The sequence below is a fragment of the Aquila chrysaetos genome, chromosome 11 (genome assembly GCF_900496995.4).
Source record: "Aquila chrysaetos chrysaetos chromosome 11, bAquChr1.4, whole genome shotgun sequence".
Classification (NCBI taxonomy): Eukaryota; Metazoa; Chordata; class Aves; order Accipitriformes; family Accipitridae; genus Aquila; species Aquila chrysaetos.
Window position 1 is genome coordinate 20,378,801 of NC_044014.1, and position 71,456 is coordinate 20,450,256.

The window sequence follows — 71,456 nt, forward strand, 5'->3', positions numbered from 1 at the left end:
ATTACACTTGACAATGCTGTAATAGCTCAGGGTAAGCGGTACCCCTCAGACCTCCGGGCTCTGCAGAGCTATAGGAGCTTTCAGCCGAGGTGCCAGGGAGCCCGGCGGCATCTGCAATACAAAGGAGGCGAAACGTGGCAGCAAATGTACAACTGGGTTCAGCTAATACGGGGACAAGGTGGTGTTTCGAGGCCAGCGTGCAGAGGCAAAAACTGAAAGCCTCCCTCTCTCTTTTTGACACCACCCCCCCCCCCCCAAATCCCCAGATAAACTTCTGGGAAGATGCTTCGTGTGAGGCGCTGGATGTGATGCCCAGGGCGCCGGTGTAAATCTAGATTCGCGCCCACGGGAGTGAAGGGCGATTTTCCTCCTCTTCCCGGTGTGAATCCCGGCTCAGTCGTTACAGGGTACGTCCCCACAGCTGTCCCAGCTCCAGCAGCTCTGGTTCAAGAGCGGTGCGGCCGGCGCGCCCAGAAGGGACCGGGGCTGGCCCAGTTTGGTGAGCAAACTTTCTCGCCCCCAGCCCGGGCTGGATGGAGTGACCGTGATCGCCGCTGCCCGCAGCCCCAGCCGCCGGGCGGGCGGGACCCCCGGGGGGAGAGCACCGCCGCTGCCGTCCCGCGGGGGGGGGCTCGGGTCGCGGGGCTGCTGGGCCAAGCGCTGAGCCCGGGGGGAAGACTGCCGGCCTGACGGAGCGAAGAGCGGAGCCCTCGCTCTTTTGGTTCCTTTCCAGGCATTTTTAGCAGAGGAAGGATGTAATAACATGCCACGGGCAATAAATCATAGGCTAGCTACTCCCCCTGGCTCCCCTCCCCCAGCCCCTGCGGTCCCGGCCCCTCTATAGAGGGAGGGGAGGAGGGGACTCCAGCAGAGCGCCGCAGCCGCCGGGACGAGCAGTCCAGCGCCCGCCCCGCGCCCCGCCAGCCGCCCCAGCATGGACCTCCGAGCCCTGGCTCTGCTCGCCTTCGCCCTGGCCATCATCTCCCTCTCGGAGGGTAAGTGAGCTGCCGGGGCGATGCCGCTCCCCCTGCCTGCTCGCCGCTCGCACCGCTCCTGCCTGCGGGCGCCGGGGAGCCCGGCCGGGAGTTACGGTCCCGCGGAAATCCCCGCTCTTCCCCCTCCTCTCGCCGCAGCTCGCCCGCTGTCCCGGCTCTGGCTCCTGCCGCCGCTGAGATGTGCGCGTCTGGCGAGCCCCGGGCGATAGCGGTTGTGAGCTGGAAGCAGGCAGCCTCCCTCCCTCCCTCCCTCCCGCCTTCGCTCGCTCGCTCGCTTTTTTCAAAAGAAGGCTGGTCAAAGCGATCCGCTTTGCCAAACTTATCCCAGATTGAAATCGGCTGGGGGAAGACTTTCAACAGCGCTCGGTCCTCAGGGAAGTGGTTTGGTTGCAAAATACGCATATCGGCTTCCCCTTTAAAAAGGCAACCCTAAAAGTTACAAGAAATGAGAAACAGGCGGTTGTTCTGTTCCTTTTCTATCCTCTGTCGTGATCTATCTTCCTTCGATCAGGGCAGAGCCGAGCCAAAGCGGTCACTCAGCAGGCATTCACAGCACCCCCGGCGAGGGTGCACGGAGAGGTTTCGGGGCGGGGGGGCGGAGAGCTGCCCTGACGAGAGGTCCGGGGAAACGCGGGCTGCCAGCCGGCGAGCGCTGCCGCGGCGGCATTTGTCGCTAAGGCAGCGACACCGCGGCTGTCCTTCCCGCACCGCGCTGCGGCCGGCTCACAGCCTCCCGCCCCACGCCGGGCCCCGCGGTCCTGCGCGTCACCCCCGCAGCCCGGCCGCAGCGGACAGCCCCGGAGACCGCGGCAACCTGCGGCTCTGGCTCCGCGGGCAGCGGGGAGCCCCGTGCCGCGGGGGTCCGGGGCAGCGCGGACCGCGCGGGGCAGCCGCACTCCCCACGCGTGCCGGGGCGGGGGTCCTGCCCGCAGCCTCTGGGCATCTCTCGGGCGCTCCTCCTGCGGCTGGCTTCTCGCCCGGCAAGATTTGCCGCCTTTTGTCCCCTCGTCGAAAGCTTGCGGCTAGGAAACGAGCGCCCTTTCAGTCCTCCGCTCTCGTCTTATTCTCCCATTCTGGAGACCGAAACTTGGGTGTTCCCCACCCAGGGCGGCAGAGAATGCCCTCCGGTGCCCTCTTTGTTTAGCCCGAGATAGTTGATCGCTCCCGATAATTTCTCCAATGCCTTTCCGCAGTACTGTCCCAGCAGCAGCCCCGTCCCGGCGAAGCGCACAAAAAGCCAGCACGGAGCAAGCACTGACCCAGAGAGGCTCCAACAGCCAGCCCCGGCCCCTCGCCCCCCGCCGCCGCCAGCCCCCCGCCCCGCGGCGCGCACGACGCCCGAGGGGTGCCCGGGTACCCAGAGCAGGCTCCCCTCGTCTCTGCAGGCCAGTGTGGGTCTGGAGCGAGCTGGGGGAGCTTCGCCGGCCCGCAACGGCTCTGCGACCCGGACCGGAGGGGCGGGAGTGGGAGGCCGGGGGCTCAGGGGCTCTCCCTCTCCTCGCCTCCCCTCTGGCAGCGCTTAACACAGGGCTGGCAGACGGGCAGAGCTGCCCGGCTGCGCCTCGCTTTGCTCCCTGCGCGGCAGCGCTCCTTACCCGGCAGCAAACGGCAGCGGGTAACTTTATGGCAGGGTAAGCGTGTCGGGACCTGGCTACCTGAGTAAGGAAACGGCTTCAAAGGGTTATAGAAAAACTAGTGAGAGACTCCCGCCGGCTTGCAGTGATAAGAGTGAAGTTTTTTGCCTACTTCTTTGCATGTCACATAGCGCTCTCAGCCTTGATCCAGATGGGGGCTTGCAGGGCTACCTTGCCCTGGAGGGCAGGTGAGCTCTGAATCCTTCCTAGCCACCCTGGTAAAGCTGTATCTGCCTATCATGGCCTCACTTCCCAGGGAAATGGAGCTGTTCTTGTCTTAAAAGGTTGCCAGCCCTCTCCTGATATTGGTAAATGCACCCTTGGATGAAAGGAGTAAAATGACGCTTCCATCAAACGTTTTGTCTGTTCATGCCCAGCCTGCTTGCCTGGATATAGCTTCCCTCTCCATTCAAGCACCCAGAGCTTCACAGCCCGCACAGCAAGTTACTGTAACTTGGTAACTTCACAGCAGAACTCTCAACTCACTTGTTTCCTTACTGTCCGCTTCCAGTGTGGGTAAGGCAAGGCAGATCCCTATGGCGTGAAACAGGTATTGTCCAGCATTGATAAGTGGCCAGCCTGTGAGGGAGGTTTTTGTGAGCGCTTTGTCTCTAGAGAGAATTTGCCAGCAACAGTGGGTGTTCAGAGCCAGCCAAACTCATCTTGGAGTTAGAAAACAGTAAAACTATTTATTATTTAAAAAAACCCAAACCCAAGAACCCTTTGAACCCTTCTAGTCGAGACCAAAAGAGGTGTTTTCTTTTTCTCTTCGTCTAAGGAAATAAGGCTGAAGGAATGACATTGAGATGTCTGAATAGTGTCTGGCTCTTCTGTAACTTTTGACTATATTCACCTATTTTAACCAAATGTGTCAGGCAGATAAAGGTCTCAAAAGCTTTATGTACCATCAGTTTCATGAAAACCGGTGTTTTCATGTAACAGTGCGATTAACAGACTATACTAATTTGTCCTACTGAGAGAATGCCTTCAGCTTGTGCTCAGCGTTTATTAGACAGCAGAGAGCCCGCAGAGCATTAACTCCTGCAGTACAAATCTGTAGAATAATTGGCTTAATCAGCTCTACTGTGCATGGAACAATTTGTTTCAAATTTTGAAATGAGATAAGGAAGGTGTTTGTAAGCCTCAGAGTAAGACCAGAAATGTCCCCTTCCCAAATTATGGCCCCCAAATGGCCCCTTCCCTCTCCTACTTTAGGATGACAGGGGTTCATGTGTTCGGATGTGCCGCATGCACTAGTTTTCCCTGGGTTTCAGCCTTGCTGAGAGCAGGGTGAGCCATAGACAAGCTCTCAGAGCCAGAGTGCTGGAGGGGCAGTGGCAGGAGATATTGGTTCCCCGTTAGTGATGCTGAGAGCTGACCCGGTTGGTGCCTGTGCTGCCGCTCCGTGATGCTCAGCGCCTGTTGCTGATCACCAAGCAAGGGGCACAGAAACACCAAAGGAATTCTTGTGCTGGGAGGGGAGTTGTCATTCCACCCTGCGCTGGGGTGACAGAAGAACACTGAATGCTGGGGCTTCCCCTCTTCCTTGTTGTGCTGGATGCCCTTTCTTGGGCAGGAAGCAACTTTGGGACTCATGGACGCGTTAGTCATGGTTAAACTTTCTCTGCTCCTGATTTCAAGTGGTATGGGTTCAAAAGTCCCTCTCCCAGTCTCAGAAAGGACAGGATTGCATTCTCAGATCATAGATCTGAACAGTTCCATCTCTCACATGTTTTTTAGGGTAAAGCTTGCTTAAACTTGGTTGGTACAAGCTTGCAGAGACACTTCTCCTGCAGCTGTGCTGAGCATTGTTGTATGACTGCATTCAATTTCAGCCTCCCTTTCCAATACAAATGCACTGATATGTAGCTACAAGGCACAGATTTTGCAGTGGGAAATCCTAGTGCCTTTGTCCCTCCTTTCCACGTGAGCACTGGTCAGTCTTGTGCATGTTGACGAGGCTCACCCTGCAGCCCTCCTTCCTCCTCCCCCTGCAGATGGGAGCTTCTCCCATTTATTAACTCATAGATGATATCACTGTTTGGACTGCCATAAAACTGATAAAGTCCTCCACTTTTGTTAATTTATAGTCCAGATCCTGGTGTGAATCTGGAGGAACTCTGCTCCCACTGATGAATTCCTCTCTGCCCATCTGCCTGTGGGATCTGATTCTGGCTCATCACTTGGTAGAGGCACTTGGAAAAAAAGGGTTTTCCCTCCTGAGGACAGGGTAATTTCACCGTGTTGTCTGGGGTTGTAAGTGCTAGAGACAGTCATTGGTAAATGCGCAATGTATGCAGATCAGCTGCACTTTGAAAAGCTGCCTCTCTTCTCACCTTCCTAGACGGCAGTTTAGGGATTCCAAGCCTTTCCCTGCTCTTTAGCTCTCCATCTGCCTGTAAGGGAACTGGGTTTGGAGCTGCAAGTGCTCCTGTATGGCTAAATAAACAGGGCGGCAGATTGCCACGTGGGATCTAAAGCCCTGTCAGATATAGATCTGACCATCTACAGCATGAGCCAGACCTTATGGGTTAGGTGTATGAATTTAATTCCTCCCAGAGGCTAAAAACTACTCCACTAGGAAATTGTTTAAAATCTTAGGCAGCTCCTTCTAGATTTCCAGTCAAGGCTTCTGTGTTTGTATTTTAGCGTGCATGGAGCTTTGAAGCTTACACACAGCGTGAGGACCTTATTTATGTGCACTTGGTTGCCAGCAATTAAGCTCTCCCATGGAGAAATCAGGTAGCAGGACAGTGGTGAGCGCCAGGCTGCTTTTCTCACTTCTGCATGTATATACATGGCTGATTTTTAGCCTAGGGGGCTAAACTTAATTCTGTCCCTAGTGATGCCAGTGACAAAACTCTCATCCAGTCTGGTGGTCCCTGATTAGTATATGGAGAGCGCACTGCCTGATAACTCTCCTTGATTGCCGTTACTTTGCCACGGGCTGGGACTTCAAAAGACTCCAAATCTCTCCTGCAAAACCACTGTGATCTCGCATCTCCGAGTCGCACCTCCTTATGCTAATATCTTGGCTGGGAGTAAAGGTTGGGTGTAGTGGGGAAAGGTCAGCCGCTGGGCCCTGGGAAAGCCTGAAAGACTCAGGGCTTTTCTGTAGCCAGTAAGTCCCCCGTGAAAAGCCTGCACCTGAGCCAAGCCGTTTTGATCTGAACTCTTTGGAATTCATCGCTTTCTTCTGGCTACCTTCTAATTTGGCCTCGGGTCAAAATCATTTGACGAGAACAACACTGAGGACAAGTGCCCCATCTTTTGGCCTTTATCTTGTCTAATTACCAGGAGCATCCCTGCACAATGGAGCGGCTCCTTATGCTAATCTCTTCTTCTTTACTTATCTCTATTTTCTCGCCCTCTTCTTTTGTCTTCCAAAATCCCACGCACCATTATTGAAAGACTGGGTACTGGGGTAAAAGGATTGTGCTGTGAGCTGTGGGCAAATGCTCTCCCAAAGCTACAGCTTTTCTATTGCTTTTTTTCACCTGCCTAGTTGGAGGGAGTTTCTGTCAGCCCAGGTCTCTGTATCTGTGCTGCTGACCAGGAGCAAGAGGGAGTAACGTGTCCTTTCTCTCCCCATGTCCCGCAGAGAAACCCGTCAGCCTGACTTACCGATGCCCCTGTCGATTCTACGAGAGCAACGTAGCAAGAGCCAACATTAAGCACCTCAAAATCCTCTCCACACCCAACTGCTCACTTCAGATTGTGTAAGTCTCTTAGTCTTTTCAGCTGGCTGTGAATCTCAGGTGCCAAAAAGAAGAGTCACACAGCTGGTTCCAGCTTTGGTGGCTGCAATTAGATCTGTCTCCTGCCATGATTTCCAATTCACCTCTTCACCCCATGTGTCAGATACAGCTGGACCCTGCTTTACCCCACACATAGGAGGCCAGCTAGACGTTTCCCAGCCGTGTTCTACCTCTGTGATCTCCCTGTGACTATGTGATCCCATGTCTTGTTCCCCCATGGGTATGTGAGCAGGAATGTCAGACAGGCTGTCCATTGCCTTGGACGTGGAGCTTGACACCTTGAGGAAAAGACTTTACAGTGGTCTGAGTCTTCTCATGCTCCACTTCTCTACAGAGAGGAGCTAAACAAGCAAAAGGAATTCCTGGATTTCATGTTGCCTCCACAGGAGGTACAGACCCTAAACATGTGCTGGCCTGATCTGGGCACACACTTACCAGGCAGTGACTGACTCCGGTAACTCACAGGTCACAGCAGGACAGAAATGATGGGTTCCCAATGGAAAATAACTCTTCATTTTTGCTGAAAAAGAAACACTGATTTTCAGGAAAAATGGGATTGTAGATTTGTGTGTGCATGTGTGTGTTCTTAGGAAGGTCTTTTTGGTTCATTTGTTCATGGGTGACCCCCTCCCTCCTCTCCCAAAATTCAAAATCTTCAGAAGAAAAAAAATAGCATTTATCTTTTCATTGCAAGGCAGCCTTACTATTATCAACCTCTGTTGATCTCTGTAAGAGGATCTCAGTGACTAGATTGGGTTTCTGTGCAGTGCTCCCATCACTAGGTCTGTCTTCGATCCATGTCGAGCTCTTCCAGTTGTAACTCAAATGCTGTAGAAATCCATTCCTTGTCATCCAAAATACTTCTGCACGCAGAAAACTGATGTGGTTTCATGAGATTTCTCAGGAATGTACAGATATATTGAAGAGCATGTATCCATTCATTACCCAGTTTTTAGTCATATGATTTTTTTCTTTTTTAAACCACTCTGGGTAGATCATACACATTTTCTCATGTGTGATTCTGCCTTAGGATTTGGTGGAGGACAGTGAGAAAAATGTAAGCCTTAGCTGAGAAATAATTTCCTTTCACAAAAATGGCAAAACCAGCTGTGACTAACTCTGATCTCTACCTATAAACAGTTTCGGAGGCAAGCATCCAAAATGCAATAGTGTATGGATTTGTGCTCTGGGACTGTCAATGGATGTCATAAGGGTCCCAGCGCTAAGGGTTTGTAGAGGATTTGGAATTTTCTGGAGTAGTTTCAAGAAAATGACAGGCATTTAAGACAGGATAGAGTATACATTTATCTCTTAATTAATGTGGGATCATAGTCATTGGAGATAGATAAGAGCATGAAATGCAGAAACACAGACAACTCATGTTCTCGTCCACTCCTGACCCAAATGTGTTTGTTTGCAATGTGATTTAGTGGCACACAGAACACATGAAGCTATAGTTCACCATCTTTTTGTTACTTTAAGAAGTAACAAAGTAAAAAGTACCTTACTTTAAAAAGTAAGGTACTTAAAAACTTACCTCCAAATACCGCTGAAACATCATGAGTTCAAACTAAGTCTTTATCCAAACAGAAACTGAAATGGAATCAAAACTAACATATAAATTTCTCATCTCGATGGTTTTAAGCACACTGTGAATTTAGTGGATATGCATTATACAGTGAAGGTATAAGTAACTTAAAAGCTACCGTTTTCAGGAATAGAGAATCTCAGTGAAATCATATTGTTTCAAGGAAAGATTGTGTATTTTTTTTGCACAAGTGAATTCCCCTTTATGGTTGAGGGCAATTGTACCTGAACAAAAAGCCTAAGAGCAGGCTTTTGTCTTTGGTTCTATTGCAAGTCATCTCTCCAAATCCAGAAATCTCCTCTGTCAATGTGTGCTTGTACAAAGCCCACCCTAAATTCCCTGCTTTTCAGTACAGGGAAATAGGCATTTTTAGCATGCAATTAATTGCATCCTAAAGCAGACACCTAAACCAGTTCAGATTAACACTCCATACAGTTACCTAGGTCTCTGCTGTGACTGTACAAGGAGCAGGGCCTGACAGGCTCAGAAATAAATGTCTAAAACAAGCAGTGTCTTAATATTAGGTGAGAGGAATTGCATTGCATGTGGCTGGAGGCTGGTTATGTGTGCTTTTGGTTCTGTACCCTGCGAGGCCGGCTCAAGAGTTCCCAGGCATTGCTAACATCAGCAAATCCATTCTTACTCTCTGTTGGTATCACTTCACTGGAAATACTCCATCTTGGCACTGCTGTAAGGGAAATATGAATTAGGCCCATTCATCTCTTTATTGGCGCAGGGCTTGCAAGACTGGATCTTCGATGTGTTTATGTTACAACTGTGTTGTTGCATAACTTCAGACCAGGGAGACTTTTTGACCTGTTATTTCTTACACAATAATTTTATATTCTGCAGTTTTAATTTTATAAAGTGGGGAACATTTTGGCTTCAATCCAGCAAAATGCTTAAACAAGTACTGAACTTATTCCTATGGGTATTTCCATGAAATTGCTGTTCTTGGCACTTTTGCATGGCAGGCAGGCTGTTTAAGGGGAAATTTCTGAGCAGCTGAGGCAGAGGCAGGTTGCTTTGGGGAAGGAGGGAGATCACAGCACCCTCGAGAGGCCCCGAGATCCCTGGAGGGTGAGACCTGCTGATGCCGGTGAAAAGCTATTTGTACTGCTGCTGTATGAAAGATGCAGATAGCCCAAATGCCAAATTCACAGGGAATTCAAACTAGCTAAACAGTCTGGTGTGGAAAGTGCAGTTTGGACATCCAGGAGAAACCCCTCAGGGGGTTTCTGCTTTTGTTTCCAGTGCTGAGCGAATACAGGAGGGAAAACTTGCCTCTGGCACTATGGTACTTCCAGTTGTCTTCCTGCCTGCAACCTGTTAGTTCAGTCTTGTATAAAACAAAAAGCTAAGGAGTGGCGAGACCCTTTCAGAACGTCCAAGAGGTGTGGTTTGGTGTCTGTCTTCAAAACCTGTGAAACTTCAGTTTTGGGTTGAATCTGAAAGCTGTTCTTAATTAATTCCTTGCAAAAATGACCTATATTTACCATATTAATATTTCCAAATGAAATCTAGCTGTTGTTGCCACTGAACTGGCAGCCCAGCTGTGAATTGGAAAACAGATTCGAATTCTGTATCTGTCCAACCACCTCATGCATTCCAGTACAGACTATAAGAATCAGCATCAGAGGAGGCAGATAGTACCAATGCCTTGAAACCAGGGACATTTATAATAGGTCATGCATTCCAGTACAAACTATAAGAATCAGCATCAGAGGAGGCAGATAGTACCAGTGCCTTGAAACCAGGGACATCTATAATAGGTGCCTCGAGGATGACAGGGATAACCCATCCTCTTCATGGGTTAACTGAGAGCAGCACTGACACCCAAAGAAAATAAGGCATCCAGGGGTGGATGGTGGGTGTGGGCTGAGGAGCGTTGCACACTAGACTCACTCTGACTTTTCTCCTTTGGCAGTGCGAGGCTCAAGAGCAACAGCAAGCAAGTGTGCATTGATCCCAAGTTAAAGTGGATCCAGGAATATCTGGAGAAAGCTTTAAACAAGTAAGGCAAGAGACAAACGGACTTAACAGCTAACATCCCAAGTTATTAAAGGGTAGAACATTAAGGGCTGGCTTTTACCATGTGGACAAAGCACTCGTGGAATCAGATATTGTTTTGAAGATGGGTTTGCAGTTGACCTAGTCTGTATAAAACCAACAGCTTCTAGTATATCCTAAATGTTAAACTAAGAATTTTGCCAGGGTTCGAGGCAAAACCTATCCTAATGAATCTGTTCTGGGGTCCCCAACTCATCCTCTTTTAAAAAAAGCCGTTCTCCCAAGGAAAATGCTTCCTTTATGCCCCCTCTTTCCCAAGCCAAACTACTTACTTCAGAATCTATATCGTTCCAGTTTCTTTGGAGCCCCTTCTCCATGTTACACTGGGGGTCTGTTTGCACAGGCAGCTGAGGCCTAGGGGGTCTTGGTGCTAAAAATTGTTTCTCTGCTGGCCAGTGTGGAGCGCTATTAATATCGGCCAAGGCAAGGTGCGCTGCCATGAATAAGGGTCTCCCAGAAGGCCAGAGGAACACCAGCCATACTTGGCAAATTCAGACTTTTAAAATCTATTTTTATTCCCCTTGAAAGCGGGTGATCATGGCTACTCTGAGGTGGACCCAACCTATCTCAGTTCAATTTTACCATGAGCAAGAGCAGCACAGAGAACATTTCTGTGTTGAGTTGCAGGGGAGGGCTCCAGCCTTCCTGGGATGGAAGATGAGACAAGTGATGGTACAAAACATTTCCTTGCTTGCCCAGAGCCCTGGGCTGCAGTTGATCCAGCAGCGGTATTTTGGCCAACAAGCCTACCTGTGCACTCAGTATCCCTCCCACCCTTGCCACCACATTCCTACCCCTCAGTAACTGGCTGTAACTGTACTGAACCTTGCCCCCCCGCATCTGTAGGGTAAAGGCAGGGCTGGAATCCAGTCATTTGCAAAAGCAATGCATTCTTGGAGAAATGTGGAGAAGGGTATGGCCCCAGGGCAGATGTGAGGCAGTACGAGTAGCTGAATGCCCTCTGCTGTTTGCTTTGCATCTGCCAAACAAGAGGTAGAGTTAAAAAAAAAATAGTCATCTTTGTTCCCCTGTGTTTTTACAATAAGCAAGGGGAAAAATGCTACCAGAAGTAGAGAGATTCCTCCATGTGTTCCTTTTGGGACCACACTGGGGCCAAGAGTGAGGAGGAGGAGGGAAGGAAGCCAGCTAAGAAACTGACTGTGATTCCAGCCCTGACAGCTCTTCCCACCTCATCCGATGCTCAGTGCCTTCTTGCTGCCAGCACTCAGCCCTCTTGTCCTTTGGGCAAATTCTCTGTAGAGGTAATCCAGGTTAATGCTGCCAGGACGACTTTGGATTTAGGCACAACTGAACCTAAGCAGGATGTGGGCCATGCTGTCTAGGGGCTTGAGCTACTCTCTTTTCCAACTTGGGAAAATCCTCAAGCCCCTGCCTAAGTTTCTGTTTGCTGTCATCCCCAATGAAGCCCTTGGTGCTGTTCGTAAGACCTGAAACTTAGGAGGCACTTAAGAAGTAGGGTTGGGCAAATGTGATTATGTGCTCAGATCCTGCCTGTCTGACTTAGGGGAACAGCTCATCTGGAACATGTTCTGCTCTCACTTCCACTAGTGAAGATCTGGGGCCAGCTCTACTGAAACCAGTGAGCCCGTGCCTGATCTCCACCCAGCTTCTGGGTTTTGTTTACCTAACACTAATCCAGAAGCAATTCTGCTAATTTGGTGGATTTCATCCTGGTTTACATTGAGTAACAGAAGAGAATTTGGTCCCAGCTCTATGAAATAAGATGATAGAAATCATATATCTCCATCACCTAATCCAGTAATCATGGCATTGTTTCCATTTTCCAACTAGTAATGCTAGCACCAGTGGCATTTTCAAGCTCCGCAGACAGTCAGAGGTCTGTCTGTAGCATTTTCACAAGGCATGTTTTTGATATATTTTAGTGCACAGCTTTGACTTCTTCAATGAAATGTACTTTGGAATATATTTATAGCGCATCAAACAATTCATATATTTGAATTGGAGCCATATGAATGTTGGTAGTTTAAAACACCGATATCCCTCTAAACTACTAACAGCTTGTAAAATAAATCTATATAGATCTATAAATGTTAATGTAGCTATCAATTTCAATCAGCCATATATTATATTTTTTCACTTGTACTGAAATTGTATGAAATGTGACATTACCCTATATGCACTAGCAATAAAATGGCTAATTGTTTCATGTTATGAAAACCCAATTGTACATGGGAATTTATTTTTCTGGAATAAAATCAATACGTTTTTTAGAAAGGGCTCTTGTAATTGCTTAAGTAAAATCCAAACTGTCAAGTCATCTTGATCTATACCAGTGCTTCAATACGAGAGTATCCTCTGTGTTATAATCTGCAGCTAAGGGCAAGGAAAAGTTCATAGAATATAGTAGTCCAATCCAGTTGATTGTGAAACCAGAGATGGTTTTTGGTAGGGAATTATTTTGCTCACTAATTCTGCTTAGTCTTTATTATTGCTTTATATTCATCACATCTCCATGTAATATACACACTTATGAGACATCCGTAAAATACATACAGGCTGTCAGGAATCCAAATTCCTTAACTGGCTTTAAAAATCATTGTGCAGCTGCTGTGGCCACCATCATTCAACATTCATCCATTTTATAGACAAGGGGCAAATCAGTCCTTTCTTGAAATGGCTAACAAATCCTTTATCACTTCCAGGCAATTCCAGTCATCATTTACAGCACATTGACTGCCTTTCCCTTCTCCCTTCACACAAGGATATGCAAAATCAGGCCCTTGCGGAGTTAACAGAGCCCAAAATAAACAGAGACCAGCTTGTCCACTGTCATGTTAACGTAGTCCTACCTCAGAACTTCCCTCAGTCTGAGATGCTGGAGTCCATTAAGCTCAGCGGCTACTGCTGGCACAGACGAGAGAGCTGATGGATCTGGAGAAAATAACAAAGTCAAATAGGAAAAACCTTTCCCTTGAGCCCCCTGGGAGAAAGGAGGGGAAACTCCCAACTTCTAGGGGCTGGCTGTGATGGGAGCCAAACCATGCTGCTGTCTTCCTACATGGTGTTTGTCAACCCCGGTGTGGCAGCTCTTCCTAATTTCTGACCTCATTTGCAAATAAGGGCTGAAGTACAAGACGCCAGAACAACTACCTCCCGGCACTCCACTGTGCCGGGTGAATGCCCCACATGGTGGGGGATGATGTAGGCGGCTGGCTATCTTTACAGCCTTGCTTTAAGGCACCGAACGCCCACAAATCCCGTAGAGTAGCCACTGGTTCTTGTTGATGTCAGTGGGAATGCTGGGTGGGAAGCCAGAAATCCAGCCCCCCTCTGCTCTGCTTTCATTGTACCTCAGGGGGTACCATGTGGATGGTGAGGCTCCTGGCTGACAAGTTCTGGCAGGTGTTTAGGGGGGGACTTTGGTGTTTTGGGAGAAAGAGTTGTTCTGACCTCAGAATTTGCAAATGTCCTGTCACCAGGGCCCTTCCATTTGCCTAGCATTCCTCTGAGGCAGAGGGTATATGAAAGGGGTTGTTATCAACATTTGCACCCTGCCAGCAAAATGTGAAGGGACCATAGGATAAATGTGAATAAGGCCTTTGTATATGGATAATTTATGGCAGTCTTTTTGTATTTTTCTTTTAATTTAGACCACGTCATCGCACTCATAAAAAAAAGCAACAGAAGAAACGGGGCCCACTCTGCCCTTCCCGTGCAACACCAGTAAAGTCTCCAGGGAGAAAGAATGGTAGGAGGCATTAGTTTCTGAGCTGGGATACCTCAGGTTCAAGTCCCTGCTCTTCCACTGACCATCCTATGTGACCCTGGGCAAATATATTAGCCTATCCAGACCTCCATTTTTTTTCCCCATATTTGTTGAGGGTAACATCTGTACCTTCCCTGCAAAGGAGTATTATATAGAAAAAACCTCTTCAAACAGGGGGAAAGTTCAGCCACAACAGAGGTGGGAAAATTTTCCCATTTTAGAGTTGGGAAAATGGACACCCAAAGAGGCCAAAATAACCCTGAAGCAAAGCCAAAGTCAAAAACAGGGTAAAGGTTTGGAAGCCCTATTTCTTTTGGCTGGCCATATTCCTCCAATACCAAACTGACAGAGTTAAACTATAAATAAAGCTGTGAATTTGTCACTGGTGGGTTTTAATGACAAATGCAGCACTGGGTGGTGACAACATGATTTGGTGCATTGGTGACTGGTTGACACCTCTCCTATGGGAGATGCTAGGCAAGTCCCAGAGAACGGTGTTACATATGTCAATGCTCTGGATGTCCCAGTTGTGTTTTTCCTAGCAGGGTGGTGTGTCCTGCCTTTCTGCACCAAGAGAAGTAGGGTTACTAGTGTGGGATATTGGGAAAGATATCTTCAAAGAGGAAAATTTTGCTTATAGCTTAGTCATCCTCTTTATGCCTGGATGAGTTTTGCGAGGCTACCTTCACTGAGAGTAGTCACAACTGTCTCTGGCTGCGGTCACACAGTCTTAGTTGTCCAGCAGACATTGAAAGGGATGTTTGTTCTGATCCTGTAGATGAGAAAAAACATCCTGGGACATCAGGGTTTTTGAATACCTGGTGTTCCCCCTCTGACACTTATAACTCAGCCTTCGTGACCTCGTCTAGATTGCAAAAGGCCGATCAGCCTGGAGCAGGAGTCGGGGTCACTTCAGACAAAACCTGGAGGCCACCAGCACAGATTGGCTCCTTGTTCTGAGTGAACCCTGCACACAATACCCTTGCACTTTGCTGTGATGCCTAACCCACCACTCCCTCTGGGCACCGTGCTCACACTGAGCATGGGAGACTCAATTTGTCTGCCTCCTACCCTGAGATCCCTACCTCTGCACTTAACGCCTCACACATCTACTGTGCAGCATGTGGCTGCTCGCCCTCCCCGTCATCCCACCTTCACCGGGCAGCTGGTCACCACAAGCTGTGACGTGCTACCCGGCTGCTCACAGCAGGTGAGGTCCCAGAGCAGGGAGGCCATGGGGATGGCTCCTGGCTGGGCAGCACACTCGGAGACCTCTGCTCTCCAGCCACATCATGGTGGGAGCTGAACACCAAGAGCAGAGCATGGGCTGTCCTCTGTGTTCCCCCATCCTCACAGAGACCTGGCACCCTGTGGAGCTGCAGTCCATGATCTCCAGCAGAGCTGTGGGGTAGGGGCAGGTAGAAGAGGCATTCCCAGTGCCACTTGCTGCACTACTGGGGCTGCTCACAAATGATTAATCCCTCCTTTCCCTGTTTTTTTTTTGTTTTTTGTTTTTTTCCTGAGTCTCTTTGCCCACTGATAATTCTCTGCTCTGGCTTTCAAGTCCAGAATAAGCTTCTTAGCCAGCCTTCCTCCTGTGTTAGCTCTGAACACCTTACTAACTGTGATGAGCACAACCTGCCCAAAATAACTCCCATTGCTGGATTTGCCCTGCCGGGACCCAGTAGCTCCTTGTGGAGAACTTCCCCCAAAACGTTTGCCAAATACTGGTTGGAGGGGCTGCAAAAGAAATGCTTTTGGGTTAGCCCAGATGCAGATTTGCTGTTTGACTAGGCCTGATATCAAAGCTTTTGCAACTGAAACAAACCTTAATAGTGTTTCACTCTGTTCTTCATCAACAGGAGGTTCAAGATGTAAGAGGCAAGCATTGTAAGCCGTCTACAGGATTTCTTACTGTAGGACCCAGAGAGCAGATAACCAGTATTAGGGAATGAATACATTTCACTGTTATCATGCAGCACAAAAGCAACGCTTCATGCATTTCCAAAGGTTTTTTTTTTGTTTGGGATTTTGTTGTGGGGTTGGGTTTGGGGGGGTTTTTTTTTTGCACAAATTGGCTTGCTTTCACAGTGCTATTTTTATATAGTAAGATGTAACTATTTGAGAAAAAATATGTTTTTATACAGGTTGGTTTATTACCTAGCACTGAGGGCAGATATGAATTTAAACTAACCCTATGTTATTATATAATATTTTACTTCCTTTGTTATGTAGAGGTCCTGCTTTATTTAACTTTCTTTTGGTTCATGCAAGTCTCCTGGAGTTTTAAACTTAGAAGGACATGAACTGTACAGTGCAATGATCTTGTGTAAGTAGTGGAGGAACTCCTTGCCTCCAGAAGTCATCGAGGCCAAGAACATAGGAAGGCTAAAAAGCATCAGACATTGATGAAAGTGAACAGCATTACCATAGGTGGCATTTATAGGTATTCTGGGTGAGGGATTAAACTCAGGGCTACAGGGCTAAAGCCCTTCGCTGAAGATCAGAGACCTTGGTGACAGCTGCGAGCAGCTGGGTCAATGCACATCTGGTATTGCAAGGTGCTAGTACTTGCTTTGTAGTAGTTGTGTGTGTTAGGAGCCACAACACTTATTTGATGTCACCTGACATTTCCTATGTTCCTGTGTTTCTGATGACAAATTTTAGCACAAAAAGGAATGGGTTATTAAAGGTCTAACCACACAATCATGTTGCAAGTTGCTGGAGGAGTCAGATACGCTGCCACGCACCAGGTGTCTCTTCCCACCCATCCATCCACAGGAGATGGCTTCAGCTCGCCTGGCTTGCTTTGCACTGAAGTAGGCGGAGATGCATTCAGTGAGCCTTCACCAGCGACGCTGTAGCCTCACCTACTGAACGGTCACATGTACCTGAGGGCAGTAACATCTTTGATTGCTCCGGAGATACCTAGAAGAGGATGTCTGGCCATATCTTTGGAGAAAAGAGATGCCTGGGGCAAGAGAGGGTCTGCCCAGTTTGCTGAAGGAGTGGTGTTTCTCAGGTGTGGAAATGAAGGCCAACATTCACTGTTCATCAGCTGTCATGGCCCTGTTTGCTGGTGAACAGGATAGCCTCTGGAATTTCCTTTGCAAAGTACACCCAGGGACAGGTACCGCTTCTTGCACCAATCCCCTCTCTCAGCCAGAAATTTCTTTCTCCCGATGCCTACCTGTATACACAATATCTTTGCTATGTAGTCTATGGAAAGACACCTGCAGTACTGTGATAATCATGGTATGCTGGGCACTGGGATCCAGGGGAAGCATATTTGTGCGGCACAATGCTTGTGTTTGTATGTATCTGTGTATGTATTGTAAACAAAAAAATGTTTTAAGATTGTATTTTTTTTTGAGTGGGTTTCTTCAAAAGGAATCTTCCCTGCAGCCTGCGCTGGGAACACTGAGAGGGGTGTTTCACTAAGAACTCCTTTTTGTGGCAGGCATCTTTAGTGCCAAAGAGGCACTTTGGCTAGCCAGGGACTAGCTTATTTCCATGTGGATTCAGGTAAAAATCTTCTAAGTATTTTCCTCTCTGTGAAACAGTGCTATTATGGAGAGTGCATCAATTGGGACCATATCACCTCATTTGCTTTAAAGTAGAAACCAACTGCTGTGCCTAAAATGTGTGTGTGTGATTTTGACGTTCCTTCTATTGTTATCATTACCAGCCTGGTGCTTTAAGTAGATTGTGTCTCTGTTTTGAAAGGTCTGGTACCACTGTACTTGATGAGAATTGGAGTGTTGATTTAATGTGAGTAGGATCAGATCCTCTCTTGTAAGGGTAAAGACAGAAATAACTTTTATGAGAAAACTAGAGTTTCTTGTATCTTCCCTGGACTGTTCTTTATACCCTAGGTTCCATCTCCTGTCCCCACACATGCACCTGCAATTGCTAGTGTTTTGCCAGAGGCAGACATATGAGTGTCAAAGGCAAGAATGACTTTGGGGACAGTGTGGAAGAATCTTGGTTCTGACACAGACAGAGCTTGTCCTTCTCGCCCAGGAAGGTGCATTGTTCACACACGCTTCCCATCAAAGGATAGCTTGAGGTCTGATTGATTGCCACTGGAGTAAACAGAGAATTAAATAATCTCTGATTTTGATTCAACAGCATACCTTGCTAATGATGATAGAGGCCATGAAGATTTTGTTTCTAGGGGAAACACTGGCTTTCCAGTGAAAAGATGGGGTAGGTAGGTGTGACTGTACAGCCTTGCCAGCGCTCTGCTGCAGTCCTCCTTAACAGGGAGTGCATCTGGGGTTAGCACCTGCGGGGAGAGGTCTCTGGGCACATGCCACCCCCACATTACAGCCTGGGCAAACAGACTACTTCGACAGAAGCATTGAGATGGGCAGTGTCGGAGCACCTGGTCCAAACCCTGGGGTTCCAGCTCTGCACAGTAAAGCCAAGTAGTGGAGGTACTGCAGGAAATGGGATCACCTGTCAGCCTTCTCTTTTGGGGGCAAGCTAGTGAGTGTTGCAGGTCTGGACTGTGCTAAAGGAAGGGCATTTGCTCCTGCGAGAAATGCATGAGTAGCAGCAGGAAGGAAAGGGACTCCCTGCAAGGCTAGAGAACATTTACGGCCGGGTGGTGGTTGTCTGGGTGCCTTGTGGGCTGTCTGCCTCTGGCATTTCTTGAGACTCACGCTGTGACCTGAGCCCTGACACTGCTGCGCTGGTGATGATTCACCGCTCACGTAGCTGAGACCACTCAGGGCATGGGGCTGCTCTCGGGGGCCAGCACTATGGCCCTCCCTTGCCTGGGCAGGGTTGAGCACGGCGTGAACGCAGGGGTGGCGCAGACCTGGCCAGGAGTAACCGAAGACTTAAGTGAGAACCTGATAAAAGCTTTCTCTTGCTTTAGACCAAAATTCAACCCTGAGTGGGAAGCTTTGCTCTTTGCCTGACTTTATTTACATGATGCATTTGGAAAAGCAGCCGTGCCCTTCACACTAGAGAAATCAATCACTCAGCTGCCCCAAGCTCCCTGTGCTATCCTGTGCATTGCACGCTGCTCCTCTCACGCACACCACGGTCTTAGCGGGCTGAGAAGCAGCACTAGCAAAAACCCGCTTGGGGAGAGCACTTGATTTTCCTTTCTGCCTTTAACTGTTGACCAAAGACCGAACCAGGGAAAGGAAGAGTGGGGAGATGGGAGTGATATAGGGACAACACGTGAAGAGGAGGAGGGAAAAGAGATAACACTGAACTGGTGCTGAAAAAGCAGCCTCCATAAATGTGAAACCATCATGTGTGGTATTTTCAAAGTGCAGCTGTCGAATCCTAAGGTTGGATTATTTTTTTTTAAAGAATAGATGGTATTTATTGCTGTGCCAATTTTTTATTTATACTAGCTTTCTACTTGTATGTATGAATATCTTATCTGAATTCTGCCTGAGGAAGGATGAAGGCTGACTTTCTGATGTGTTTTTAACTAAGGTGTTTGAGCAAAGGTGACTGTTCATTTTGCAATGAAGGCTATATTCGAAGTTAAATGTACACATTACCTTGAAAATGCAGTTCCTATAGAAGTTTTTGTTGCTATTTTCCCTTTGTAGCATCTAGAGAGTTCTTCTTTTCTCTGGCAACTTGTTTTCAGTGATGTGATTTATAGTAACCAGGGGTTTGTGAGAACTCATCACCTAAAATCTGAATTTTTTTCTTTATCAACATCCCACCAAGACAAGCCTTGTCTGCGAACATGAAACTCTGATGGCCACAGAGAAGAAAACATGTATCATGATGAAAGGACTGCATGAACCTCCCATCTTCCACTCCTTAAGAACTCAGTGTTGTCAGAAAGTGGTAAATACTGTACTTTATATTTTTATTAAGTAAAAAGAAATATCTTCCCAAATAATGTGAAAAGGGTTTTGTATTTGCGTTCCTGTAAGGCAGCTTTTATGGAGGAGTTATATTACACTTTTGAAATTACTCCTTTCACAGAATATTTTGAAAATAAACACTTTTATATTGTAATTTCTCCCATAAATATGTATGCACTTAAAATTTTCTTAATAAAAATGTCTATCTAAATGAAATTATTACTTGCTTCTAATTTTTTTCCTCACATACAAACAGCAAAAACCTTCACATCAGAAAAAAACATTCAGATGTAGTTTGTGTCCAGTTTCAAGGATGCTTCCATGTAGCCCCATGGGCTCAGACTCTCTGCAGGGAACCTGAGGCAAAGTGCCCACGGGGTTTGGCAGGGGGCAGCAGGCTAGCAGATTGAAATGTGCCATCTTCCAAAGGAAAGGTTTAACCATTTGCTCCCTAAACAGAAGCCCAAACTTTTTTTTTTTAACTTTTTTTTCCCCCCAATTTGTGTTCTGCAGCAGGTTGACTTCAGTAGAACTGAAAACTGTGAGCTCTTTTTGCTCCAGGAACAGGGATGCCATCATCATCTGTGCTGGGGAAGGGATGGTGTCAGGGGATGCATTTGACAAAAGAGCAGATGTTGTGAACAACACCCTCCTTGGGGCCGGTTTTCCCAGGGCACAGCAGAGTCAACCTTCAGTTTGGAGGTGGGGAATGGTTTTAGAGGCTTGTGGGACTGGCCCGAGATCCTGGAGATATAATTCCAACTTGGGTGATCTATAGGGAATTTGCTGTGAGTTTCAAAACCATGAGTTGAAAACTGGCTTTTGTCAGTGCCTTCCCCCACCTCCGAGTCCTCATGGCAGGGGGAAAGTGTTTCCTCAGGTCACCCTGCTCCAATACGCCAGTTCTCCTCTGTCCATCCACTGCAACAACACAGGTGAATCCCAGCACCATGTACAACTCTGGAGAAAAGGTTATGGATAATTTAATATCTCATAACAGTGAAACGGTGCTTGAGCCTTACCGAGCATCTTATTCAATGAATATTTATTGGCGAAATTGACGCAAGGAAAAAGACATGCAAAAAACGGAAAAAGGAAACTCAGATGACTGATGATCCCTTTGCAAATCCAGCAATGATTTAGTAAGAGATTATGAAAAACTGAGCAGGTAATTGTGAGTGCAGATGGTCACTGAGAGATTCCCAGGCCACTGGGAAATGCATTGGGAGTAATTGGCTACAAAATTACACATTAATATTAAGGAAAGGCCCCATGTTCTGTGGGGCACTTGGCTGTGCCTTTCATCAGGCCTTTTCTCTTGAATGTGAAAGTTTTGGTTCTTGCTTCCTCAGCAAAGCATCATGGCAATGTATCCGCAAATTGCCTAGGAATTAGAAGTGAACCCACCTTATTAGCACATCTGGCTCTCTTCATAGGCAGCTTTCCAGTATTAGCAAGCTGAAGGAAATCAGCTGCATTCATGGCCTCAGCCATCCTGACACTGATTGTGGGCTGGATTTATTAGGCCCTGGTGTGGTATGGGTCAGAAGACAGCATGGGAAATGTCCCTGCTTCTTGGGACCAGCTGGGAATGTTACCACTGAGGATGTTACCTAGGAGCTGCTGTGATCATGCTACACGATGAGGGTCCGTCCTAGCTTCTGGTGAGCATCTCCCTGTTTTACAAAGCTACTTGCTCTCAAGTCATCCTGAGAGTCCCTCAGACAAAACAAATATGTAGCTTTGAGACTAGCAAAGGCAAAATGAAAAAAACAAAAAAACAAGGTCTAGAAGCTGAAGCCAGAGAAATTCAAACTGAAAACAGATTTCTAAGTGTGCAACTGATTAGCCTTTGGAACACATTCCCCAAGAGAGGGGGGAAAGCTCTGATCCTTCCTGTGTCTTCAGAGTGGGGCTGAACGCTGTTGTGGTGTTAGCCACATACAGCTCGCTGGGCTCTCGGGGGATCTGGGGTGAAGTTCTCTTGCCTCTGTTACCAATAGGGTCAGGCGAGATGAGCTAACGATCCCTCTGGTCTCAGAAATCCATACGCAGAAATCCCCGGTTCCAAGGGAGCATTCCTCAGACTGTCTGTGATTAATAACACCGGTACGTCATCAGCCATCCCACCTCTGCTTGGATTGAGGCTGAGGATGGCTCCTGCTGTTACACAGGACAGATTTGGGGTAAAAAGGCCTCTATTTCTGGTCATGAAGGTTGCCCTCCAGCTGGAGAGGCAGAGGCATGGCAGCAAGAGAAGGCTGCAGCCCTGTCCCTGGTCCATGCACACCCCCCTGACTCTGGGAGGGGGAGTCTGCTCACATAGGTCCCCTCTGGCAGAAGTGCTCACTCTGGTGATCTTTTCTTGTAGGAACTCCCGGAGTTTCTTCCTTTGTCCCTTTTTGTCCCTGACCCTTATTTGTCCTTCATTCTGTCCTCTAGCTCTTTGAGGACCTCCTCTTTCCTCTCAACCCCGGTTGCCACAACTCAAGTGACAAGTGTTGGAGATTTAAAGTCTTCTGGCAGGCTTTGCCATCAGCACCTTCCTGCTTCCTCATCCTTGTCGGTGCTCTCTGGCTAGGGCCAGTCATCCATTTCCAGTCTCTGAAAGAGGTGGTAGGACATTTCATTTCTGTCCTTTGCAGCCACTGTATCAGAGCAGGATCCAGGGTCCTTTCGGAGAGGAGCTGCCTGACTGCTGCTGTGGAGCTGTTTGGCTTATGCTGTTGGGCTTCTTCCATCTGTGAAGTCTGATCTCTCTTCCCCTGCCTGCTGTGCCATTGGCACATCAGCGTGTCCTCAGCTCACGTGCCTTCCAACACCTCCCTCTACAGCCAGGCACTGCCGAGGAAAAACGGTGACCTGTTATTGCTTCCTTCCCACTGCCAGCAAACAGAGACCTGAACCCTGATGCACTGGCTTTGTGAGCTGGCAGAACCAAGAGGGTGCTTTAGGCTTTCAGCAAACCTGAGGCAGACCACCGTGGCTTGTACAGAGGGCGAAGTCTAGCACAATCTGTTGAGAGGTGGAAGAACACAGCCTAAGAACAGAAGGGCAGAGGTTTAAAATGCTGCTGTAGTTGACTGAAACCTCCAAAATGTGTTTGATTCTTCCACCCCAAAGATCTGCAATCGCTTCCAGCTGCCTAGCGTGCCGTGTGATTTATTGCAGTGCCTGGAAGAAGATTTTTTGGCTGTGGTGAAACGTGTTTTTACGTTGCCTGTAAAAACAGCAAATCTGAAGAAAGGATTCTCTCGATGTGGTTCAGAGTGTGTAACAAAACCCAAATTGCCAAGTCCTTCCACACACAGTACCACAGCAATACATAAAACCAATGTAAGTTTAATATCTAGCACACGCTATCTGTTTGCCTCCGGGCACCAGAGACACACTTAAAATACTTCAGACTACACTGTACAATTCCTACGCAAACGGAAGACTACTTATGTGAGCAAATGCCAAGACCCATTGCATAGCCTGGCCCATGTTTTCTAAATTAGAACCTTCCAACAGGGCAGAGCACTAGTAAAACAGTCTGCACAAAATATTTGGAAAAGAAGGAGGAAAAAAAAGGGGAAAAACTTCTTTCTTTCAAAATATAAATACTGTGAATGCAAACAGGAATCAAACTGTGTATGCCAGATCTACAGACACAAAAGCAGCTGGATGACTACCATCAAGGTAAGTGTCCACATTCAAAATTAAGGTCCTCATAGTAACTTTCAGTGCTTTCCTCAGCCCGGTTGTTCCAGTGTTTCTCCTACCTGCATTATTGCCTGCTAAGCAATCCACCCCAGCCCTGTTATGGAGGGATTGGTGCCTCTCCCTGCCCCTTGGGATCTCCAGAGCAGACATCTGGTCTTGCCAAGAAAGGGAGGAGATTCCAGGGGCATTTCCAGATTATCTCTATTGTACAAGCCTGTACTCCCCTATTCTTGCATCCCATCTCCCAGTCTGATTTTCTCTCTCTCATCATTATTATAACTGGGACGAGGTCCCAATGTGCAGGAGTTGCGCAAACACAGAATGGTAAAGACAGTCCCTACCTGATAGATTTCATGGTCGAAGGTCTGCTCTGCTGGGCTCTTAATCGAACATACATGTTGCAAGGAATGCAAGTCTTTCTTTATCTCTTCGTTGGGTGTTGGAGAAGCATCACACCAGACATGGGATGGCTTGTCAAGCAAGTAGAGAAGTACAGATCATGTAATTTCACATTCACCTCTTTCACCATACGCAAGATTTGGTTAACAGAAAGTATTTCAGTTCCTTGGAGGGGTGGAGTAATTTAAAAAGATAATGGAGAAGTGACGAGGAGAAGCAAGGCTTCCCAGTCATTCAGTCACAAGAGATAAAGCCCGGAGAGGGATGCTCTGTGGGCAGGAGACAAGTAGGTCTGAGCTGTGCAGCTCGCTCTGCACAGTTCCCACGTGGCTTGCTCCCATGTGAGTCTTAGCCGCGCTCACCCCGTGTATCACTGTTTTGGGCACCCAGCCATCCTGGCTCCTCCCCTCCCTCCTTCCTCACTTCTAACTACTTTAAGATTTCTCTTTCCTGCTGCCATATTATTTGTTGCTGACTTTGGACATTCTTTATTGCCTTTCATCAGGCTTCCCAGTGCTCACACAACTCTGTATTGGTTTGGCCTGCTCTGCCTTTTGTCTGTGCAAAAACAAAAGCTTTATCTGTTGCCCAGAGACGGTGGTGACTTCAGGGCTTTCCCAGTGCCAACACCTAATTGCAAACAAATGGAAGTCCCCAGCTACGTCCCCAGCAATACTGTGTCTTGGGTGGGAGGGCCTGACTCTACTCTCTCTGCACTGCGGGACTGGTGAAATGCTCGTGATTTACAGCAGTGTATGTCAGAGTGCCATCCAGCCTTCAGCAATCTAGCTGCCTTGGAAGAGAAGGCATAAAAGCCACACGATGCTCATGACATGAATATTTCAAATGTCTGGTTTCCTTTAACGTCAATGAATAAAGAGTAGTTGATTGCAATGAGCAATCTGGACACTCTTCAGAAAATCCTCACAGAGCGCAGAAGCAAATGGCACAATGTTTCCACTCTATTTCTGCCTCTCTTTGAAACCCACAAAGGGATCATTGCTCTGTGACAAGGACTGCCAGAGAGAGGCATACGGAGCAGGGCATCAGGCTGGAAGTGTGTGGCTCACATGCTGGACACAGATACTCCTCTGACAGCAAGCAGAGCTGCTTGAAAATTAGACTTTCATCCGGGAGAAAGAGGGAGAGATTCCCAATGCTTTGACATTTGTTTTTATTCCAAAGCAGGACAGAAAAAGTCTGAATATCATGTTTTCTAATGGAATGGACAGTTTGGCAAGGATTCAATCAGGAAATGACAAAATCATTTGTTCTGCTCAAATCGACAGAGTTGGATCTGCCTATGTGTCATACTGACTCAGAGGAGTTGCAGTTCTAGCAATCCACCCCATCCTGAGTTTCCCAGGCTAGGCTATATCGCCTATGCTGCATTGCTGTTGTTGTGGCCCATCTATGACTTATTGAAACATGTCAGCCAAAGGTGTTTCATGGGGTTTATAGTTTCTCCACAGCACCTAGCTCATAAAAGATAATGAGAGCGTGAAGAAGAGTCTAGGAGCTTGGACAGGCCCTGAGCAGGTTGATTTAATCTGAAATATTTCCATTATGATTTTTACCCCCAGCAGATAGTACAAAAATTTCTGCAAACTGCCCCTGAAAAACTTCATGAAAACTATTTTTAATTACATAAATACTCTGGCAGAAAATTCTCAATCGCCTCTAAATTTTCTGACAAGTTATCACTTAGCTGCTATTCATTTTTTTGTTTGCCACTCTTCAGTTTATTTGACTTTGCTGGGGAATGGTTCTCAGATATTATTGGCAGATAATCAAGTCTGTCAGCATTATTTCTTCCTCGGTTGCTCCCAAGTGCCTCCTTCCCCTTGGAGGGCTTCCCAACCTTCATGTGAAGTGCCTGTCCCGCTCCTCCACCTCTACCCCACGGCACCTGCATGTGTTTATTCTGGGGGTCTACACAGGCTCATCCCAAACAGCAGCCCCACCATCCCATGTGAGGGCAGGTAGCAGAAAAAGGAGAGGGAGGATTATTCTTGCCTGCTGTCTAGCAAACAGATCTGGATAATTTTTTTTTTTGTCAGGCTGATTTTCTTGGAATCCAAACGTTCAGTGGGAACATGGCCACGCTGGTTAAACTTCAGTGGGAAAGTCCAAATGCTGTGAGGTGACTTTTTCATTCTCTCTCAATAGTGCTCAATTGTTTTATTTTCATAATATTGAAATCTGTAGTTCTGATAAGGTAAAATGGCTTGTTTTGACTTCAGTATTTCAAATATGATCTAATAGCATAACACAGCAGAGCAACATCAAAAGTAGATGTTTTTATCTTTTTGAAATTAAATCTATTCCCAAATCAAATAATTTTTGTGGAAATAATCTTCCTGCAAGAAGTTATGATATTCTGACTTCCCCTGAGCCAATTAGTTATGGAAACAAATGGCAAAACATCAGCAGTTCTCAGGAAAATGAGATTTCTTTTTTTGACCACTTCTAACAGATTCTCAAGACCATGGGTTGGGAGAGAGGAACTTGAGGAACAGAAGACCAATTTTTCCATCCAGCCATACCAAAGCACTGAGGGCGAGTCCCTGCAGTGCTGCTGGGATCTGTCCCTAGCAGCAGGGTGCCTTAGTGGTTAGAAGGTGAAGGTATGAGGGTGCCCAACAATGATGCTCTGGCAACATCAGTGCCTTAAAACCAAGGAAAGCAGTATGTGCAGCAGCCAACCTGGATAAGTCTTTTATGTACACTTCCCTCTGGGGGCTGTTCTGCGATGGATTTGAATTAGGCTCAAGATAAGAATCTATAAATGTGGTATTTTTGGTCATGCTGCCTGTTTTGTATTAAACCTCTGCAGCTTGTGTCTTTCTTGTTTGTTTGGTGTTTTGTTTTGGGTTTTTTTTTTTTTTCATTTTAGCAGCTGTGCAGTGTGCAGAGTGCTGCCTCAACCGCATCAGAAGAAAAGGTAGGAGAGTCAGGAGAGTAGGGGAAAGGTGCAACGTTCTCCTACCAGCACAATATTTTGGGCCTCAGTGGTGGGTGATCTGAAAGAGTGGAGAGAGGTTAATCAGAGGAAAAAGGCAAAATCTCAGATTCCAAGTCTTGTCCATGTTAGAAATAAGGAAGAGCATCTGCAGGCAAAAAATAACTGAGATGGTTTCTGGTTTTCTGTGGGTCTGGGGAAGGAGCCTGCGTTCAGATGTGCACAGTACATCCATGACCTCTAGTCCTTCTTGATCTGTAAAGGCAGGACCCAGACCACCAGAGAAACAAGTACTGTGCAAGATGGGCATGCTAGTCCCTGGTAGGTGGGTGGTTTGATTTTTTTTTTCCCATCTCTGGCACAAAATTTCATCACAACCAAAGGTGAAGAAATAGTTTTTAATGCAATTTTATTCCAAACTCTGAAAAATCTCTTCTTTTATCTTACCTGTCTCCTGAATCAGATATATCTGTGAAACTGCTCTGAAAGCATCATATCTGTATAAGAAATGGATCTAATTCTTAGTGTTTTAACACAGAGACCTTGTCTCTAGCACAATTGCATGCTTTTGCGCATCATACACATCAGGCTCTGTAAAAGCAGAATGAGATCCAAATGACTGAAGATCATTTTGTCCATCTAGAAAAAAGCTTTTAAAAAAAAGAGCCTAAATAGTTTCAGGTATGTGGATTTAATGACATGGAGAACAAAGTCTGTGGACTTATTTTGGATTTATACTGTATAACCAATACTAGAACTTGGCTAAGTATCCTCCCCTTGGACTTTTCATTGCTTTGTTTTACTAGTTACTTAGGACCTGTGGATCCCAACTTTTTTAACATTTGCCTTCAGAGGAATTAAATTAGATTATCAGTAGCTTTCACCCTGCAGTCCCAGTTGCTCAGACTTTGGCAAATGTCCTTCTACAGAATAGCAATCTTTGGGACCTGCAGAGTAAAATGCAGGGAAGGCTGAGACAAAACCCATGCTAATACACCATGATGACTAACAAACCAAACCATTAGAGCTAGAAGGCTTGCTATTTCCCAGACATAGAGATGTGTCTGCTCTGCATGGGTGAAGTAGGTGCTGCCATGCTCCACTGCAGCATTAGGAGTGCTCGGTGCTGAATGTTTCTCAGTAGATTGTGCAGCAAAATATCCCAATGTATGGGAGATTGTGAGGGGAGAGGTTGTGGCTTTTGGTGTTGGTTTTGGGCTTTTTTTTAATAAGGGAGAGTTTTGATACAGAAAGGAGGAATTTCTAGGCAGGTGCTGATAGATTGCAGTTGGGGAAGACTCACTTCTGAGCGGATGGGAGTTGCTTAGGTGGAGAGCATAAGCCATCTGGGACGTACATGAGCAGTCTGCTCTCACCCTGCTTCTCTCAGGGGCTGCATCTTCAGCAAAATGGTGAGTCAGGTTCTAAATGTCTCTCTGCATTGCCTTGTCACTTCTAATTACCCTTACTTGCTCTGCTCACAAGACTTTCTAGAGAAGATGGGATCTGCTTTTCTAATGCATTGTACAAACTTGCATGACCAAATCACTTTAAAGAATTGTTTAAGGAAGCCATTTAGGAAAATTCCTATAGAAATTAAGTGTTGTGTGACACCTTCAGTGACCACTGCTCCCCAATGCTGCAGGGCAGTGGAAGCCTGTGCTCCCCTCAGAGATGTCTTCTCCCGGAAGCTGGCCCAGAACTGGGTAGGAGCAGCTAGGGCCTTTTGGCAAGGTTTCTCCTGATCCTTCACAGCTCTGCAAAGATAAATCACCAAAGCTGCCTTTGGTAGAGTCCAAACCACTCTGCTTCAGAGGGGCCAGTTTGCAGCTATGAGCTGAGTGATGTCTCCCACAGCAGGCTTACCCATCGAGTTCTGGACCATCCCCTGCACCGGGAGGTGATGCTTGCAAACCTGTGATGTGCAGCAGTGACAGTCAGTTCAGCTAGCTGGCAGGGCAAGGTGAGCTGATCAGACTCCTTTCTTTGCTGAGTCACCACACAGTTATTAAGCTCTTAAAAGCTCCTTTACTTATTTCCAGTGGGCTGGAACAACACTTCTCTTTTGCTTTAAAGAACTACCAAAATGCTTATGTTATGAAGTGGCTGTTGAGTTTGAAACAAGTCAGGAACTGACATACTCAGCACAACCCATCAGCTGGGGACAGTCTATTTCCTGCTCGCTGAAAGCCAGGGAATATTTACAACTTCTTTTTTTGTTTTTTTTTTCCCCAAGCAGCAAAAAAAGAACATTACAACAATGTGCTTGGTTGTTCTTCTGCTAAAATTTATTTGAACTGTCACCTGCTCACAAGTGCTGCCATGCTGGAAAGGGCCCAGATGCAAACCAGTAGTTAAATGAAAGGCACAGAATTGGGTCCTGGGAACAAAAATGGAGACTAGCCCTTCTCTTTGTTTTCACAGGAGCAAGCATCCCTTCAGGGAGCCTGAACTAAGCACTGCAAAGGACACAGCAGTCCAAGGAAAGCAGCATTTTAGATATGCAAAAAAGACCCCAAACCAACGACCTAAAGGTGAGGAATTCCTAGAGCTTGAACTCTCTTGAGAGGAACAAGGACCAGTGAAAGTGGAGAAGCCTTCCACTGCAATGGGCAGAGGCCTGGGGACTGTGAACCTCCTTTTCCACTGCACTGTCTGCAGGGATCAAGAGTTGCAAGACCAGCATCTAGCTTCCAGGTGCTGGTGGCTGTGCCTGGTTAGGTCCAAGTCCCTGTGCAGATTTCAGCACAGGCCCAGGTGCCTCAGTTTCTTGCAACAGGCAACTCCCACCAAGCACCCGACCTGAGATGAGGAACCACCCAAAGCTCCCCTTCCAGCTTCCCTCTTGCATAGCCACAACCCACGCAGCAGTGAGACTGTGGCAGCTCTAGCAAATGCAGAGCAGGGGGTAGCAGTTAGCAGGTGCTGCACCATGAGTGGGGGATGATGAGAAAGGAGTGGGAGAGCAAGGAACTGAGCGGGCTGCGGATAGCACATGAACTGAATTTACCTTCCTTTTCGTTTGGTTTTCAAGTCACCCTGTAGCTTCAGTTCAGTCTGGTCTTGATTCACCACCCAGCTGGCATGCTATGAACGTTAAGAAAACAAACAAAATCAAGAAGCAGGTCTGAGTTTATTGAGCTGAAATTTGCACGTATGTGTGTAAATGTAAGCAAGGCCACTGAATGCTTCAACACTTGTTGCCCACTCAGTTGTAAAGAAACAGGAAACCATAATTACGCCGGACAGTTTTCTTAAGTAAAACGTGTGTATAAGAGTCGTATGTGTATCAATGCATACATAAATATGCATATATACATATATTTGTATGCATATATAATCCATTTTACATGTGTATAAAAGGTGTGTGTAAAAGGCAGCCAGCAACCTAACAGGCCAATAAAATCACACCTCGGGTGCTCCAGCTAGAAAGCACAGAGAATTTTATTAAATCTGCTATTGAACTTGGCATATAAGTCAACACTTACCTAGTGCTGCCCATAATATTAATCAAGAAACGGCAACACAGAGAAATTTAAGAGTGTTCAGTCCTTGGAAGGGACACATGAAATGTATATTAGCCCTTCCAGTGGGAGCACAGAGGAGACTGCAAATGTCCAGGCAGAGCCATGCTAGGGATCTGCTGGAAATTAATGTTTTTCCTCATTGGGAAATGGAGTTGTGTGAAGATTGAAGCCTTTTGAGGAAACAGATTGATTTTGGCAGCATCTTCCCTTTGGGGGCAATCGTGTCATCCGTACCAGTCATTCAGTGCCTCACAAAGTTTTCTTTCTCGAGAGACATTGCACCGAGGCCGTGACGGGGGGATTACACTGCAGACCGGGAGAGGGAGGCAACCTGGGACTGAATTCAGTATGAGCTGGGCTGGGGAACTGCAAATCACCACCGGGTCTTGCTGCAGAACAGGCAGAGAGCATCATGTCAGCGAACAGCAAATAGCTCCCCATTGCCGAAAAGGGCTCTTCAGTTGACCTTTCATTCTCCATCATTGCTTTTCCTCACAGTTCTGGATGAAACAGTGTAGAAAATACCAGAATTGCCCGAGGGAGATTGCATTTCTCAGTTCAGCTCTAGCTGATAAGGCATTTGAAGAATTGTGTTATCCACACAAGAATATTTTTTGGGAGAGGCTCACTTAGTTTAGAAATAAACAGATGTTATAGGAGGCCATTGTTTTACAAACCCATATGCACTGAACTGCTAGCAAATGGACTAATTAGGCTCTGAGATAGTTTATATGTGTATAAGAAGCAAGCACCATCTACTAGCAGAACGCTGTGTGGGCAGAGAACTACTGAGTTATTGCAATATTTTGGCTAAGCTGCACTTAGCTGTTGTTTCTCAGGTTAGCCCTAATCGCCCTGAAGAAGTTCACACCAGCAGAACCAGATTCAGGCACAATTTTAGTGTGGCCAGGCCAAAGAGATGCTCAGCAGACTGTATTCTACTTCCAGCTCTGGTCTGCCCTGCTTGTGTGCTAAATAGCATTGCTTCCCATCTCTTTCTACCCTTCCTTTATCCTTCCTCCATTACAGGATCACCACAATTGCTCTGAAGGCCCTTCATCTCCCTGACAGTCTCCTTCCATTTTGGACTGTAGACTGCCCTGCAGAGAAAGGAGGAGAGAAGGAGCTGGAGAGAGAGTTGTAACATATGACACGTACTTACAAACCTGCTCTCATATAGATGCTGCCAAGTGGGCTGGGACATGATGTGTAACAGCCAGGGCTCTGCTGTGTCACTCCCAGCTGCTCTCTGTGACTTCTCCTCTGGGCTGACTACATGTTGGCAACAGCCACTTCACATCTGTCCCTCAGTGCTGCTGGGTGACAGTTGTCTTTTTTTTAATGAACACTACCAAAGCACAGGGGGATTGAAATTAGCCACATGCTTAGCTGAATCCAGTCAACAGTTAGAGATGAAAAAAACAAAGCAAGCTTCAAAAGTACTTTAGCATTTCAGTTTGCAATTTTAGAATTAAAATATTTTGATTTTTCCTTTTAAAGGAACTTTCCTTGTCTAAAAGTTAATTGAATCAGTAAGACGATTTGAGATAAAACAAATGGTTCTGTGTTGATAATCCATTTTTTCTTTTTTTTTACTGTTCTATTAAAGAAGCTCAGCTCAGCCCAAATCAATTATCTCATTCCTTCCCTAAGTTTCCTAACTCAGCTACCAAAAAGGCAGTCTCTTTCCAGCTCCTCTCCATCCACACTCTCAGTCAATAGCCTCTTCCTGATCTCACTACTTAATGCTTATTAAGGCTGAACGATTGGACCACTTCATTCCTCCTTTGATGAATGTGTCCCTTCACCACCAATCTCCTAATTTTCCTTCATGATTGTTTCTAAGGCTCAAGTCTTTTTAGTATCCCTGCTCTAATTTGGACATCATGAATGTGTAACTGCTCATGCTAGGGCAGAGTGTGTCTTCAGGGCTGGTCATTCATAGAAGGTCCTTTTACTTTGTGAGTATGATAATGGCCAGGTCCTCAACTGCTGTAAACTGGAACAGCCCCTATACCTTCACATGCGTCTGAGGTTTTTTGCACTCTGAAGAGATGGTTCATCCAGAAAGACCACAAGATACTTTACAGGGGGATGGCTAAGGGTCACTTTGCCTGTGGCTGATGTATAGCCAGCTTCGTTCTGTTATGTCTATCACTTTTATTAGACTTGCTTTCCTTACAGGCAAACCTCTCGCAACCCTCCTATTTGGGTAATCTGCTCTTCATCACCCTGTGTATTTCAATCCACATATTTACACAACTGGGGCTATGTGAGAAATAAGATCCACATCACCCCACATCTGTACTCCCACTCTGGAAAATATTTCACTGCTGGGCTGTCAGGAATCATTACAAACCTGAGGAGCCAATGCCCTCATATGAACGCCTTCAACTCGCCTCCAGGACCAGAGATGATGTATGAGCTGTGTTAGGCTCTTTGCTTTCCCCGGTGCTCAGAAACACAACTCCTCTCTGGAAAGGAGGATGCTTATTGCTGCAGAAGTCTAAACACATCTGCACTCAAGGAGCAGAGAGTGATAAAGCCCTGAGCCTCCCATCACCGTGAGGTGCTCCATGGGCTATGCAACCCAAAGCACTCCAGCAGAGGTATAACCATGCTTACAGTACTCCCAGTTAGGGAGGGAATAGACGCTGGTGAGATACTGTAACAGTAAGTTATGACTCTGTCCCTGCTTGATGGATGGCATCTGGCTTGCCGTGCAGTCCTGCGGACTGGGGGGGACCACGCTCATCCTCCTGCCGGCAGCTGCACTCCGCCTGCTGAGTTTATACGGCAAGTTGTGATGGTGTTGCCTGCTGGTGCCGACAAGCGTCCGGCACTCCCTCACTCCACAGCTACGAGTACATGTCAGGATGTCTCCCAGGGCCTTTCTGCAGGCCTTTTCTTTACCTCCTGGGTAAAACAGGGGTGACAGCATGTCCTCACCTCACAAAGGTATTAGGAGGATAAATGTCTTAATGTGAGAATGCTAAAGCCCATATGAGTACTTCAAACAGATGCCGCTTCTGTCGAGACCCAGTTAAGCAAGGCACGAAAATTCTGTGGGTGTCTTTTAAATACACAAAACCAGTTTTTAAGTTTTTGCTTTTGTTTTTTCCTGTTCATTTTGATGGGTAAAATTAATCTCAACAATTCTTCCTTCTGATAATTGTGTTTAAAAAAGAAGGAGATGGAAAAGAGTAAATAGCAGTGAGAGAAGACAGAATATTTCCCTGCTCGGTTAGTCCTCAGTGACCCTTTCTTCATCAGGAAGAAACTGTAGAGAGGAAGTTTCAAAGCAAATAGCATTTTTAATAGAATTTGGATAATTACTTTCTTGGGAGAAGGGGAAAAACCCATAAAAGCAAAAAAAAAAAAAAAAAAATCTATAGAAGTGCTTTATCAGAAAATGAGCCCTAGCCACAGGAACTCTTCAGGGATCCCTGCTATTGGTAGCTCAGGGCTGCAGCAGACGCAGGCTCTCCCTCAGCCTCGGTGGCCTCGGCAGCTCCCTGGCCGGCACTGTGGTGGGACGCCTGTGGCTGGGTGGCTGCACGTGCCCCCTCGGCAGCGAGGGTGTCCCAGCCAGAGCTCTTCCCCCCTCAAGCCTCGCCTGAACCCCTGCAGCCAGCAGCACACCTCCGCCCAGATCCACACCTCCTCCTTCTCGCCGCACACCACTTCAAGGGGTGAAAGAAAACAAAAAAGCAGCTCAGGAATGACCTGAGAGGGGTTTGGATACGGTGACCCTCAGTTTCCTATCAGCACATGAAATCCAAGCCCTCTTTTCTCTGTGTTTACTGCCCATTTAAAAGAGTTTTCCTGTTTTATGTCAGCTCACGGATGACACAATGTCACATTCAGAATTAACGAGGCCAGCGAAGCTGGGAGAATGTCATTAGACTAAATGCAAATGCAGTGCTCAGAACCGGCCCAGACCTTTGCCCCCACGCTGAATGAATTCAAGGCTAAATCTTGGATGCAAATAGCCCGGGGCATGACCCAATTCTGGTTCAGACTAAATCCAGACCTTGAACTTGAGAAAACTTTGTTAGTTTTTTACTTTTAATTTTCATGCACTACTTAGTTTCTGTCTGTATGCCAGATATGAAAGAAGAAATGCAGAAATACTGCAAAGGAGGTCATTCTTCACCTCCCACCAGTCAGACCAGAAGGGGAAGCAGCTAAGAAGTCTAGATGTGTTTGAAAGATTTCCAGCATTCATTTGCAGACTCCCCAAATCTGGATCAATTCCCAGTGATCATCCAATCTGCTAGGTCTTTCATGCAAATTGATCTCAGCAAGGTCTACTCCATCACAGAAAAAGACACACTATCTTTTCTGTCTGAATGATGTCTCCTAGGGCTGAAACAAAAAGGAATTGAAAGAAATATTCTCAGAGAACCTGTGCACATGGTTTTTTATGTGGCTTATTGCCTTTGAAATGAACTCAGAGTGGCCAGAGCCTCCAGACAGTCCACATCTTCTCTTATTGGGTAGGTGGGCAGAAGCCAGATTTTCCAGCTTACACATAATTCACCTTTTTTTTTTTCTTTTCTCCATTCTGAAATGGAGCAAAAGCCAAAATAAACAGGCAGAAGAAAAGAAATACTGAAAAACAAAGATGAAAGGGAAAGATAGTCCAATGAAGTTTTTCTAGACATGAAAGTTCCTGATGACAAATTTTGGCCAAAGGTTTCACTTTCAAAAAGGAAAATAATTGCCATGCATCTTCTGTGACTTTTTATTTGCCATAAAATTATGAGGGTTAAACTTACTCTTTCCTTCCAGTTGCTGATTTTGTTTGATGTCTTTCTTTACCTTTTCTTAAGCAGTCTGAATACTTTCTATGTTGGAACCCTTGTCTTTGCGTTCCCAATATAATTTCTTTCCTTCCCCACACAGAGATTTCCATTGCTGGTCCAGGGATGAGCATATGCTCCCAGAGCATCCACAATTCCTACTGACCTCAGCACCTTCACTGAAACTAAACTGCAAAATTCAGGATTAAAATGAGGTTCAGATTTCAGCTATACTGTTTGGAAGCTGGGCTGACTTTTAAAAGTGTACAAAATGAAGGCTGGGGCATAGGGCTCTCAGCTGCTAGATACCAGGCTGTAATAGCTTTGCCTAGCACTGCCCTCCATAAAGAAATCCTGTATCCAGAGACCTGTTAAGTGAATAACTCACTGCACGAGGAAGCAGGTTCTCTCTGAAAGCGCTGCAAAAAGCTTGCATCTGTACATATCTTTCTTTTTCTTGGGTCTGCTTTTATTCCTGATGGCTTGTTGCCAGGGCAGGGTTTACTAGTGAAATACACATGGGAGTAGTTTTGAAAGCCTAAAAATCAATCACGACTTTAAGCTTCCCCCCCCCCCCCCTTTTTCTGTAGGAATAACACCCCTCGATCACCCTCCCTTCTCCCCAGTTTGCGTTGCTCTGGTAAGTTATTTATCAATAAAAATTCCACAGCCAACACATAATTGGATTTCTATAAAAGCTTTCAAAGCTGAGCTGCACTGAGTTGCAAGAGGCAGACAATTAACTTGACAGAGGAGTTAGCACTTTCAGCTTTGCATCTGTTTTCACTGCCTGCTTCTTTCAGAGCAATCATTTTCTCATTTTATTCTGGTTGTGGAAGAAGCAGGTGAAAACAAGCCACAGTTTCTTTAGCAGCCAGCTCTTGTGGTTGGCCAATATTCACTGCAGTGCCAGCGAAATAATGCATGGTGAACTGCTACTGGCAATGGCTTTCAAACTGTTGCTTAATGGGAAAGGATTTGGGGTAAGAAAGAGAAACACATATAACAGGCTGCAGACTAATTTCAAGGCTTCTCTATTTAAGGATAAACCTCATATGGATAATCCAATGTCACAGGTGAGATGGGCCATGGAAGCTGGGAGGCACAAACGGTTTGGGTTTTACCCCCAGCAGTAACACTGATTTGGACGAGAGTGGCTTCCCTCTGATGAATGGTGTGAAGCATGACCCCAGAGCACCGCATCCTCGGTCTGCCACCACAGACGTTCCCACAGCATAGGACAGACATCCAAACTGCTCAAGCCAGCTAGCCAAGGAAACCAGCTCAAGCATCAACAAATACCAGTCCTTTCCAGGTTGCTTTCTATTCCTTTCCTTCACTCCATCTTTTCAAGCCTTTGTATTAGAGGGCACAGAGGAGGCTACACTCTTCCCTGAGGCAGGTAAGTGATGCAGATGCAGATGCAGATGTAGATGCCGATGCAGATGCCGATGGATGGCACCAGGAGTCTGACTGCTCTCTCCTCCCTCAGGGTCCCTTCCCACACCATTGTTGTGCCTCCCATGGGGCTGTGCATAGCTCAAGGGAGGAGCACAAGCAGGAGGATTTGTACGGCTAAGGTACACAGGCAACCCAGATGGGTGCACAGCTAGTGAAAGGCAGGGTATCACCAGCGTCACTGGCAGCGCTTGTCATCAGCATTGCAGCCGGCAGTGTAACCAGACATTAATGTCACCAGCCCCCAGTGCCCAGCAAAAGAAGACCAGGGTCCTGCTCTGCTAAGCTGTGCAATGAGCTTCCAGGCTTCATTACATGCTTGCAAGAGAGCAGAAGCAAAGCTGGGAGTTACTTTCTGCCGCCGGGTAAATCCCTCTCAGCTTGCAGGGTGAGCTCTGCCTCTCCTCCCAAGTGCGGCTCTCCCATGGGAAGCGGTTCCTGTCCTGCTGGGCCTGGGCTGGGCTCCCTTGCAAAGAAGCACCAGCAATATCTCCTTTCCCTTGCAGCTGGCTCCACCGCTTCCCCACAGTGGCCGTCGGCTTCTCCCCTCTCCATCACCTGCTCCAATAGTTTTTCTTTCTCGATCTGGGAATGAAGGTGACAGAGCTCTTCCTGTTACCACGGGCCCTTCCCACATCCTCCAGGCGTTCACTCCCCTCTGCCTGTCAGCTTCCATGATCTCAGATCCTTCTCTTTTTCATGTTTCACATAGCAAGCCCATTCATCAAACCCTGACAAGGGCTGGGTCTGAGTTTGATTTCCTACCTGGCACCAGAAAGGAGTGGACTGCCTTGGGGCTGCAGGGACGTGCAGGCATTTCTGATGAAGCAGACGGAGGTTACAAATTAGATTCAGGTCTAAACCAAACTTTCCACTCCAAACAGTTCTGAAATGAAACTCGGGACTGAATTTGGGCTTGAAGTTTAGTTTGGTTCCTATTGTGAAAAGGAGCCAGAGCTAAGGGCCATGAGCGCTTTGGAGCTGGGCTGTCTTGAACACTCTAAATGAAACACACAGTGTATTCGTTAGCTTGTCTGTCTGAGGGCTAAGAGCTGCACCTCAGCAGAGCTTGAGGTGGAGGGTCTTCTTAGAGCCACTGTCTTGGCCTGGGCCACCCACCTCCAGGTCCTTCTGCTAGTGGTGGCCAAGAGGAAGACGGGTTCTGTTGCAGGAAATGTAATTGCTTTACAATTTGCTTCCTGTTTGAACAAAACCAGAAGACCAAATTACTAACTCATTTTAAAGGCAAAGAATTTCAGGAGAATTGAATTAGGGATATGGAAACAGCATTTTTTGAGGCATTCTCAACAAAGATTAAAAAAACAACAGCAAAATTGATGAGAACAGCTTTTTCCATCTTGAATGAATGTTTTGAAACAAAACAACTTTATTTTGCTCCAAAGCTCAAGTGGAGGCAAGTTTTCTTTTTGCTTCATTTCATCTCCCTGGAATATTGAAGAACATCTGTCATGATGGCCAGGTCCCTCTTGCTTCCCCACAAATACCGCTTTCACTTGAAACCACATTTTGTGATAGGAAAAACTTTTCGGACAAAAAACCAGTCTTTGTGAGTATGGACACGGAGCTGTCTGGGAACAGGCCATAACTCAGCGCAATGTCTCCATTCATGGAGAACTTCTCCAGCCACTTTGTTCCCCCTCAGTACACAGGCTTGCAAATAAAACATAAAGGCCTCCTGCTCCCCGCAGCCCCAGCAGATGGAAATAATCTGTGCTGGTTGCGTATCATTTTACACCCCGGAGAAATCAAGCAGGTGGTGACACAGTTACCTTTAACTGGGACTTTAAAGCAGTTGCAGTCCCCACAGTGCCCAAGGGCAGCCTTCCCCTCCAGCTGGCAGAGCTAGACCGAGGTAACAGAGTGAATGGGTGCGTGATACACACATTTTTTGCAATCCCCTTCTCTCGTCTGGCATGTTGACTCTGTACCCCACCGGCCGTGGCTGCCTGCCTGCGTGGGCACCCCTGGCTTGCTGTGCCGCCTGAAAGGAGTCAGTTGCCCGCAGCAGGGAAACCTCTGCCCTCAGCATGTGCTTCCCCACCTTCCAGCCGGCTGCAACAGCCTTCAGAGGGGTTTCACCGTCCACAGCAAAAGCTGCAGCCAAGGCTAGAATGTAAATGCTGCTTCCAGACTCTAACCTAATCTTTTTTGCCTGATTTCAGCATGCCAATTCCCAGTCTAGAAGTGCTATTTTTCCTTACTGCAAAATTCTGCTTGGATTTAAGACTGTTCTTCCTTCCCCTGCAAATGATTTTGTTTTACTTACTCATGTATTTCTGGCAGGTCACCCCAGAAGGCAAGGGTTAAGTTATGCAGTGATTTGCAAGTGAGACCACTCACTTTTGGCAGAGTCTGTGCTCCCCACCCCTGCTCCCTGTGTTTGATGAGGTTCAGGTCAGGGATAACTTGTGCAGAGACGACGTAGGGATGAGGCGATCTGGGACCTGCTCATGCCTTTGCTGAATGATCAGAAAAGATTTGTTGTCTTCGAAATATTCCATGGGATCTGGAGGGGAAAGTCAATTATGTTTCATAAAAATATCAGCTGGTTTGTAAAAAAATTTTGCAGTCTTCTTCCCCTCTTCCATTTTTCAAGAAGATTCATGGAAAGGGAAAGAAAAAATGAGTGGGCTTTTTAAAAAGTGTTTTAAATTAAAAGTTCCAGGTTTTGTATTTCAGTTTAAAAAAACCCAAAACCCTAGAGCAGTAAAATAAAAAAAAAAGAAATATAGGGGAGGGAGGATTCAGGGGAGAAGGAAGCTCACAGTCATCTTTTTCCAAAGTCTAAGTCTAGTTTAAACAGCAAAGATCATGCAACCAATCCCTCTGCCCATCATTCCCTTCCCAAACACAGGAACAAGCCAAACCTTTATTAGCACAGGATTTGTCTACACACAACTGTCTTGCTTTAGAAGAACACGGAAGTAGTACACATCTCATGCAATTTCTGTGCATTGTTTTCAGTGTAGAAATGCACCTTCTAGCTGGATCGCTCATTCCAATAGACAGCTGGGGATATGCTGGGCCAAAGTAAGGCATGTTTATTTTTATATAATCTCATTCACATCGAAGGTTGCACATCTCATCCATAGGTGGAAAAACCACATTCCTGATCAAAGCTGTTGTGGGGATACAGAGCTGGCCTTAAACCAAGTTACCCTTGCTACAAAAATGTAGTAGTCTCTGAGATCTCCTCCAGGTCCTTCAAACCATTTCTCAATGGAGCAAGGTTACCAAAGGGGAAAGCACACTTTTAGTTCATAATTTTATTTGTGCCAGGGATTTTGCTACACTCGCTTCACACTTCTCTCTCACATACTTAGAGCAGAAAAGCTTTAGGCTGAAGTGTATTTCTTATGGTGAAAGGAAAGCTATCATCAGGCAGATAGTACCAACGCAGTGCCAAGAAAGGGCTGCTTGATTTGCACAGCCTGTTGGATTGCTCCTTTCAGCACTGTTGATAGGATGGAGAATAATCCAGTCAATAGCATAATGCTATTGCATGTATCAGTGGGGACCCTATCCCAAAAGGAAGCTCTGGAATCAGAAGTGTGATTAGAGGCAGGAAGAGAGATTACAGCCTTGGAAAACATATTGGGCAAGAAGATACTGGAAATAGTGGGACTTACTTTACAGCTGAGATGATAAAAAACTGGGGATGTTATGGAAGTAGACAGGACTATCAGGGCTGTATAGAAGCCAGATCATCCCAGAGCTTCTGTTGCTGTGTCTCCTAACACAGGAATATCCTGGATGTGCACAGATACTTTGTGAAGTTGAGTCATAGCATTTGAATGTAACTAGAGGAATGGCTTTTCCACACTTTGCAAATAAATACAAGGCTTTTGATGCCTGGAGCTTAGAGAGGTTCAGAGTAAAATAGGATGTTCCTCAAAGTCATGAGAAAATTCACAATTATATGAATCCAGTTTCAAAAACAAGAGTTTGGGGAAAATTATAAAATATATTGGCAGACAACTGTTAATAAAGTAAATTAGTAACCAGCTTCCCCAGCGGGCAGTTTCTCTCTTCCTCAAGAGCACCTGGTTCTGAACATAACTGGAGTCGGGATATTGGCCCAGATGTCTCAGGCAATTTGGCAAGCCTCAGGTTCTTCCCTTCTGAATTTACTCCTGTAAGTCAGCTAAGGTTCAAAATGCTCAGTTTTCTGTCTTCCCTCCTCTGCATTTTCTCAATATCTATTGCTGCTTTCGTTATTCACGCAAACAAGCATCCACACTCCTATGAACTGCGGAGTCTTGAGTTTTGTAGAAAGATGAAGAATATTTTTATATGGATTTTTTGGTTTTAGCCAAGACTGGGTTCCTCTTGTGGCATTTCCAGACCAATCGTAAACCTCTGGAGGAAGTTGGGGCTTGAGAGATTTGCAGCTTCATTCTGCTCACTGTAGAAGTTGGAATAACTTGGATAAACATTGGTTAATGAGTACAACTCCTCATGCTTATCAGCAGCAAGCCCAGACTGCCTACTCCTTACTATTCCCCCAGCACTAGTTTTCGCCAGACGTAATCATAAACATTCCTGTTTCCTGATAACACAGAGAGAAGCAAAGTCAATTCAGAAAAATTTTCTTGTGTGTGAGAGCGCAGGCAGCTGGGGCTGCTGCTCGCGCCTGGCGGCTGATGCTTGAGGGGGTTCGCCAGGGCCAGCCTGACTTCCAGCCCAGCTGGGGAGATAGAGAGCTGAGGAAGCGTGACTTCTGAAGAGCAGAGATAGCCTGGGATAATCACTTCTTGTAAGCCACTGAAGTAGGTCTCTTGAATTTCACTTCCCAATAGATAGCACTGAGAAGTGTGTGTGTGAGATGGTGACACTTACGAGAGAAATGAAGAAATGACTGGAAGAGTTAGATGCTTCTGAATGGATGCTGGAGTGTCATGGATTTTTGGTGAGCCTGGTAAATTCAGCAAGTTTCAAGTTTACAGAGGGAACAAAATTATTTCAGAAGTTTTCTTTAGCTGAGGGAAACTTTCTAATTAAAAAAATGCATGGGAAATTTTGAAAATGTGGCAACCTTCCTTGTTCACTTTCCCCAAAGAAGTAACTTTTATTTGGAAATATTTTGTTTTAACATTTATCAAATGGGCCATTTTTGGTTTGGAATGAATATAAGGTTTAGGATGGAATATTCCTATTCATTTTATCTTTTCACCTAGCTAGAAAAAAGTACATATTTCAGCCTCTCTGTATTTTTGGTCTTGATTCCACACAGAAAAACCTAAGGTGAAGACATAATGTGGACTAAGGCAACAGTCACCACTCAAGACATAGCATAACTTTTCTGGACTGCTCTTTAGAAATCACCTCGAGCTAAGGGACAGCATTATAGCCAGCTCCTAGCTCAGCCCAGACTTCCCGAGGGAAAACTGTCACCAGCAGGGCAATAAACTTCTGAAGAAGACGAATCTTCATCTCCCTGGCTGATGGCAAGGAAGGGAGTATTTGCCTAGCAGATTATTTCAGAGTAAAAATCTGAAATTTGAGAGCTCACACGGCGGTGTTCATGCTCAGCTGCCTGGCAGCAAGGGAGGGAGGAAAGTACTTGATCAATGCAGGGTCTGTCCTCTCCAAACACATGCTTTTGGAGAGGATAAGGAAAGAAAGAGGGCTAATCAGATTAGCTCTGATACACAGTTTGCGGCTAAAACACTCACAGCAGATATGCTGCTGTGCTGGGGAAAACAAGTAGCACTTCAGCCCTGATCTCTGGTGGGCTTTCCCCACACCACCCTTAGAGCCAGACCTCTCTAAGTATGGCCAGCCAGCCCACGCCAGGGTCTGGGACTGCAGATGCAGAAGTCTAACCTCCCTTCTTTGCTTCCTGCTTGCTTCCCTGTCTCTACCTTGAATTGCCTTGCGGTGCTATCGGCTCATCCCTATTCTCCACGGTCCTGACCCAGGGGCTGGGTTTGGGGAACCCTGAGCTCTTGCAGGTGCAAGTTAGAACCCCTGGATTTGCAAACTGCAAGGTGGGCATCCCGGGGTGCTGCTCAGGCTGGCTTGGTTGCGCTAGGCATCCTCTGAGGCTTGGACTGGAGACCTGCCTGTTCCATGTCAGATGTTACCCTTGGACACTGAGAACACTGGAGTATAAATCCTGGATTGCAGGAGATGATATTACATCTTCACACACATTAATTTACATCCGTGCTTATAGTTCTTCTAGCTTCTTTGAGGAAATTTCTATTTATTTATTTTCTCATGTTACCAGTGACATTAATAGCTCAGCAGCAGCTGCTGCCAAAAGAATGATCCAGTTTATAGGCCCAACAAAGAATGACCTTTTACATTATTTGAGATAAATAAATCTTAATTCCCCAAGCAGACAAAATTATTTCATTCAGTAAGGTAACTCAGCAAAGAAATGTTTTCCCTCCAAAGGGTTCAAGAAGTGCTAGTAATACAGAATGCAATCACCACAACAGATTTATTTATCCATTTTCCCTCCATCACTTGTCATATACTTTTAAAACCAAGATGACTCCCAAAGGGAGCAGTTCACAAGACATTTATAGTAAAAATTATGTCCAGCCAAACCAGATGGAATGCAGATAGTGCAGGATACAACAGGGGAGCAGATGTTTTCTAATCATTCTTGCATCATTCCTGGTCACTAGACAGTTGTATTGGGATTACCCAGTCCCGACGCACAAGCAGCATGGCTTTGCACTCTGCAGATACACATGTTAATCCAGATGCCTGCTTGGGAGAAAAATTAGGAGACTCGGCACTCGTGTTTTTATGATGCCTTGCTGTTGCACCTCATTTAATTTTTGTGCTGGTGGTAAACAAAGGGAATGAGTATCAGAACTTAAATCACACTTTTCACAGCCATCTCCAGCACTGGCGTGGCTGCTCTGGAGCCTTCTCCATCTCCAGGAGAGGTGCAGCAGCCCTGCAAGAGTGTGCATAGCTCCTTGCTGGCTCCCGGCCATTGTCCCTCAACCCTGGCCTGGGACAATATCATTCATTTTTGCATGCTTACTGTCATCTCTAAGTCACCCTTTGAATTCTATTAAATATCATGGGTTTTTTTCCCCCCAAGGACTGAATACCTCTTCTATCTGATTTCTGAGAATAAATCACTTTTTTCTTCATTTACGCGGTGGTTAAGATCCAAATGGTTCCTGGAAGAGAAAGCTTTATTCCAGACAGACCTGCTGTGAAATCTCCCCATTCATTTACATACATAGAGACATAGGTAGAGACAGACACACATAGATGCCCATATATCTATATCAATATCGAAATCTATATCAAAATCTGTATCTATATCTACCTATATCTATATACGGTCACACACAATGCACTGCAAAGAGACAGCACCATGACACTTCTGCTCATATTGTCCTGGAATCGAATCAGAATGACATTTCCTGAACTAAGACAGAGCTGCTTTCTTTCAAGAGGTCATATGGATGAGGCAAATCTTTTTTTCTTTCTTTGGGAGGCTGGGGTTTTCTCAGGTGATCCCATTCATGTGTCCATGACCTGTATTCCACTGTATGATGGTTACTGCATATTTACATTCCAGTGGCACCTGAAGTGGGGAAATAGATTCAGGTTTTTTTACAAGGTGCTGGGTAGGTTTGTGCCTCCTGAGCTTTAAGACTGTGTGTGGTGCCTGTCCTACCATCTGTCCCTCATCTAGCTGGTACCAACTGTGTCTGCAGGCATTGCATTCAAACCTCAAGGCTACAGAGCTGCTAGACGCTTAGGGCTGTAGTCAGTTTAGGCACATCTGAAAATAGTCCTGATTTCTTTATAGTGCACTATGTGCGCATACATCCCTGTATATATGGACAAATACTTGGGTAGCTGGTCTATGTAGAAACAGCCTTTCCTTTCAAGATAAATGTCTGCTTCTAAAATAAATCCAGAAGTTTCTGTAACACTTCACATGTGAAGGACTGGGATTTTGGTGCAGACAAGGAACAGTCTGAGAAACATCACTGAAAGATGTGTCTGTATTAAGGATATTAGATGCTGGAGAGAAAGGAGCTGATGGCCTGGTAAATGCTTTCATACTGAGAGTAACAGAGTGCAATTATTTTCTTCTTTGGCTTTCCTGCCTTTGACAGGAAGGGAAGGGCCTAAGCACCAAATGTACTTTGTAGAAGACTCTTTCCCACCTCCAGGTAGAAAAGGATTACAGGGCAGACAGAGGTGATGGAGAGTCCATCAGCCAGCTTGAGAGCAGAGATATTGGGCTGCTTGGGAAAAGGCAGGAAGGCAAAATCCTAATGCTCAGGAGTCCAGTAATATTTACACTGCTGATAGTGACACACTAAGGGGGCTAAGAGCAGCTGGACTTAGTCTGTGAGATCTCATGCTGGGGCTGCATAGGTCTAACAGTTTCCATCCCTTAGCTGGATTCATTTGGGACTTGGATCTCAGTCAGCCATGGTCAACATGTGATCCCTTCCACTGCCCTTCTAGGAAGGAGCGTGGCTGGCACGGTCCACTACCTTGGCCAGTCTTTGTTGGGAAATGCCCCCAGGGAGCGAATGGGTGTTTGATTGCTCTCATATCCCCAGGGGGAGTCCTGAGATGCTTCTTGGCAGGGGTCGAGTATGTCTGGATGTAGATGGAGAATCAAGTTTTGTTACTGCCTTGCGCCAGGCCCCTCCTGGTGTCCAGAGGACTTTGTTTTTTAGATCCACTCAGCCAAGCACTGCTCATGAGGGTGCAATTTACAGCAGACTTTGTGTGGGTGGGTCTGCTCAGAGAAGAGTGATACTAACCCAAGCAGAGAGCCAAACAGCTTTGCTTTCCCAAGGATGACGTGAAGATAAAACAAATTATGGCTAAAAAATATTTTGCAACGTGAAATCTGGAAGCTGTCAGGAACATGGAATTGCAATTACTATTCTGTCCTGCTCTCAGCCACACCATAAAAAGAAGGTGACTAGCATCCTTCTGTTGATGACAGCCAGGACATGTCTATTGCTTTAGGTATGGTGGCTGCAAGAAGGTCATTAGGCAGAGGAATTTCTTCACAGAGAATCATTTTATTATTTCAACCTGGAAAATGCAGCTCATCTTGAGAGGAGGGCCAATCAGGAGGAAGAAACTCTGCAAGGGTGATAGACCTAGCTTGAAAAATTCATATTCACACCTGACCTTTCTGTTTTCACCTTCAAGAGATTGTTTCCAGGGAATAAGTAACCCAGTCATTCATAAGTCCATTGGGCAAATACAGCCCTTTCATGGTCTTCTTGTAGGCTTCAGGCGTCCAGAACAGATGAACATATGCCAGCATCTGAGGCAGGGGTTACAGTGGGTAGAGCAGAGAGCAAATATAGAAGTCTCCTAAGTATTGCCTGTGACTTTAATTCAGCAAAACACTGAGGCATGTGCTCAGCCTGAAATTATAATGCAAGCAACAGTCACTTGTCTACTTAAAGCTAGGCATGTGGTTAAGTACTTTGCTGGATCGAGGCCAGCTTGTATAGTATGATGCTAGTAGATGAGTAATCAGCAGCAAGGACTGAATCCACACACGTGGAGCGAAGGCATCACCCTGATCCATGGGTTGAGCTCTGCAGGCAGTCCTTATGAAATGGAGGCATATTCCCTGCCCACGTTTAGCTTGGCGATGGAACCTGAACAAGAGTGTAATCACCTGTGTAACTTACACATGTTGGTAACTTCACTAGAGGCCCTGTGAGTAGGGTACATTGAGCAGTAAAAGCTGTGTTGAAGAAACATACTGATATGCTCTGGAGGCAGGATTCCTGTCTCTATACCAGAGATTGCCACCTTTCTTACCTGGACATAAGCAAATGCTGTAAATACCAGGGGGAAATTATTCTGTATGCCTCCCCTGTGTTGCCGTGCTGTTTGAAGTGCACAGCTTAGACCAAGGTGGTTCGGTCCTCCTGGCCCTTTTCGCTGCGTGGATGTAACATATGTGAGCATAGAATGAATGAGGAAAGCTGAGAGTGAATGAAACAAGGATATATCTCAATACCTAAGCTTTGGGTCATGACCTGGGGAACAGCCAAAAAGGCAGGGACACCTATGCACAGGGCTGCTTGGAAGGAGACTGGAGCTGTGAGCAGAGAGGCTCCATCCTGCCGTGTTCAGCAAAAGGAGTTTTGCTTGATCTTTGCAAATGGGCAAATTGCAGCAAAAAATGTAACTCAGAACAGCACTGGGTTTTTTCCCCTACTGCCAGAAATAAGACTTGACACCATGAGCACTGCTAAATGCTCAGGGCAGGGAGGGCTACCGTAACTTGAACACTTCACGTTGGTTAGCATGTTATCTTCAGACAACCCTCTGAGGCGAGGACATACTTGGAGGTCGACTGCCGCGCAGAGGCCGCGTTCAGAGCCGTGGAGCACTGCTGGTCTCCCAGAGACCCCTCCAGCTCTGGCCCGGGGAGCTTTGCTGTGGGAAGGGACCCTGGTGCCGCTGGCACAGGGCTGGGCTGGGCAAGGATCCATCCAGCCCCAGCGAAGCCTTGCAAAACAGTGCGCCCATCTCTCGGCGTCTTTTTTTTTCCCTGTCTGAAGGGATGGATCCCACTCTGTAGTCACAGCAAGCAGTCAAATGAGAGGTTTTTTCATGAAGAATCTATGGTGGTTTTTTAATTGCTCTACCAAAAACCAGATCAAGTGACAGAAAAACAGTCTTTTGTTAGTAAGAAGATGAGATGCATTTTGCCCATTTTAGCACATATAAGATTAGACAATTAGACATTCCATTAAAAGAGGTTTTCTTTGCAGAAGATACCTAGTGCTAGCAGAGAAAAAGATAGCTCAAGGAAGTAGCTTCTAGTATTACACTGTGTCACTGGAGTATTCTTGACAAATCAGTGCCAAAAACTAGATTTCATTCATTAGAAACCATACACTGTTCAATCTAAGTCTGTGAATGAGTTAGGGTCTGGCTTTTGTGCCTTATGGGAAATTCAACGTGAGATGTCAAAAACATTTCTATTCTAAAATGAGAAAAATAAAGACAAATTTGGGATTGCTTAAGCACTGTGTGAGAAAAGATTCAGAACATTTCATTTTGCTTTTGATATTTAAGCCTTAAAATGGTTTTCTATGTTAAAAAAAATGTTCTGAAAAGTTATTTTCAAAATCAAAACTGAATCTTTCTCTGAAATGGTATCATTAAATAGACTGTGTCAGTACTTTTGAAATATTTAATTTTGCAGTTTCTCCCCTAAACAAAATGTTAAAATCAGCTTCTATAATTTTTCCATATAGAAGGAACTACCTTTTCTTAGTTAACAATTCTCTCACTAAAGAATATAAAACATCCTCTGAAAACTTGTTTGATGAAAGATGGGTTTATTTCACAGAGCACTGGAAAGCGGTCAGCTCTGGCAAGGGCAGTGTGAAGGTTTTCAGTGGCTCAGGAATTCATAATGATTAGACACTTAAGCTAAGATGCTTCTCAAAAGGGATTTGGAGCATGGAGCTCTCAGTAATATTTGGTCATAAATATCATTCAGATTTTAATACCATGTGTGGTAAGCAATCTTAGACTTCAGTGAAATTCAGAAAGACTGTCTTTTGTGTCTAAAAGAGATCTTTATTGCCAAATGCTATGTCTTAAAAATGTATTTGAGAAGAGCTCTACCTTGGATTTAGCTGAGCGTACTGGGATACATCTTGCCCAACGAAATAAAGATATATTGCATCAAGAGATTTGAAAACGGTGCAATTTTTTGTTTGCATGTGTACATTTCTTTGGGTGGAAAAGTAATATATATAGCAAAGGTGAAAGAACAGAAAAATGTAAGTTTCCAGAACAAATCTTTCAGTTAAATTTGTTCTGATGAGTGGTATCCAAAAGCAGTCTTTAATATATATATGTCAGAACCCATATATATATGTATATATATGGCTTTCAGATATAAAGTAGTCTTTGTTAGGAAACTTTCTGACTTAACACTGATCTGAGGCAAAGGCCTCATCTACACAGCACTCAGTAATGGAATAATCTGATTAAAAGTGTTTCAGATACAGGTAATTTTATGAAAAGCACTGAGCTATTCTAGGGCACGATTACTATCACACTGCTTAATTATATTTTCTTTCTCTAGAAAAATGCAGCTATCTGAAAGTGTAATGAAGCGATTGCTGTTTGTGTAGCTGTGAAAAAGGGAAGCTCATTGGTTCATTAGCAAAGCAAATGGTTTGCCTTTGGCATTAGTTAACCCTAAGGGCCAAATTCCACTCTCAAGTACAGCAAGAAAATAACAAGGGATAGACTGGATTTGCAGTGCTGCAAGTGGGAGCAAAATTTGGCCCTTACCCTTCAATTGGAAAGTAAATATAATATTCCTGCTTTCCATCCATCATGTCAGATAGCTAGATGGCTTGATTAGATTACAGAGGCCACACTAACAGCTACGTATATTTGGCTGAATTGAAAAATGCCATTAAAATGGGATTCCTGGAATTTAGCAGGAAAACAAAGTATTTCCTCTCCAAACTCATTATACTTACAGAAAAATTTGGGGTAAGTAAATAAGAAAGCTTTAAGGGACTCTCCTGTCTGTGTTTAAAATTAAAAGCACTTAAATATGATCACGTTTTTCAATTTTTCCCTGGATTTGTAACAAGTCTTTGGCTATTTCTGGCTTTATTTTGGAAAAACTTGCAAATCTTAAACTTTCCAAACCTACACATTTTTAACATCTTCTCATGTAGAGTATACACTGACCATAACACTTATCCGAGATCTGGAAGATGGAATAGACCTTCCAGCACCAGATTCTTGCTGGGAGAAACATTTTTGACTTTATAACATGTTGATTTCTAAATCTAAACACTCCGCACACAGCTTTGATTTTGACACAACTCAGGGACAGTGGAGCTCTTGGCTGCTTTTCTGCCAGCTCACTTTTCTTGCTTGATAGCTGGAGACTCTAGGATTTGGGGGATGCGCCGTTCACAGCAGCCCACCACTTGCCTTCAAGCTAGGGGAAACAGGCTTCCAAATTTTAGGTGGAAGGCAAGGGGACGAAACAGACCTTGGCACTGGGCAACTAAGTATCGGTTTTCACAGCAGCCCCAAGAAATGCAGAGGATTTTACCAGACTGCATTTGGCTAAAAGCCAGCTCAACCCAGAGGGATTGGTGGGAATGCCAAGTCTGTGAAGGGCTGTCTGTACCAAACCAGGAGGAGAACCATGGTCCTGTCTGGCTTTATTTCTGCAATATTAGATTTATATTTCTGTAGAAGATCTCTGCAGAGGAAACCAGCACAAAAACATTTAGCTGTGAACACTGGCAAGGAAAAGTTGGTTGTCAGTAGAGAGTGAAAAGGAACTGAAAAGGTGAAGCTACGTGGTGGTAGGAGGAATACTGAGAGATTTTTAGTCCTTGGCTTTCAAGGTCAGCAGGTGACTTCTATGTCATCTGGGCAGCATAACGCTGGCCACAAGTCTGTGGTAAGCCATGGAAAACTAATGCTGATTTTTCAAGTTTTCTACTGATCTCTTCTTCTTGAATTAAGCTTCACCTCTGTATAACCTTGTTATCCCCATATGTCAGGTATCCCTGCCGTTCCTATGTACATTTTCCCTTCCTTTCCTCTTGTCCATACACACACAGCAGGTAGGCAGAGATTTGTCATCCAGTGTGATTTTTAAAGGTATAAAGGGAAGGATTCCAATATTATTAAGCTTTCTCACATTAAACAGTCTAATTTATTGTTAATATGTTGCAGTTTTTTCTCAGACTCTCAATCCTTTTGTATGTTGTGTTTGAATCCCTTTACTGCCAGCGCAGTAAAACTTTGACTACATCTAAAAGCATTCCTAATAAATAATCTAGAACGCCGCTTATTTCCCATTAAAAAGGCCTCTGTTTGCAAAATTCTTCTCTTGTTTAATGGATTTTTTCTTGCATTCAGTGTTTCCATCATTTGTAACTGGATCTAGTGCAAAACCTTGTGGAATAAATTTTGATCCCACTGTATAAACTGAGAGTAATTTAACTGACATTAGAAGAGCTACTCCAGATTTGCACAAGTATAACCGTGAGAAGTGTCTATTGAAAAAGCAGACAGATTTGAATTTGTAAAATAAAGCATCACACGCACTACAAAGCTGCAAACAGCAAATTCAGGTGCACTTTACAACGTATCTAAAGATAGTGTTTCCCAAGGGCATGTCAGTGACTTGGCAAGCACTTGATCAAGAGACTAAAACCAGCTCAGATCCTGAGATGCATTCGGACAATGAGACTGCTGCTTCGCAAGCCCATTCGTAGGGGCTTGCAGCTACTTTTGCAAGAGGGAAACGGGAGCTGTGAGCCCTGCTGCCTTGCAGCATCCACAAGCGCAGGTGCAGTCCTGGGTGCCCAGCAGCAGTATGAGGGGAGCCAGGCACCTGGGGACGGCACCCCAGGAGAGGGTACATCATGCGGGGAGCTGCCTAAACTACCGAGCAGGAAAGGCAGAGGGGAGGGGGAACATCAGCCTTCCCCCACAGCAGGACTCACTTAACTCTGCATCAGCAGCAGCACAGCTGGGATCACCTCTCCACAGCTGGGTATCTAAGCTAGGTTGAGTTTTTCTTCCTCATGGAAATTTGGCAGATATTGCATGCCTTTCCCTGCCTCACCCTCCTCACCCCCTCCAGGGCCAGGGACCTGAATAACTGAAAAGTGAAAAATTCAGGTGGAGAGACCAATTTCAAAAGGCTGCAGAGCACAGAGGGCTAGCTCAGCTCTCCAGGCTGCAGGGAGCACGCTGGGCTGCTGCCAGGAAGGAGGACCTCGCCCCACGGTGCTCACCCCGGACAAGGCAGAGCACCGCGGACTGATCAGCTCACCTCAGGCAGGTGACACCTCACAGAGATTCAAAAGGGACAAATTTAAAATCAGAATGAACATGTTCAGGGTAGGGAAGGCTGAGAAACAGTGATTGAAGTAATTGGCAATGAAGGATCGTATCCTAACGAGTAAGTCCACCCATCAGACAAGATTTGATACTTCCTCACTTCTGTCAGTTTGACTTCATGATTTTCCTAATATAACTTTTTTGCAGGTAATGTGAGAGACACATCCATGGTTACAGGTAGCTAGATAATAAAGGGAAGTACAGAAAACTGACGAAGTGTGCTATTAGTAATAGCCTGTTGCCTGCCTCTGTTAATGTCTCTACAGAGAAGTCCTATGAATCAGGAGGAGTCTGGCTGTGTGGGCCAATACCTTTCATCAGTATTTGTAACCAATGCAAAAGAAAGAAATCAAAGGACAGATTTTTACAGTCCAAGCTTGCAGAGGAAAGCTTCTAGCTGTTTTCCAACCTTAAGCAGTGCGCAGTGATCTCTTCTGGCACCTTTTAAATTCACATCTCTAAGCTTTTCCTTTGCAATGCAAGAACTGTACAAAATTCCTTGGAAAAAAAATTTCAAGTTGAGATCCTTGTGGAATCACATAATTTTGGGACCTTGGACTTTAAGTAATGGCAGCAACAGCAGGATCAGTTGACAGACCACCTACAGCTGGCCAGAGTATGATGGGGGCACCTCTGTTGATGCTGGAGTTGCGGCAGTGTCACATTTGGGGTGCCTGGCTGTTATTGTATCTGTGAGCCACAAGAAAAGAGTGTATTGAGAAAGCTCTGTGCTGTAAAGGCATGACAATGAAAGAGTCTTAAAAGTTACAAACAGATGATAACTGAGTGGTAACACGACACTGCCGCACTTCAAGTGGGCTCAGGTGGGTTTTGTGTGGGAGGGCGATTGATTTCAGGAGAAGCTGTTGTGACGAAGGGGGATTTCAAATCAAACATGAATATTCAAAGCATGCCAGAAACCTTTTTTTTCCCCCAGAAAAGAATTACACATGAAAATTGAAAAGTATGGGGATTTTTCCTCTCTCAGTTGGAAACTGGAGTTTGGCTCCTCTTTGCTTTGCTGTTTCAAACAACATTCTGTTGCTAGATTATAAACTATCCCGTTTGTTAGCTCCCTGGAGACTGAGAGGACCAATGCATGGATCAGTGCACTCCAGTTTCATTCTGGTATTGAAAAATGACTGATTGGTTCATCTGTGGCCATAAGTATCCCTGCAGAAGCTGTAACACAGCCAGTCAACGCATATGCGAATCTCATCCTCATGACCTGCGGAAGCCCGGCTAACATTGCCTCCTTTTCAGAGCATGTGTGGCAAGAAACAAGCATGCTTAAGATATTACTGGCCACGTGAGAGATCCATGTATTTCCAGTTTAAGCATCCCCCACCTATGCAACCCTCTTTTTGTTTAGTTCACTAAACAGGGATATTTATGGCTCCTTGACATTATTGCTGGCTTTCTCTCTCAATGTCTATCTACAGGGGGTAAATAAATAGTAGGTCTTGTCTCAAAGGAGAAAATATCTGCTCATTATTTTACAGTGATTGCAAATCTTCTTCCTTTTAAAGTCTTTTTTAAACACATAGTCTCCAGCTTTGGCTAGCTTAGGGCCATGAGCCCTGTGCACATTTGGCTAAGATGAATCTCTATGGCTCTTCTGTGCAAGCCATTTCCTTATGCGTATTGAGCAACACAGACACTTGTGATGAGTCAGTGATTGCATTAGCAAACAGCATATTTTCAAGCTCCTATAGAGGCTAAGAAGACCCTGAAAGACCAGGAGAAAAACAGGTCCAAATAAGCGTCACCTAAGTCATTACCCTGGCTAGCAAATGGTTGGGTCTGTGTTCTTTCATTTGCTGGGGCCGTGACAGCTTATAAGACTGATGTAAAGGCTGAACTGAGGTCCCATAGAAAACTGGGCTTGAAGGGTCATCTTGAGTACAGTTACAGGTGCTAGCCTAGGTCAGAGCTCCAGCAGCATCAGTGCTACTGCCCGATAACGGGCATTAGGTGTAGATGTGGCACTTAGGGACATGGTTTAGTGGTGGACATGGCAGTGTTAGGTTTATGGTTGGACTCGGTGATCTTAAAGGTCTTTCAAAATGTAAATGATCCTATGATTTTATGATTCTATGATTCTGTGATAACAGGTGCAAAATTTTCCTGGCAGCCAACGGGAGAACAAGATTTAACAGAAAGCAAGATCAGGATAATCACTTCCCCTCCACCCTTTCCCAAGCCCCAGATCTCGGTAGAGAAGGCTAGAAGAGCAATTGGGAGGAAGTATGTACAGTTCAAAACCACGTCTGCAGCAGCACTTGTGAGGATGACTGCAGTCTTCAATGGGTGCTGTTGATGGGGTTTTGAAGCAGTGTATTTAAGCCCTTGGGTGCTACGAAAGTTGCCTGATGTTCAGAGAGGGTGGAATACGTCCCTTGCTTACCAGAGAATATTGGTCTGAAATGCTCTTATTCAGGCTGTGCAGAAGCACTCTTTCATGGGGACTTCTCTTCCAGATGTCACCATCCTCCCTGATCTGCAGCCAGAGCAGTTTCTGATGCTGTTCCTTAAACTTTTTCCATCAAACTGAGCTCATGCTATTACTCTCTTATGCTATTTGATAACCGGTACTTGCTAACCCAGCTCATTCTGACAGAAATGAGGTAGAGAGGACTCTGCCAAGCAGCTTTGTTGGCATGCCTGTGTGCTGGCACACTGTGAGGTGGTGGTGAGCAGAAGGCTCTTCTGTGGCCCAGCTGCCTGCAATGCACACAGCCGCCTGCAGCGCGTACAGCCGCCCGCAGTTCGTACAGCTGTCTGCAGGGAGCACAGCTGTCTGTATGGCACACAGCTGTCCACATGGCACACAGCTGTCTTCGGGACGCACAGTTGTCAGCAGGCTATCCCAATGTTCACATGGCACACAGCTGGCTGCATGGCACGCAGCTCTGCCTGGGGCACAGCTGTCTCAAGGCGCACAGCTGTCTCAGGGTGCACAGCTCTGCGTGGCACAGTTTTCTCAAGGTACACAGCTATCTCAAGGTGCACAGCTGTCTCAGGGTGCACAGCTGGGGGCTGCACAGCTGCCTGCAGCTGCAGAATTCTAATAGCATTGTTCTTCCCTAAGTGGATTCACTTTAATGCAGTTTAATTGAGCCTATCCGAATTCACGCCTTTCCTCAGTTCAGGCTGACTTTAGTGGCTTCCCAGTAGCTGCCAGGGACACAGCTTTTTCAGCCCCCAAGTCAGGTGAGGTACAGGGGACACACTTGCTGAGGGCTCCCAGAGATTACAGTTGATGTCACATCAGGCGCTGCCCTGCCTGTAGGTGCAGACTGTCAAAATCTTGGCAGAATCCACAATCACCTTTTCCATGACATCATGCGGGTCAAAAACTTGGAAGGACAGACCCTGAGAAAGGGAATGAGATGTGACAAACTAATGTGACATCTCTCAGGAAGGTTTTAGATGAAGCTGGTCTTGCCCTGGGAAGGATAAAAGGTTAGATGATCTCTCAAGGTCCCTTTCAACACTCTGAGAAAAAAATGAAATTCCTCGTGTAGAGTACAGAATGTTACTGTTACACATGAACAAAATATTTAATAGTCCTGAATAATTAATAGTACCACCGTCAGTTGGCTCAGTGATTCACTAGAGGTGGGAGAGGTGCCAATAACATTTCCACCCTACCTGCTTACCCACTTTCCCTACATGTGTGGCAGTAATTCACAGCACGATGGAGGCTGCCTGGCCAGTGCAAGTATAACAGCCTTTATAAGGTCTGGTTTGAGTTTTCTCAAGTCCAAAGCATCCCAGGAGGGATAGTCATCTGGTGAAGAGAGCAGCTGCCCTCTCCATGCAGGGGAGCAGTAACCCTGTGGCACACCACACCTTCTGCAGGTTGATTAACTTCAGACCTCTGCTCTCCATGTAATGAACTGTACTTTATGGACTGGCAGCTGGATTTCCTGCTCCTTAGCTGGCAGCACCCACTCCGGTGCGCAGCAGGGCAGTGCTAGCAGGAGGAAAACCTTGGAAAGCCCGTCAGGGCGCAGAGGTTCAGAGCAGGCCGGAGAGCAGGGCCACGGAGCAGGGGAGGGAGGGTGGGATGGGCACAAAGGGTCCAGGCTAATGGGGAAGATGGGTCCCAGGAGATGGGGAAGCGGGATGGGATGCTGCTCCGTATTCCAGCTGGGGATGTGCCAGGTTGGGACCAAAGGCTATTGACAGGATTTAACCCCTTCCTGTTGCCAAATCCAATTGCAGAGGGGCTAGGAAGCTCTGCCAGGCAGCAGTCCCGTGGCAGGCAGACCCCCAAGGTTGCATGAGCCCTCCTGCCGTGCCCTCGGCATGCAAACCACCGTCTCCCACTGCCCCGGCCGCTGTGGCCCCCCGCGGGCCGAATCTCTGCCACACGGTACAGTGCAGACGTGCAGAGGGGCCACGCTGTGGGAACCAGGGACAGGGCCTGCGGTCGGGCATGTGGTGCCAGGGGCTGGTGCGCAGTGGAAATCACAAAATCAGGAGCCTGGTGAAGGCAAGGGTGCAGGAGAGGGGTGTTATTCTGGGGGCCTAAGCATCCACATTATGTACAGGCCACGCTGGGCATGTCCCCACTGCAGCCCTGAAGTGCACAGTGGGGACACCTCATTTAGCATATTCCTGTAAAACAAACTGCATTTAAACTGCGTAATTTATAACACCTATGGTACAAACGGCTGTGCCTTCTTCTGGGTAATTTTGGTACAAATGGTACAAATAGCTGGGCTTCTCCTGGGTAGGTTTGCTTGCTGAGGAGGCAGATGAGCATCAGGGGGGTGCAAGGGAGAGGGAGGGAGCACACAGCAAGGGGAACGGGGCAACTGTCCTTTCAGCAGCCAGCCTGTTCAGATTTGCTGGATGCAATGTGGAACTACACTTGAAGGCTTGTCATGCTTTCTGACCACTACCAAGCAAGCAGCTGTTTCCACAGACTGCATAATTAATCCAGGATTTCTCTTCTAGGAGTGACACAACCTAACTTATAGCCCATTATTGTGCATGGTGAATTAGAGCTGTTTCTTTTCCATGAACTTTACTTTGTACTTATTATCAATAAATTTGCAAATAAAACTCACCTTGTTCATCTCTCCACTGCTCAGTAACCTGGGATCATCCTGCACCTCTTCTCAGTCTGTGAGAATCCCTGTATCCTCGGCAAACTTTGTCACCTCTTTTCTTGCCTCTTCCCAAATAATTTCCAGATCTGTCATGAGGAGACTGCAGCTGAGGATTGTGATCCTGCAAAGAGCTCTCATCAAACAGACCATGATGACCTGAACATTGTTCCAGGACTGGAATACATGGACACCTTTTGCAAGATGAGAGTCTGTACTAGGAAAAGAATTAACAAGAAAAGGAAAAAAATTAAAAGAAATACAGCTCTGTAGATATTAGGGATGTTAATGAATGGAAATATTGGAGGTTGTTGTTGATGTATAAATGTGGTTAGACTCATTCAGACAAAGTTGCAGAAGATGAATACTAATTTCTTCTAGTAATTTCTTTTTTCTACCCAGCATTAAGAATGTGACTTTTGAGAAGCTGAAAAAAAGGTGTCATTTGCTACATTTAAGAAAAAATAAAGCAAGGGAAAAAACTTAACATAAGTAAACCCAAAACATTTGTGTTTATAGCAAAGTTCTGTAAGCTTTCTTTCAGAGAAGTGTCATATAAACTGAGTTTTTTCTGGCAGAAGTCTGTGGCTTATTGGTGACCTGCAGGACATCAGAACAGCTCTGCAAGAATTAGAAATCCAACAGAAAGGGGCATTTATTTATAGGGGATATATTTCTATTGTAAAACTATTTATATCATAAATAAATATTCGAAGTGAAGCATGCTTTTTAAACTGTTTGTGAATGGTAAGTCCTGTGGCAGCACTGCACAAGATGACCCCAGGATTGTTTTCCAAGAGGTTAGGTGTTTTTTGATTGGAAAAAGTTGAGCAACACCATTATAAAATATAACAGTCAATGGGATCCTGTCAGCAGGGTTGGAAGAATCTGGTTCTCCCAGAGCTCTGCAGGACTTACTGAAGAGCCCCACCGTGTGCTGTACTCCATCGTAACAGGTTGGCCCCTGGAATTACACCCATGGAGCACTCATAGTCTGACCAGAGTCAATTCTGTAAGACCTGCCCAGAAAGGTCATGTTGATGGAAGTGGCAGCTTGGGAAATATCTCCACTAATTCTAGGCAAGGTAACTTTTCTCTGTTAATGAAATTGCTAAGTAAGCAGGCTTTCTTCTGGATCAGGGCAGTGTAGTTTGTCCCAGAATATCCTAGGCTTAGATTTAATGGTTTTAATCCATTGCCTACTTCATTTACATATTATAGCAATTGACTCAGATCCAGGTGAAATTCAAAACTGTAGACCAGTATTATTCTGTTCCTCAGGGTTTCCCTGGCAATAACATGACATTTAATAAAACAGCTAGAGGTAGAATAATCCCATCATAATCCCAGAATAGTCCCAGCAGCCCCATAACATTGGAATGCGGATCCATTCCAGGGGATATTTCCTTTGCAGTAGGCAAGGTGCTGATATCTAGTGGGTAGAGGAGAACTGATGAAAAGGACTTGGCATTTGATGTAAAGGCTTAGGGGGTGTTCAGCTCTACAGTTGCCTCTTGATTGAGGACAGGGGGGTAAAAGCAGCCAAGAAAAGATCTTTTTGTCAAAGTGTTGGTTTCCGGCCCTCCTCACAGGTGCCAAGACTTAAGCTTCCAGGTCCGTCCTTACTGCCCTAGTGTAGAACTTGAAAGTGAGCACTTGTTCTCGTAAAAGGTTGGAGGAATTTTCCAAGTGTCACCTCCTGGGTGATTTTCAGCCACTGCCTAGCACTGGTGGAGCAGAGCTGAACTTCTCAAGGAGCTGTACTGTGATGGGCTAGAGGAGCAAACTTTCCTTCAAAAAGGCCAGGTTGACCAAATCCTACCTTACTCCCTTACCTGTCACTACTGGTGGAGCAGGGAACACATCGAGAGCTGTCTTGCACTCCACAAGGTTAGATAAGAAGGGAGCAGAAGGATCTTTTCCTTCTGTCCCCATCCTGGACAAGTCCACAACCACCAGATAGAGCCAGCTCTCAGTGACCTGTTATCATTCCTGCCAGAGTCTATTAGGAGTATTCAAAGCTGCATTAATGTGCACAAATGTTAATGAGAGACATGTGAAAGCACCGAATCTCTATCCTATGGGAAATGTGGATATTTTAGCGTCTCCTTTAATCTTGAGACAGAAATGAAAGGAGGAAAGGAACTAAGAGGAAGGAAAAGTCACAAGAATTAACATTTTTGTGGGATGGGAAGTCCCCAGAGATGTAATCTGAACCCTCAAAAATGTTAATTTTCTATGGATAGGGAAGTGCTGATGGCTTTGATGTGACAAAACTTCTAGCAGGAGCAACATTTGGTGTTTCAAAGGGTTGATGTGAGATTGTGGTAGCACAGCGCTGGTGAGGCCACTCTCCTACTGTCACAGGCATGTGCACTGTAACCTCAGTATTTGCTTTAACACATTAAACTCAGTCTAAAAGTAGATTTCTTTTCCCATTTTGCTACATTTGGAATGCCCAATCCTGAATACCACTGCTTCTCATTTCTAGTAAAAATATAATTATGCCTATTAGCCCTTGTACCAGTACCACTTTTTGGCTCTTCCTTCTATGCAGTTTCTGCGCACTGTCACCCACTGTCACCCAGTACTTTTGGAAGGTGTAACCACACTGCCTCTTCACCTCTGTTTTGCTAAGCTATGCAAACCAGGCAGGCTACTTTAGTTCTCTTGCACAGGACAGACTCTCCAATTTCCTGAGCATCCTTATAGCTCCTGTCTGTGCTGGATTATGGATGACCAGACATGTGCAGGCAAGGTCTTATTAGATTTCTGCTTTATGGCATGAATATTTCCCTCTTCACATGGAAATGCTTCTCTTCACATAGTCTCAGCAAACTTCTTTCCTCTGTCAATACTACAGTGGTGTCTCTGAGACATCTTGTGTCTAAGAGCTGCAGAGCTTTGTTAGTTCCCAGTGATGAACTGTCCACTAAAGGTGCAATTCTTGAGCCTAATCCTTATGCGTACAAATTTGTGTGAAGCATTTTTGCCCCATTTCCCTCGTTCTAGTTCCTGAGATCATTTCTGTATGTGCTATAATTACATGAAAACTGGCATTTTCCCATGTATACATTCAATTAGACCTGTGTTTCATAAGAAATTTTGGATGAGGCATGTTTCTTATTGTTTTGTTTATTAAATCAGTTTCCATAATTATTTGCTTTCATTTTTTTCAGCTCTTGTTTGACAGTATCTTGCCACTGTTCTGGATTAGTCTTTTCGGGCTGGGATCTGGTCTCAGAAAAGTTGTGTAAATCTGATGTAATACCATACAAACACAAAATGTGTCTTCAGATTAAAATTGGAATAACCCTTAGCATTGCTGAAGTGATTCTGGCTTAATTGAGATCGGATTCTAGCCTAGGAACTCCACTGAGATAACTTCTTTGAGCAAAAGAATCAGGACTTTACCCAAAATGTAGATAGCATTGCACAATAACAAAAGCATACCTTGAACTGGAGGCTCTTTCTTTGGCTCGAAGCCAGTGGGAGGCTGCCAGCAGAGTACGGTCAGCCAGCTGAGAGGTAGGGGACCCGAGCTGGGCCTCTGTTTCTGTCATAGTATCTCTGAGCAACCGTGGGCAAGACATCAATTGTTTCATGAGGTATTTAAAGGCCTCCAAGGACTGGGGCCATTAGTTCAGCTTTTCAAAGGAGCTGGAGAAGTAGACTCTTGCCTGATAGGATCTACAAGAATGCCTCAGCAGGCATCAAAAGCAGGTGCAGGTTTACTGGGAAGGATGGTTGGAAGGGCTGTGGGCTCCCCCTGCCAAGTGACAGTACTAAGGCTGCAGGTCTTACGATGAAGAAGAAGCCGAGAGTTGCGCAGCCTCCCCATGGTTGCACCCAGCCTGAGCTGGATGTAGGAGCTTCTGAAAAATCTCACTTGGATGCATTTTTAGGCTCTAAGTATTCCTGGCACTTTAGTCCTTTTCTTCTCCATCAACATTTGCATTTGTGAAAAAGAAAAAATTTCAATTCTCTGCCAGGGTGGTTGCTAGGATTAGTGCATTCGTGAGTGTGAAGGGCTGAGATAGATACTGTAATAGAGAAAGTAATAGAAGCCCCCGAGACGTGCATCTCTGTGCAGTCAGCATGGGAATTTGCCAGCATTGTGGCAGGGCTGATTGTTTGATTTAAGCCTCAACATATTTGCAGGAAGAAAACTGTAAACAGAGAGTACAAATGTAACCATTGTTATTTGCAACTCAACTTTCAAGCATCTTGGCAGATTATAAATCTTGACTGCATGTACCTCTGCCGTTTCTCAGGTCTGAACCAAAAATATTTACCAAGGAAATAATGTTTGTAGCGATGATCTCAGACCAGTGCAACTCATTAGCTAGTAATGTGCCTGCAGGCGGTACTAAAGATTCGATCCATCTGGAATTAAATAGCAAGGGATAGCTGGAAGCTGTATTCAATACTGATGGTGGGAAAAGCCTTAAAACTCCTTGATTGCAACACATGAAAGCTGTGAACCATCAATAACCAAAAAAATATGATGTGCCAGCTATAGCAAAAGTAACAGCAGGGCAATGCCATTATTTGAGGTCATTCCACCTTCATCTTGTCAAAAAGGGATAAAGGAAGGGCATGACGTAAGCCAGATCTCTAGCATATCCCTCCTTTGTCAGTAGGACCTAATTGGCATTAAATACCGAATGTGTCTGGATTTAATATACCTCCTCTGCTCAATTACTTCATCCACTCAAGCAATGGAAAGCTGCCCATTTCAAGAGTTTATAGGGGACAGCTTGCTTTAAGACCTCCAGACATCAGAGGCCCAAATGTCCTAATTGATATTTTATTAATAAATTCTCAAAAAGATTGTAACATGTGCCAAGCAAGGAAGGCAAAACCATGAATGATTAGGTGGGAAGGGGCTCTTTTCTGTACAATACATCTCTTTGAAGCTGCTTAGAATTGAGGGAGAACACTGGAATCCTGTCTCCATCTCTGTCAGCAGGGTCATTGGGAAACATGCAAAGCACAGCAGGGGAAGGGTAAACTTCTTCTGTGGCATCTCTGACTGTTGAGCCCATTTTAAGGCAAGTGGGGAGCTGAAGCTCCATTACCCTTTTGCTCTATGGGTTCTCTGCTAGCAAGGGGGAGCAGGAAAGATGGTAGAAGTATGAGAAGTATGGCTGAGTAGGAAATTAAGCATTTGAGATATACCTGAAGCTCACAGAAAGTTGCTTGAGAAGCAGAGGCCAAATGCCAGGAGCAGGGATTTCCTTCTGGATTTGAACTTGAAGGTCAGCCTTGGCCATGGGCATGATGAAAAAGTTACTGCAGTGAAAGCAGTATGAAAACTGCTGACTGCTGCTTCCCACTCCATCTGGGAGCACCTTTGTCTTGCAAGCCTCGCCAAAGCAGAATGCCTGTCTCTAGCGGGTCCAGCTGCAGTCTGGGTGGGGTAGGACAGGGCTGTCACACCACGAGGCTGCTATTGTGCCTTGCCAATCTGGGTAATACTAATAAGGAGGGAGCAAGATTTGACCCCATTAGCTGCCAGGTGTTTATGCAGCTCCTGAAATGGCGAGGCACCGACCCCAGCCAAAAGTCTGCACTCCACATTAATAAATGAAGCATTTGAGCAGTTGTGGCAGATTGATGGGCTCATAAAAAGCAAGATGGAAAAGGACCTCAAAGCATCATCTAGTTCACTGTTTCTCTGCTTCTGGTCTGCAAAGCATCAGGAGACTGTGAAAGCAATGCAAAAAGTCCGTTGTAAAACTGTACCCACCCACCCTGTACACTCTCATATGTGCCAAAACATAGTGGGTGAAACTAAACACAGAAAATCAGGGCTCAAAACTTAACTTCATTTTCATCCAGTAGTAAATGAAAAGCATGGTGGTAATGCTGCATAGGAGCTGGAGATTCCTCTCAGATGGTTTGTGTGGCTTTTCATTTAAAAAAAAAAAAAATTCATTCAGATAGATACACTACTTCAGACTCTCCCTGTGTTTTCTGGAGAGATCAGCTTTAACCATTTGTGAAAGAAGTTTGTCTAACCTGCATCTGAGTTTCCTGGATACGTCCCCTTTTTCCCACCTGAAAGTCTACCTGTGCGGGAGCAGAGGAACCTGCCCATACCTCTGAGCTTTCCAGCAGTGCAGCCAGGAGGGTGACCCCAGCCAGGCTGCCCGAGGACCAGAGGTCTCAGGCTGATGGCCTCTGGGCATGCACTGGCTGCCTGTGTGATGGGAAGTTGGTGGCTCTTGCTCAGGCATGATGTCTCCAGACTGTTCAGCGTGCTCTGTGATGTGCATGCACTCACACGTCTCCCTGAGGTTTCCCGGGCAGACGGGGAGAGCCTCGTCCAGCCTGCCCTGAGTTTCTGTACCCTCCCACTCTAGGGTACTCCAGGCCCTCATGGACAGACCCTCCCTACAGTTTTTCATTGCATCCTGCTTATTTTTACAGTAAATGCATTCACCTGTGACTGCCACTGCTGTGTCCATAGTGTTTAGATATGGAGTACCAAAAATACTGTGTAAACAAATGGGATGTAAATATGGACAACACCTTTTTCTGCTGTTGTCTTCTTATTTTTTATACAAGATTTTTTATAAATCTCCATATCTTGCAGGTAATGGTATTTGACCTGTTAGATGTATTAATGAAGCCCTCAATTACTTACTGCACTTTTAGACCATCTTTTGTCTTGCCCCTCTCAGGCATTTTTCATCTGTTCTTTGTTGATGTGACACTAGCAAGTTGATACTCATTTGTAACCCTAACGAAGAGTTTCTTACTGGATCAACCCAAACCTCTGTCCAGCTGTATATCTGTACCAGTTAAGTCCAGGAGAGCTGCAAGCAGGAGAGGCTGAGCAAGCTCCATCCTACTGCAGCTCTACTAATATCAATGCAACAAAATCAGGATGTACTTTTTCCATTTTTTTTAAAAGGGAGTAATTACTAATTATTCTTTTCCCTTATCTGTATTTGATTTTTGGAACTTAGATAGTCTTACTGACTTTTTGGTCTGACATGTATATTTCTGAATTTCACTTTACATATTCCAATATAAATTGGCTCAAAGTTCTGGGCCAATGTTGGGAGTAGACAGCAAACAGGGTCCCCACTCTGAAAGCAATTCAAGCATGAGTAAGAATGGCCAGTTCCCTAGAACGATTCTGCATCAAGGGACTAAGGGAAAGCAAAACCAAAAATGCTTAATCTGTTGGCCATAGCTCACCTGAAAAGAAACTTCACTCCCAAATTTGCAGCAATTTTTAAATGAGGTTAAACAATGCTTGCGTCATTTAAAAAAGGACGTGTAAAACCATATAGTAGCTTTACCTGATTATATCTGTCATAAGGACAGTGCTATTATTATGTGCTATTACTTTGAAAAGATTTTTTACAACCCTTTCTGTTATGCAGAGCCACTAGCTAGGGGGTACCACATGGTGATGATAACCTGAGGGTAAAATCTCCTGGCAATGCTAGCACATTTCGTGAATGGTATCTAAGGTTAATTTAAGCATGTGTTGCAGTACCCTGATTTCTGAATCCTGATTTGGGTGGGGAATGTATACATATTACAAAGGAATACAAGTATTACCTGTCTTGTTTTTTCTGAGTCATATTGTAGAAATAATGACACATTAAACTGTACTTTATTTAACTTGATTTTACTTACACTATCATATAAATAACATAATATATGCATCATAATGTGTATAAATTGTCCATGTGTGCACAGTCAGCTGTCAGCTATCTTTGGAGGGATTTTGGGGACTGCACATAACCTGTGCCAGTGATGCCGAGGCGGGAGTACACACAGCTGGATTAGTTCTAGCACTAATAAACCTCCCCAGAACCTCAGTGCAGTGTACTAATGTAGCAATAACCAGCTGGGATCCTGCAGAGCTGGCCCTGAACTGGAGCTAATAAGTGCCGGTGGGCCCCAGCTGGCCCTGTGCAGAGACAGCCACCTGGCAGGCAGCGTATCAAGATCCCCAGAGAAGCCCGGAGCACGCACATTTTTTCCTTCTGCTATGCAGGTATCCAAGCCTCCTTCCTCTTTTGGTAATTCATTCATGGAGCACATTTCCAGAGGAGTGGTGAGATCTAAAAACATTGTTTCTAGAAACCCCTGACTGATAAAATACTCAGAAGATGGAAACTGCAGTATAAAGCACCGCTGTTTTGATCTGGTTTTGTATTCTGTCCTGTTGGGAATGACAAGCCTGTGGCATTCTAAGATAATAATGTGGCCTGGGTTCAAAGGCAACATTTAGCTCCAGGAACAAATAAATGTGGCAGCCTTTTAGCCCCAACCCTAGCTGTGTAGCTCCTTGCACACTGGATCCTTCTTCAGCCACTGGCGTTTCTTGATGGTGCTGAGAACATACTAATATTTTAACAACCCTCAAAACACAGAAATCAAGATTACTCGAGCTCGCTGTCCACTTTTAGTGACAGTTTAGCAATAGTTTCTCAGTTTTTTAAGCAACTTTAAAAAGTGCCCAAGCTTTACACAATTTCAGTAATTCAGTAAGAATCAAAATCTAATTTCCACTCTTTCATTTTGGAACAGGATATTGGGTTGGAGAGAAGGATCTTACACTTGTGTTTAGGGTATCCTCCTTGCTTTTCATGCAGCTGGAGGGTTCCCCTAGGTGTAGAAGCAGCCAGCAGTTGAGTTAAGGGGTCAGAGTGTTAGAAAGAGGATTCAGGTGGTGCCACAAACAGTTCAACTGAAGCTGCCATATCCATTTGCCCAGCCAGTGGCTTTGTCCTCCCAGTGCGTGCTCTGGGGACTAAGTTAATTATGACAAGTCACAGGTCTCTGGGACTTCCCATTCTGTAGGCAGCACTTCATTTACAATCCCTTTCAAATCCTGCCTGTCCTGAGAGAGGAGGGGATTTCTGAGCCGGCCATTAAGTTGGAGTTGGCAAAGCCTCTGTTAGTATTTTAATGCAACGTTCTGCTTTGGGACCCTGAATCTGCTATTTGAGGACAAAAGCAGTAACAGAAAGCAAGGCATTCCTGAGAGGCAATGCAATTTGTACACAGCATCCTTATGTTACCCTCCTTGTGTAACATGGAGCTCTTTAGAGACCCTTCTTTGATCCAAGTTGAACTTTAGCCCTTTGGAGTTCAGAGGTTATGTCAAAAACTTTCCTCCTGGCTTTTAACATCAGCAACTAGAGATTTAAACCCTAATAGTGACAAACTCCCATTGTTTTCTGTGCACCAGGATTTAGATGGGATTAAATTCAAGGAGATGTGCAGCAGGTCTCTGTACTTGCTGCTGGTAATGGTGTTCCTCCTGGGATCTTTAGGCTTCCAGGAAGAAACTCAGAGCCCAGTCCTAGTCTGCATGTATGTCCTGACCAAAACTGCCTTGTACAAATACATTTTGGTGAAACAAATAAAGAGGAATCCCTGCTTATCCCATCTGCTTCCATTTTTCTATGTTTCTATCAGCTGATGGAATTTAGAGGTGTGTAACAAACTGCCAGTGCCCAGAGAGCTTCCCATCGCTTAGTTTCCCGTGGATAGCCTTGCAGGAGGAGAAAGTGCAAACATTTTGCTTATGGGTATCATGACCAAATTCAACTTCTAATGTTACCAGTCCAAGCCCAGATGAGCAGATGCTCTGTGTTTCCAGTAAGCCTCAGCCTCTAATAAGGAAAAGCATCAGAAAATTAAGGCAGATTCTGCCAGAAAATATTTCTTCCCCTGGAGGGAAGAGAGAGAATGAAAGTGATCAGCTGGCAGTGCAAAATATTTTGCCGAGAGAGATTTTGGAATGGTTCCCTAGTCACAGTGGGCAAATCCTTATGTATCTCTCATCTGGGCTCTGTACTTATAAGTGCTATTAATGCACCTAACAAAATCCAGTCTTTTGTAAAAAAACCACAATAAATCACTTTAGCCTGTCAGCCTGTAGGTGACAGCTTGATCTACCATGAAATGCAGCGAGAGCAGAGCCTTGCACAGTAGGATCTGCTGTTTGCCTCTGATATGCTGCTTCATCACTGCCAGGGAGCAGATCCCACCTGGGCAGCACGGCACTCTCTTCAAAGGCCAGCATGGAGGACCTCCTTAGGGCAACTTGAAAGCGCAGCAGCATGGAACGGAAAAGGCCAGGGTCATGGTGGAGCATAGATCACTCCCCAGGAGCAGCCTGCAAGACACTTGGCACTTCCTGGAAACCTCCGAGTTGCAAGGTTTGCTGCATTAACTAGCTGGCTGCTGGATTGCTGAGGTAGGTGCTATAAATCATCAATGTGATTTTCGATGACTCCAGCACGCAGGGTTGCAGGAGGGCACTTGCATGGCTGTACAAAACTCATGTCAGGCTTCGTTGTCTTTAAATGGGGCAAGAAGGATCTCAACCTCATTTTTGCTCACGCTACTGCAAAAGTACAGATAACTAACTCCCATCCTTTCCAGTCATAGCAAGGTATCTTAGATCGTTGGGTTCTCTATGGCTGTGGAGGATGACTTATAAGAAAGTCAGATTTGATGTTGTGTGCCCCATTAACGCCTTGACCACTGAGTTCTTTGATGGCTGTGAGTTCCTGTGGAGGCAGTGCTTCTCAGATACTGAGGGTCCCTGAGGAGCTCAGCCTAAGAGTGCGCTGACAATATAGGCACATTAGGGTCATCTGCACCATAAATACCCTGTATAAGTCATTGGGTTGTCTGCAGGCAGGAGTTCAAAGCAGGCTTCCATGAGGACCTCCTGGAGGTCAGTCTGAGAGTCTGGAGTACAGGCTTGAGGGAGGTGTGATGTCATTTGGTGAATATGTGAGAAAGCACAGCAATGATTTTTTTCAGAGGCCAAGGAATGGGTCAGAGAGGGAAGAAAGTGAGGTAAAAGGGTGAAAGTTCACAAGGGGAAAACACAGGAGAGGGAAGAACTATATTGAACTTCAGATGTGATAGTCTCACATCCACACAGGACCCAGAAAACTCTACTATGTACATCTGTGTGCAGAGGTAGGCATGAGCAGATAGCACAAGTACTGGTGTTGAAAGACGCCTCAAGACTTGCCCCAACAGAGCCTGCAGTCCTCAGACATGTCCCCATGGTTTTCATGGTCCATCTTGCATGGGAGCCAGAGCAGAAGGGCATCCTTCCAAGACAGAGAGACCAGTACCCCAATGCTGCACAGCCTTGCTCCTGGGAAGGCAGGGATGTGTCCATGTCTGCAGCAGCCTCTCCACAGGCAGATGCAGAGGCAATAGCCCAGCTTGGCAATGGGGACTTGTGAGCTGTCTATTCTCCACTGTTTCGAAAGGCCTGCCAATGCCTCTGCTGTTTCACACTTTGCTTCCCTCAGAGATCTTGGATAAACATCACCTCTCCACCCCAGGGAATTACTGCACTTGTTTCTCTTTTGCTATTCATAGTTACTGCCGCCGCAGAGGTTTTGCTGTGCATCAGGGCTTTGTGAGGATGGCCTCACACCAGGGACTTCTCCTGTGCCTTAAATGGCAGCAACTGGCTTAGGAGCATGCCCTGACACAAGGACAGGAGCAGCTGCAATTTCTCAGGACTCAGCACTTAAAGGAAAGGAAATACTTTGAAATGCTCTTTTTGTTTTCCTGCTGGGGCAGCGTGTTCCCCAAGGAGAGGATGTGAGAGCAGTGTCTGCGAGGGATGGGGATGGGTGCCTCACACAGGAGAAATGACTGCTAGGCAGAGCTCAGCCCAGTGGCAGGATCAGGCCATCTCTTGGGGGCAGCACTTCTTGGCTGTCACTGGAAGGTGACAGGCGGTGTAGTGAGGTACCGCTATCACGCTGCGCTTGTGCGAAGGACAGCTGGGTGGGAGGAAGCAGAGGTCTCTGCCAAGTTCCACCAACAAGTCCGGTTTATCCCATAACCAGACAGCTTTTGCTCTGACAGTGTCAGGTCCACAAGATATGAGACCACAGGACAGCCACTAGCTTGGGAGCCACTGGCATGAGCAGTGTGCCTGAAGGGCCAGGATTACCTTTTACCCCCCGAGTTAGCCTAGTTTGTTATGGTAAGCTCTCCCAGTAATGCTCAGAAGAGGAAGCAGTGGGGGTGTTTAATTTTCTTTTCCCACACCTTCCCTTTACTCTTCTAAAGTTTCAGTGAGGCAGCAATGTTTCATTTGTTTAACCTATTAGTACCCCCTTCCCTTGGGCTGCATGGCTTTTTTCTCCAATCCCCTCATGTCTCTGGAGACAGCTCGGGTCAGGCCAACCCTGCAACCACTGGGCAGTCCCAGGTGCTCCAGGGAGTGGTAGCTAGGACACAGTAAATGATACCCTCCTTTCCAAATTACTACTGAATGATAAGCCAGATCCTACAGTACCCAGGGAGTCTGCAGTTGCCACTGGATGCCACTGGAGAGAAAAATGCTGTACCCGCCATGGAGGTGATGTACATTAGGGCTGGCTGGAAATCTGATCAGGAAACCAGAGGACTCATTTATTTGGAGAATTTGTATAAAGTGTCTGCCTTGAGAAATTTTTTTTCACTCGGAAAACTAGGAAAGAAATGGGTCTGCAAATGGAAATAAGTGAGGTTTTCAGCTGAATATGGCAAAATTATTTGCTTTTTCTCTCCAGAAATGTCATTATTTTCAGCTGTACTTTGAGGGCAATTTGTTGGAAAAAATTTCTGCTCAGTTATGCTAGGTTTCTGTGCAGAAAGAGCTTTTTGCGATAGTGGTACAGAAATGGTATCCTATAAAGGTTTTAAATGTGAGATATTGGCTCTTAGCACTATTATAGTGCCATTTGCAGATGCAGAAAGGTGTAAACCTTGCTGGCAGAGCTGAAGAACAAGTTATTCAGCCTCCTCAGTTCTGCTATCCAAATTATTGCCATCCAAAACCATAAACCATAGCTAAAGCATAGCTGTCCCAGCTATGCTTTTGGACAGATGTTCCTGACCTTGCTAGCCCATTTTGCAGCTTGGTGTTGTGCATTCTTCAGTTTCAGGCAATATCAGTGAGTCTGGGAAGGAATCCATTCACATAAGTTATCCAGCGTATCAATTTGCTGCTCTTAGAGTGAAATCACTCAGTAGCAGGAAACACATAAAGAAGGCACACAAAGAAGACACACAGGGCTTAATGTAGCAAACACTTCAATAACTAAAAGATTACCAGATGTATCTTTGTTCAGTTCAGATCTCTAAAAGAGTAATTTTCTGCGGTATTGCAATTTTTTTGCATTAATTCACTGATTTTTTCTGTATGAATGGAACATGTGGCTTTTAATTCAGTATCATTAATCAATGCATCACAGATTATAGTGATTCCTGAAACCATTTTCTCTCCATAGTCTCTCCTTCTCTTACCTTCCCCCATCCCCACCAACTCCTTTTCCCCTGTGAATGCTGTGACCTAGATTGACAGTATGGTCTATGTGCTCCTAATAGGTTTCCTGTGTGTAAAAGGAGAGTGAGAATGCTTAGTTCCTCTGCTAAAGAGCTTTCAAACCTTGGGCTCTGCCAGCGAAGTTTTGCTGTCACTTTATTTTGGTTGTTGCCCAGAGCATCCACACAAGTGTGTGCTGCTCTCTGGCACGAGTGTGCTCAGGCAGACGTGTGCCAGGCGCTCCCAGGGACCTGGGGCACAAGCAGTACAGACACTCAGGGTCTCACTTTGATGAGGAAGCCAGAGCTTTTGTGCTGAGCACAGCATCTCGAGGGGGTTTGCCACCTGAGGAGGGGCTGAAACGTGGCAGTTCCTCTGCTGTGTACAAGGTCTCCGATGCCGAGGGAGCACCCGAAGCAGGAGGTGGTCAGTCGTGTTGGAGGGATCCAATTCATGCAAGCCTCAGAGGAACAGGAGGACAAGGCAGTGTTTGAAGGAGCCTGCCGGCAGCTTCTCCTGGCAGGAAGAGGACAACCAGAGTGCTGGCGGGTGACAGCCAAAAGGCCTCTTTTGTTCCTCCCCAAAACCTGGCAGCAACACAAGCACTTCTATGCCAGTGCTCTCCTCTGGTCAGGGCGAGGGTAGTCACACGCTGTCAGCTGGGGCTGTTCTGGAGGGAACAGCAGGGTAACTCCCGGGGGACTAAACGCCAGGTGCACCAGGTCCACATCCTGGACCACCAGCAGGTGCTCTGGTGAGCTGCAGGCTGGCCCAGACTCAATTTGTCATGTTCAGAAGCTGGAGGAAGAGAGATAAGGTAACAAGGTCAGTAAAACTATCCTATAGCTATGTACTCTTTTTTACGTAGGAGTGCTGTGCTACAGCGTGAACCCTTGTGGCACCGGGGGGTGGCTGGCTGGGTCTTGGAAGGGCAGCCAGCACAGAGCATTTTCAGGAGCATTTTCACTCTGCACTAGAGATAGTTTTTTTAAATAGTACCAGCCACTATTTGGAAGGGGTGTATCTGCTGCCAGGCAGTGCAGCCGTTGCTCCCCCTCTGTGTCCCAGTGCCTGGCAGGGCTGGCCAGCAGATCCAGGAGGCCATAAGCCTGGCAGTGTCGGGGCTGCAGGGCAGGAGCTGGGGCTTGTGCTGCAAATGTGTGGGGAGAGCCTCTGGCTGTGGGGAGCATGAGGGGGACCAGCTGTGTGAGCCCTGTGCTCAATATTCAAGGCTTGATCAGCTTTAAGTTGTCACAAGTTTGGCACCCAGATGCTTAGGAGTCTCCGAACACCTGTGATTCAGGAGAAAAATAAAAGGATGAGGTTTTTGGATAGGTTGCTTATTGCAGAGTCACCAGCACTCAAGTCTTGTAACATTGAGTTATTTAAATCTCAGATGCCAGAATTAGAGTACCACTGAGAATAGCAGTTTACATTTCTTAACTTAGTTTCCTAAGGAAGCCAGGCTTACAGGATCAGCATACCTATCCATCTGCCTTTCAATCCCTCCCTAATGACTTTCAAACCTCTTAGCAGACATGAGAGAAGGGATGAAGTCTTGAAGTTATTAAGTTTGTATGATCATTGCGACACTG

General features: G+C 45.8%; 1 protein-coding gene across 2 annotated transcripts; it reads left to right on the top strand.

The window, feature by feature from the left end:
* The first annotated feature begins 836 nt into the window (after positions 1–836).
* CXCL12 (C-X-C motif chemokine ligand 12) lies at positions 837–19,855 on the top strand. 2 transcript variants are annotated; one of them, XM_030030745.2, is made up of 5 exons: positions 837–995; positions 6,231–6,348; positions 9,903–9,989; positions 13,678–13,775; positions 15,656–19,855. In XM_030030745.2, exons 1-5 carry the CDS (start codon positions 935–937, stop codon positions 15,685–15,687), a joined length of 396 nt encoding a protein of 131 aa, XP_029886605.1. In that variant the 5' UTR covers positions 837–934; the 3' UTR covers positions 15,688–19,855. The 2 variants fall into 2 exon arrangements, with proteins under 2 accessions (XP_029886605.1, XP_040983335.1); XM_041127401.1 differs by lacking the exon at positions 13,678–13,775 and having other exon boundaries at positions 843–995.
* The last annotated feature ends 51,601 nt before the right edge of the window (positions 19,856–71,456 follow it).

Coding starts and splice junctions, on each gene's coding strand:
- CXCL12 (XM_030030745.2), top strand. CDS start 935: ATGGACCTCCGAGCCCTGGCTCTGCTCGCCTTCGCCCTGGCCATCATC. Junction 996..6,230: donor CATCATCTCCCTCTCGGAGG/GTAAGTGAGCTG, acceptor CATGTCCCGCAG/AGAAACCCGTCAGCCTGACT. Junction 13,776..15,655: donor GTCTCCAGGGAGAAAGAATG/GTAGGAGGCATT, acceptor CTTCATCAACAG/GAGGTTCAAGATGTAAGAGG.